The sequence below is a fragment of the Crocuta crocuta genome, unplaced genomic scaffold (genome assembly GCF_008692635.1).
Source record: "Crocuta crocuta isolate KB4526 unplaced genomic scaffold, BGI_CrCroc_1.0 scaffold742, whole genome shotgun sequence".
In the NCBI taxonomy this organism is placed as follows: Eukaryota; Metazoa; Chordata; class Mammalia; order Carnivora; family Hyaenidae; genus Crocuta; species Crocuta crocuta.
In genome coordinates this window covers 908408-980038 of record NW_027530354.1, presented here as the reverse complement: position 1 = coordinate 980038, position 71631 = coordinate 908408, and the positions used below count along the sequence as shown (strand labels likewise).

The window sequence follows — 71631 nt, the reverse complement described above, 5'->3', positions numbered from 1 at the left end:
ATAGACAGTGTTAGGTATGGAATATAAATCAAAATGATGTTTCAAATAGTAAATTCAACTGTCAATATTAATTGATTTTTTCCTTAACAACCTAGATAACATAACAGTATTTTTACTATTTAATATATGGGTTCAGAAACACAAAGAGCGATTCAAGAACTGGTTAGCTCTTTATGACATAGTTTATCTATAAAAGGTTGGTATTAAACTTTTATAATATAAGCACTTCAATTTTATAATGTTTTATGTAGTAGGTATCTCAATGTTCAGTTATTCCAGCAATAGTAATTTAACTTTATAAAGTTGTTTTGGTATCAACTAAAATATTAGCAGTAAGTCTATCAGCAAATTCTGCTTTTTAAAACAGTCTGTGACAGGGAAAAGCAAATTAGTCCACCTTTTTAAAGATTATTAGCCTGCCAATAAATTAAAACACCTCTCCTAAAACATATTTCTTAAGATTGCAATTTCAATTATAGATATGCTCATGGGGATCCTACAAATAGGATATTATAAATCTTGAATAAATTCAAAATTCCATCTGTTATATTCTAAAGAAAAATAGCACTCTAAAAGAAAAAATCATTTTTCTTTACCAATTTATATTCAGAACTAGACTTACAATCATTTGTAAATAAGTTTCCCCCCCACATATTACAATAAAGTTGAGTTGTGTACTAAATTTAGTTCTAAGCTAAAGTAACAGATTTTCTTAATAGCATATGACAATTATTCATTTCAAATTGCTTAAAACATTGTTTTTTGATATTTTGTAGATCAGAGACCTTTTGAGTAGAGTCCAATGAGGTTGACCTATTCCATTATATTTTCACAGATACTTTTTTGTGCTTTCACTAGGCAGTGTGGTTTTTGAAGATGAAGATCATATTTAATTTACTTTTGTGTTCCCATCATCTTTTTAAAGAAAAAGAGTGCCTAAATAAGATTAGTAGGTCTTAGATTGCAGGGTTTTCTAAAACAACAACAACAACAAACCGTTTATAATTATAATTGATTATATTCATTTCTTTTTTCTTTATGTCATTTTCTCTTCTGTATTTCTTATACATGTATTTGTGTTGTGATCTGTGGTGTCAGGAAGTTGTTATGTTTCATATCATGTAATCTTGTGGAAAAGGAATGCCCTTCCATGATAGTATAAGAGTGGTATAGATTACAGTTTACTGAAATATAGTTGGATGGGACTGGTTAGATAACTTCCTGAGGTATACGGGTAAAGGTTAAAGATGACCTCGTTCATGGTTCAAAGTACTATTTTTCTTTGTTTGAGCAACTGAAATTATTTTTAATGCATTAAGAATTCAAGTAATACTGTGTTTACTGTCTTTGCACATACCTTTTTTTCTGAACTTCTACCTCATTAGGATACAGTCATTGAAGGGGAAATTATGAGGTTAAGGATTTAAACAATTAAGCCTCATGGTATGTAATGCCTCAAGGCATCTTTAAACATTTTAGGTGTTGTTATTTTTTGACATTTGATAATTTTAAAAGGGAAAACATAATTTATTGTTTTAATTTGTTTCTGAAATTGAGCATTTTTCAAGTTTGTTAGACTTTCATATTTTCTATTCTAAAAATTCATGTACACTTTCTGTAATGAAGCATTTTTAGAGATGAGTTGCCATTCTTACTCTTCCTTTGAATGTCCTTTCTTGGCTGATGCTGTTTCTTCCATTTCAGAATTTTATTTATCTTTTAAAAGTATCATGTTATGGGAGCACCTGGTTCGCTCAGTCAGTTGAGGTCTGAACTCGATTTCAGCTCAGGTCATGATCTCACGGTTCATGGCACCAAGTCTCATGTTGGGCTCTGCACTGACAGCATGGAGACTGCTTGGGATTCTTTCTCCCTGTCTCTTCCCCACTTCTACCCCACCCTTCCATACTCTCTTTCTCTCAAAATAAATAAATAAACATTTTAGAAAGCAGCATATTATTAAAATATTCTATAAAATATTTTTGCTTTGTTCTAACTTTTCTGTTTTCTGATATCTCTTCTATATCCTTTTAATGCCCCAATTCCCCAATTCATTATTTTATGCACATCATTGTATATTATTTATTTTTCTGACAAAGTTATTCTCAAGTTCAAAACCTTTCAGAAGCTTCTTATTGTTATAGGCAGAAACGTCTTTGCTTGACAACAAAGGCCTTCAACAAAGAGGATCCAGCTCCCACGTTTTCAGTTTACTCTGATGAATGTAGGCTACACCCTAGCCAATATGAATTTATTAAATACATTCTTATGTTTTTCATTTATATATTTGCTGATTTTGATCCCACTCTCTCAACAGCCTTATCCTGTTATTTCTAGTGGAAACTCTATAAGGCACGTTTCAAATTTGACATTTCTTCATGAGAGTTAATTTGACCCTTGGTGGAGTTATTGGAACCACCACTAATGGCATTTCCCATGTTGATTTGTATAGAAGTTGTCCTAAAGAATATGTCCCTACAGTAATAATGTCAGCACTTAAAAGACTGGCTCTGCCCGATCCTCATTGTACTTTGGGACTTTGCACAAAACAGATCCTCAATATACACTTGTTTAATTGAATTAAACCTAAGTGCTAGTTGGTTAAATCAGCGTTATTGAAAAGCTTGAATTAAGGCCTACAGCAAAAGGTCTCAAAAGTTCTTATGGATTTTCATATTTGATTTACACACTGAGCCAGAAGCTTTGGAATTATTACTGCCCTGGCTTAGAGAACATATTTATAAATATTCCTTGGGGAAATGCCTTTCCTCTCTTTTGAATAAGATAGACCTACTAAAAATAATTCTACAAGTAACCATTCCTAAGGTAACATGTGCTGTGGGCAGTAAAATATCAAAATGTATTTAATATTTAAAGAGGACAGCTTGAATATAAGGAATAGTGAAAATATCTCTTGATGCTTACCTAGAGAGATTTAATGTTTTCACTTTTCATCTTAAAGCAAAAGGTAAAACAGCTGATGATATTAACAGGAAGTGATCTTTAGAGAGTTACTCTGACAAACAGATAACAGAAAATCTATAAAACAAACATTTTATTTGGTAAGTCATACTTATAAAGTATTAAAGTGTGAAAAGACATCTGCTTCTGACCAAGGTGGAGTAACAGGGACTGGGTTTATACTACCCCCTGAAATAACAAACAAACAAAGGAAATATAAAATGGAACTGATAAATGTAAATGTGTATATATGTATACCTATACAATAGTTTCCAATAAAGGACAATAATCCTTGAAAAACAAGCAACAGACTCTTAGATAAGTCATACTATTACCCCAGCATACTGCCTTGAGAGAATTTTCAAGCTGGAGAACCCAATAAAAAACTGGCAGACTCCACTTAGAAGATGGAGAAGACAGTGTGGGGAGCCAAAGTGGCTAAAGTTTGCAGGACAGAATACCAGAGAGGAGGAAGCTGAGCTGAGAATTCCAGAGATTCTCAGAAGTCCTCTCACGAATATTCAGCTGAGTACAGGTCAGCACCAGTGTATGAAGGAACTGCCCAGGGCTAGGGAAAGAACAATACTAAAAGAAAAGAGGTAACTGTACTTGGTGTTCAGATGGGGCTGGGAAGAGTGCCTGTTCTCAAAGGCCACATAGAAAACGTCATAATTCACAGGGGATTGAGAATAGTACATAGAAGAGTCTTGTCTTAGAATAGTCAGCCTATACTGACCACACCTCAGATCTACCTAACAAATCTTAAAAACAACACCTTAAAGGATCACACCTGCCCCCATTCGTAAGAACAATTCTACCTCCTTAGCCTGTAAGAGGCAATTGAAGTTTGGTGACTCTTCTTGCCGACTGATTCCTAGCAACATGGAGCCTAAGTGGCAGCCATTGCTTAGGGTGCAAGGGGCCCTTGCTGCCCCCTCTGGTGAGAGGGAGGGAGCCTCTCTGGGAGACTGGAACTCAAAATTGTTGGGGTGGGAAACATGAAGTCTCCAAGTGGGTTAACTGGATGTGATGGTCAGTGGAACCACTTCCACTATCACCTGAAGTTTCCCAGATCCATGTTTCTGTCCTGTTTGGGACACAGCAGATTACAAAGGTGTCTGATTTAGTGTGTATATGTTGATGCTCCATCCTCATAGGGGATTGTCTCAGAGCTGGTGTCTCTGCATGCATTCAGCAGACCATTCCAAGATGTCCTTTAGGCTAGCAGCCTCTGGGTTGTGCAGGATAAGGCTAGTGGATACTACAGCCATTGTATATCATCTACTGTACAAAAGATTTCCTGGTTAGATGCCCAACTTGTATTGAATCAGGCATTCAGTAAACTCTTGAGTAGTGGTTCTGACTGATGCCCTGCTGGCAGAAAAGCCAAACCTATAACCAGAATAGTTACCGATGCGCCTATGTTAACAAACTATTGCCCTTTCTAGAACAGAAGAGACCCAATGTACCCATATTTCCATCAAACGGTTAGATCCCTCAAGGACTAGTGCCATACTAAGAGCTCAGCATTGGTTCCTGGGGAAGCCATGTTCTAGTAACCATCTCTATAACTCTTTCCTGGTTAGGTGCTCCTGGATGCCACTCTGATATTATTGTGTAGTACAATAGTTGTAAACCTTTGGCTTCTGGCAGGTAAGTCACACACTTGACCTTTATTGCACCACAGTCCTACAGCTATCAGCACGCTAACTTCTATGGCAGCCTCTATCATCAGCCCTGGCCTACAAAGAATTGTCACTGAACATTTTATGATGTTAATGATACTCATACCAGCACATTCCTTATGGTCTTGGTAAATAGAGTGTTCTCTAGGCCTTCTCAACGAACACAGTTCCCTTTTGGGCCTTAGGGTCCCATACAATATAACTGTTCCAGCAGACCCAAATCACTGAGGGTCTCCTAATCTACTGTCTGCCACAGCAATTCAAATATTTCAACCCCACTCACCCTGGGTGACTTTTTCCTGGTTTCTGCTAGAAATCCTAGCAGCAAATTTATACCATCTCCTGGCTTTTCATCAGAATATTAAATCCCGTCTCCAAGTCAATGAACTCTTCCTGATCCAGACTTATGGTCCAACCCCTTTGATGTAGCACCTGCTTTATCCAGGTCTACAAGTTTTTCCCTGGCCCCTGGGTACACACCTGCTACCTGTCATAGCTCCTTTGGGGTATGGTCTGTTTCCTCCTTTACTGGGGCCAATACTTCCTCAGTTACAACACTGTGTCTTAACATTTACTGCAAGTCTGTTGGTGAGGAGAAGAGGTAAGAAAAACTCCTGAGAGGGCAACTGTTGCCTCGTATGGAAGAAACCTCTGCATTATCTTTCCATGTGGGAGGAGTGCTAGTTCTTAATGTGGAAGGGTGAGGACCATTCTGTACACTCAGAGAATGGTGGGGACTCAAAATCTTTAGGGTTACGAATGCAGAGGTTCCTACATCATGTGACAGCATCCTAAGATCTGACATCAGCAAGAGAGCTCTGGCTCTATTGAACATTCAACCATCTTTGAAGCTTAGTAACTCTAATTGCTGAAGACTGATCTTGATTTTCGTCTTTTTTCTGCTTGCCAGCTGTATGAGTGGAGGGAAGCTTGTTAGCTACCAAATAGACTCTCTTGCTCTTACATTTAGTTTTCAGTTATTTGTTAATTTCTCTGAGCTTTTCATTATCCACTTTTAGGGCAGTGATGAACTTAGTAAAAATTATTTAATTCCATTATCTTTATGTTTATTAAGCCCCTGTATAGTTCAAATGCCTAAATCTTCAATACTAAGGTACAGCTCTCCCCAGACACATTGCCAGGTGGCAATAGGTAAAAGTTTTAACAACTGGAATACTCCCTTGTGCCAGAGGCTGTCCATGCTCCACTCACCACTCAGGGTGGAATCTACATTTCCAGCTGTGGAGTGACTGACAGTCTCAGACCCCAATTTACTTCCTGCCTTCTCACACCATTCCTGGTACCAACTGTGCCAACTAGGTGATTTGGACATCAGATGCTGGGGGTCAAAAAATTTATTGGAGAGTAATACCTATGAAAGGTAAAGAGAGCAAAAAGAGGCAGTCTATCATTTAGAACTAGGAATGTCTCTGCCAGTCTGGTAGGGAGCTAAGGAGCAAAGATATGTTCAAGGAAAGCTGCCTGGTTGCAGTCCTGTCCTTTACGTAACTTTAATCAGTCTTTGGCTGACAGCCAATGGAAAAATATTAGCTCAGAAGCTAAGGCAGACATTGAAGATGCTAAGAGCTGGAGGTTATCAGCTAACCACATTCCTCTCAGCTGAATAGTGGGTCTTCTTTAAAGGGGGTCTGCAGGCCACATCATCATGTTTGCCAGAGCTCCTATAGCATATCTGCTTCTGTACTCTGATTTCTGAATCTGCTTCTGATTGTAACAATAAATCCAAGAATTGGAAGCTTCAAATGTTGCCCATGCTGGATATGTTCTTCACTTCTCCAAGGGAAAAGTGGACACACATGACAGATACCTGTAAGAGAAAGGGCCTCAAGGGGAAATGCACTATTTGGGCTGATTAAGTCATTATCTTGATTTCAAGTGTATGCCCTAACCTACTATTTACCTCTTTATGCATTTAATTCTTAATTTCAGTGAGATGACAGAGTTTGAAATGAAAGGATTGAATGCTGCTAACACATCTTACATAGAGGATATTAATTAATTAACAATTTTGGTATTTAAAAAATATAATAGAGATTTTGGAGCTGTTCAAATGAGAAATATATTACTTGTTTGAGGAAGTCCAATGGAGAAATACTAACAGACATCTAGAATATGTGTTTCCTATCTAGACTATAGCTCAGGTAATGTGGTAATTTGAGGTTGGATTGTTTGGATTTTACTTTTTTATTCTATATGAAAAATAGACTTACCCACAAAAGCAATAGTTAGTGAATAATACTACAGAAAATCTAACTCTTTTAAAGCCTTCTAGAAGCACACAATTTAATTATGTCACTTCTATCTACTTCAACATTTATTATACATGTCAATTAAAGCATGTTTCCAAAGAGCTCTGCTTGCCAACCATGTATAACCCTGAATGGAAGTGCCCTATATATCTGAAGGTAAAGATGTTTAACAAAATTATTGTATAAGACAGTCCAGATTATCCTTCCTCTTCAGAGGAACAATGTATACTTGAAAATAAAAAGTGTCACTTAAATATTGTATAAGTAAGAAGTTTTACGAATCCATATTGGTCTTTGGTAGTACATTATGCATTGATTTGTGAGCTTTGAACTCTTAAGTTTCACTTAACACAAACAAAAAGACAAATTTATTATAGGAGTGATAGGAAAATCACTATCTAAACTGTTGTGTAAGGAGGGTGGGCATCATAAACTTGATTTCTTTTCTATTGAATCCTTGGAAGGATTTGAATATGAAAATCTGGGCTTTGAGTTGAGTTTCAAAGCAGTACAATTGTAGTTCTACTCAAGAGATGTTGAAAAAGGGGAGATGGGATAGAGGAAGAAAGGAATCAATATGATAATGAAAAGCTGGAATTCTAAATGGGGAAATAGGGCCACTGGGGAAAACCCTGGAAAGGGGTGTTCAAAAATGTAATACTAAAAGTTATTGTTTCCATTTTTTATTATAAATCCTATTCTGGCTTCTTCAAATCTTCAGTAGAATCTGTCATGCCTACAAATGCTGTGTTTGAAAGCCAGAAAACTTTTGTTGTTGTATTTTTGTTTTTGTTCTTTTGAAGTTTACTCGATTTATAGAATTACAGAAAGTCCATGGCTGAACTCACACACACCAGAGAAAAACATCATCAATCAGAAAAAAATTAATAGAATTAATTCAGCTGGAGCTAAAAATGACTATGAAAATGTAAGCTACTTCCACACTCCATCCCCATCTCCCAATGCCTTAAGATTAACAAAAATCTTAAGAATTTTTCTGAATTATCCACAAATAGTGGATTGGGGTTCAAGTCCATTAGCTAGGTCTTAAAGGGCAGGTGATCCACTGAGCTGTCTTTGCCACACTATTCACTGATCCACTGAGTTGTCTGCCACACTATATTCCAGACCTATATATTTTTAAAAAAAAATTTTTTTTTAATGGTTTTATTTATTTCTAGAGAGAGAGAGAGACAGCGTGAGCAGGGGAGGGTCAGAGAGAGAGGGAGTCACAGACTGAAACAGGCTCCAGGCTCTGAGCTGGCAGCCAGCACAGAGCCCGACGCGGGGCCCGAACCCACGAACCGCGAGATCATGACCTAAGCGAAAGTCGGACGCTTAACCGACTAAGCCACCCAGGCGCCCCTCCACACCTATGTTTTGAGTTGCATAGGGAAATTGCAATCCAAGAACAAGGATACACATAGGCCTCGGTAATAATGGAACCGAGAACTCAGTTTCCTCAAAGGCTCAGCCCAGTTTCTTTAGGTGCACTGGCTTTTTAAAATTTTAATTTAATTATGGGAGGAACACTTAACATTCTTTCTCAACAGATTTTTAAATGTATAGCACGAATTGTTAACTATCTGCAAAAGTCTGAACTATTTTCACAGGTGAACATCTAATCTGTTTTTTAAAAGCCTCCATAGGAAAGCAAGTTTTCTTTTCTTTTTAAAATGTTTTATTTATTTTAGAGAGAGAGAGAAAGACAGCGTGTGCAGGCGAGGTCAGAGAAAGAGGGAGACACAGAATCTGAAGACAGGCTCCAGGCTCTGAGCTGTCAGCACAGAGCCCGACGCAGGGCTCGAATCCACAAACTGTGAGATCATGACCTGAGCCAAAGTCGGATCCTGAACTGACTGAGCCACCCAGGCGCCCCGGAAAGCAAGTTTTCAATATCCAATAGGCACACTATTGTACAGGGGATCTCTAGAATGTGCTTATCTTGTACAACTAAAACTTTATACCTATTGCATTTGTTTGTCTTTATCTTACTGAAGACTTTTTTCTCCACTTAGTAGAAAACTTGACTTTCAACAGCTACCAAATCTCCATATTCTAGGGAAAGTTATGATTATGTTTGATGCAGATAATTTCTGATGATATCCTCTGTACTAGTCAACTGTGGTACTGTATATTTTACACTGTATACTAGAATAAGGATTTTGTTTTTAAAGTACCAGCATTTTTAGACCTATTATTCCTATGTTCCTGTAATCATCCATTTCTTCTTCTGATGTATGCATTAGGAGTTTTGCATCACCCAAAATGTAACAGGTGTTTTAATCCACTAGTTACTGAACATTATAAACTGCCTTTTCCAATCATAAATCATGTCAACATTGAAGAAATAACATCTACTAAGAGAATTTAGGGACATGGCAGCAAATTATTAATAGAACAATTGAGACAAGGGAAAGGATGCACTTATTAGTCAGAAATAGATGATTGATGCTAGAACAAATTTTTTTCATGAAGAATTTGTTACACTCCCCAAAGACCATCTGGAAAGGCTTCTCTGGATGTTTACCTGTGTATTTTGAGTTTAATAACAGTTCTAGACATCTCTTAATTAATCACATCTGTCAAATGATGTTGCAGACAGACACCTAAACACAATGTCTTCAAGGACAGTCAAATATTAGTGGATAAGACCTTCATTCACTCAGAAAAAGAGACTTGAAAATGAGATATATAGTGACTTCAACTGCACTATCTTAAATATCACAAAATATAGTATACTGACATATGTTTAAATATGTGTTTATATGTATAGTTGTGAAAGTGTATACATATGTAAATATCTTTGGTGATATTTCTGATCTTCATCATCAACATTTTGCTCATATGTCATGCAAACATACTGATGTCAGACTGGCTGTTCTTTCTGAATTGTGTTTCTATAGGGGAGGGGCAGGTAGGGAAAACAAGTCCTTTTATTTGCATTTCTTTCATTATTCTTGAAGGTTTGTTATAATATACACAAGTAATGAATTAACCCTAAAATCTCAGTGGCTTAACCCACAATATTTTCCTCTTGTTCACAAAACAGATCCAGTGTAAAGCTGAGGTTGGATAGTGCCTTGAATTCACTGTCACTCAGAAATTTTGGCTAACAGAGCTACTGCTACCTTACACCTGAACCATCTAGAACACATGGTTTTCCTCATCCATGTGATAGGCAAAGAAGGCTCCATAAAACCTTTCACTGGTAATTAAGCATTTTGTTCTGAAAAAAACATGTGTAATTCTACTGGCTGAACTCTTCACATGGTACCACCTAACTGCAAAAGGACTAGAAGTATAAGAGAGTACATGAAATAATCACCGAGCTGTCTTTGCCACACTATATTCCATACCTATATTTTGTTGGGCAGGAGAAAATTTTAATGAACCAAGTGAAAATTTTAAATAACAAGCTTTTTGCTCCCTTCTCTTATTCCAATAGCATAACACATATAAAAAATGATGATATATTTAGAGTCCTAACTCACTTTCCTCTAGATGTTCTTTTTTTAAGTTTATGTATTTATTTTGAGAGAGAACGAGAGCAAGATAGGAACAGATAGAGAGGTGAGAGAGAGAATCCAAAGCAGGCTCCACACTGTTAGCACAGAGCTCAATGAGGGGTGTGAACTCATAAACCACAAGAACATAACCTGGGCTGACATCAAAAGTTGGATGCTTAGTTAACTGAGCCACCCAGGTGCCCCTCACTTTCCTTCTGATTTTTATACTGAGGACATTGCTCTTCTTTCAACAGTCAGCTAGATCATGAGTTGGATATGGATTACTCCATGTGCCAGAGAAGTGCTGAGAGGTTTAAGGTGACTCTGGTTAGAGAAAATAAGCATCCAATCCCCCGTGCACACATCCTCTCCCCCAAACCAAATGGTTTATGCGAGGTAAACTTAATTTCCGGTTGAAAACTTATTTTTAGGGTCAAAAAGTTAATCTTTGTTTTTGCACTTCTTTGACCCATTCTTCACTTTCTCTTTGGTTCTCTATCCTAAATCTCCTTCTAATGAGGAACAGGTTGAACAAACAGAACCAGTTCCTACTTCCAGCTATTTACCACAAACCACAGCCTCTTTATTCAAACTTTCCCCATAAGACCCTTTTTAGAATTGGAGTTGATGAAAACCAAAGGAGATGCTGGTGAGCTACAACACTAATCAGAGATAACCAGCAATATTCACATTGTAGAAAACATTAAGCCTTCTTTTATAAAAGGATTAACACAACACCTTAAGGACTATTCTTTTCATTTAATAACAACTTAAAGAGTAATCCAAAAGGAATATGCTGATTTTATTAGCCACAAAATGTCTAGCTACTTAATAAAATATCACAAACCAGGCTTGAATTACATTCAGGAGCAATTCAAATTACATGCAGAGAGAGACATAATCTCTGGTGGAGAAACTGTAGTGAGTCTTATTTATAAGATCAAAGTCATTTTTGCTTCATTCAAATACGAATAGGTACTTATACAACAATTTAGGAAAACACTGTGGAATATAGGTCTGAATTTCTTGTGGTACCAATTTTTGCAAGTTTTTTAAAACACTGGAATCACTGTTGTGTGTTCTTAGAGATGAACCATCTGTCACAAATCAGAATCAACATTTATTGTAGCTTATTAAGAGGAAAAGTTGCAAGCAAAAACCATTTAAAGTGTAAAACTGGATACTAAATTTTTTTTCCCCATAGAGGTCTTTAAAAAACAGATTAGATGTTCATCTGTGAAAATAGTTCTGACTTTTGTAGATAGATAATTATCTCATATGGTAAGATCACGAAAAAGGTGAGAATTGCACAGGGATAGAAGGAAGGCAGAAAAGCATCAGCACGTGTATGCATCATGAAAGAGAGAGACAGAGAAAGAGAGAGAGAGAGACAGAGAGAGAGAGAGAGAGGAGGCAGCTGCATTTCTCAGGATAATTACATTTGTTTGTAGGTATACTAACTGAAAATATGAAATTGCTTTGAAGATAGCTCACAAGTTAGAATGTACATTATGAACTGGAGTGCTATTAAATAAGTTGTAACTTAATGTGAATATTCCAACTTAATATGTTATCACAGTTCAAGTTTTGTTAACAAAAATGTCATCATAGGAGTGAGATAATCAAGTAACAAAAATGTCATCATTGGAGTGAGATCATCAAGATGTTGACATAGATCATTCTCAACTTCGGTCTCCGTCACAAGAAGACCAACTGGTAATTATCCATAGACAAGACACCATTGTGAAAATTCCAGAACCTGAGGGTGAGGCTGAAGCACCCTCCTGGACCACAAAGACCAAAAAGAACCACATTTGAAGGGTAAGAGGAGTGGCTAGCCTCTGACTGCATTCCATCCCCCCAAGAAAAGCACAGCATTACACTGAAATTGACCCCCTGAACCTAGGTTTCTCCAGTGGAAAAAAGAGCCCAAGGTGAACATCTAGCTCCCTCAGCATTTTGAGGCACTTCCCATGAGGTCCATTCAGGTGTCACCACATAGGAATCACTGAGGAAATCTGTAGGGCTTGGCCACTGGAGATCAGATAGAAGTAGAGGACTGGGGCTTATACACCTGACACTCAGGTCTTGGCTGACTGCAACCATCCTCTGAAGGGAGCAGAGATCCTAGCCAGTTACTCTGTCCAACTACAGAGCCAAGCTGGTGGCCTTGTCTGGCCTAGAAATATGCCCATACATATGCAGTCAACTAATATTTGATTAGGGAGCCAAGAATACTCAATGAGAAAAGATTTTCTCTTCAGTAAATGCTGCTGGGAAAACCGGACATACACATGTAAAAAAATGAAAGTGTTTATCAAACACCACTCACAAAAAGTAACTCAAATGGATTAAAGATAAAATATAAAATGCCGAACCATAAAGCCCCTAGAAGAAAACACAAGAAAAAGCTCCTTGATATTGGTCTTGGAAATGATTTTATGGATGACAGTCAAAGCTTAAGAAACAAAAGTAAAAACAAACCAGTAGAGCTAATGATCTCAAACTTAAATGCTCCTGCATAGTAAAAGAAATGACAAATGAAATGAAAAACCAAAGTATTATCCAAATAATAAAATTAAGTATTCATTCCCACATGAGATTGTAAACTCTGTGCAAGTTACTTGTTACATTTTGAATTTTCCATGATATACGTTAAAACATATGTAAGTATATGATAAATATTTCTTATTTAATTGATTCAGTCAACATTTAATCTGACTTTTGCATAAAGTCACTATTCTACCTACCAATGTTTGGAGGTTTGCTTTTAGAGAAAAAGTAAAAGCTTCTTTATACAATGAAGGACCTAATGACCTACTTTTCTATAACTACGTTTCACAGATAGAAGAGTACTCATTTGTACTTTGAAAATCATGATTTATTTAATATCAAAATAAATGCTTTGTTCATATAAAAGCTATAATAAAGTATTAGTAATAAAATAATAAAATCTTGGGGCGCCTGGGTGGCTTAGTCGGTTAAGCGTCCGACTTTCGCTTGGGTCATGATCTCGCGGTTCGTGGGTTCGAGCCCCGCATCGGGCTCTGTGCTGACTGCCAGCTCAGAGCCTGGAGCCTGTTTCAGTCTGTGACTCCCTCTCTCTCTGACCCTCCCCTGCTCACGCTGTCTCTCTCTCTCTCCTAGAAATAAATAAAACATTAAAAAAAATAATAACAATAAAATCTTTTTCTTAAAAGGAAAAAAGGGAAAACCAACACACAGAATGGCGGAAATATTTACAAGACCTATGTCTAATAAGGGGTTAATATATAAAATATATAACAAACTAATATAATTCAATATAAAAAACATAAATAGTCCAATTAAAAAATGGGCAAAGAACCTAAATAGACATTTTTTCCAAAGAAGACATACAAATGGCTAGCAGGTGCATGATCAACATCACTAATCAGGGACATTCAAATCCAAACTACAGTAAGTGAGTAAGTGAGCAGCTGGATATCAGGCAGGGCAGGTCAGATTCAGAATGGAAAAGGACTGTGTGGAGCAGTTAACCCTGTGATGCATATCCTGACAATCTGTAAAGTGAAGCCTCCTGAAATCAGAAGAGTAAGGAACCTTGATGGTTTTTAAGTAGAAGTTTTGAGGCACATTTTCATTGGTTAAAAAATAACTACCCTCGAAAGTTTAGAAACCAAAGTCACCCTTACTTCAACCTCAGCCTGAGGAGCAGGAGATGATGAAACTGAGGAGCCATCTAAATCTGTTGGAATTGCCTCTGGAGTCCAACCCATAAAACATCCACATCCTTCAGAATCCATGAAATAAAGCTGTTCCATTAGAGAATCCAGGAGTTCTTCAGCTAAGGAAGATTCTCACTGAAAAAGCAGTGGGAGTCGATGCCATAAGAATATTAGTTCCCAAAGCTGCTATAACCCATGAAATCCCCAACAAAAAATGCAAAGGCTAAGTCTCTGGGTCATTGTAGAGGAAAATTCCTTGGTCAGTCAGAGGGAGTTGTAGAAGCCAGAAAGGAACTATCAGAGTTAAAGAATATATTGGAAAAGCTCAAGAACTCTTACAGGAGGTTACTATAGGACAAAGAGACTCTTTAAAACCAGCTCAGAGTATAGACAGAGGTCACTTGTGAGTTTAAAATGTTGCTAGTGGCTTTTGTTGGGGATGATCTTCAGTATTACTTTGAACATATAGCCAGAGGAAAATGAGCTTATTTTAGAAAATAAAGCCATAGGTCAAAACACAGCTCAACTTCCTGAACAGTTAGAATGTATGTCAATACCATGTGATACATGACACAGTAAATTCCTCACAAGCAGGATTATGGAGGATGGATGAGTTAACCAACTCCTGAACAGGTTTACAGCATCAAAACCATGAGGCACAGAGTACTATTCAAGATCTCCTGACTGAACAGGAACAGTTTCATGAGGAAATGACAGTTACCCATAAATTATTGGAGGAGCTCTTAGTCTCCTTGCGGTGGGGAAGAGAGCAAACCTACTATCTTAGTATACAACCTCACACCACAGCAGGACTGGCATCTACAAATCACAAGTTGGCAAAAGCAGTAAATGCTCATCTTCTGGGAAATGTCACACTAACAGTCAAAAGAAGATTCCATGAAGAGTTGAATTCTGTAGCACCTCAGCAGAAAAAAAAAATGGCTGAAATGGTTCTATGCAATCTAACCAGTTGCCTGTACAGAAAGCTCACCTGATAATCTATTTTCCGAGTCTTCACCAATCACCTTACTTGTTACAAAGAAAAAAATGGGATGAATTATTTCATCCCTATACTAGATATGAAAATACTACTTTCAGTTGCTGCCATCACTTCCTGGGATAACTTACTGTCCTTTAACATTCCGTATGCTGAAGGCACGCTACAGGTGATTGCTTATTACCCAGGAGTCATTATTATTTGGAAGCAGGAGTTCTTATAAAGGTAGACATAGTATCACTTTCTATTTAAGTAATATATAACCCAAAGATGTTTTTCATGTACTGGACCATAGATTAACCTTTCTTAATAAATATCTCAGGGTAAGGAAAGAATGAAACATATATTTAAAGTAGATGATATTTTCCAAGCAATATATGATGCTTTTCCTGAATTTTAGGCCCTAAGTTATATCTTGCTATAGATTGAATAAAAGCAGATTTAATTCTGGTACTCTAATGCAAGGTGGGTCGTATGCACCCACATGCATTTATTTACTCTCATCTATGGTTTTGTTTGTTTGTTTTTGCATTACAATAGTAGAATTGAATAGATGCAACAGGGCTTGAATTGCCTGCAAAGGGGACAATATGTTCTATCCAGCCCTTTACAGAAAGCTTTCTAGACCCTATTCTAAAGGAATAGTAGCTGGTAGAGGATGGGTGGAGAGAGTTTCCATTTCCTTTTTGATGATTTTTTGGGCTACAAAGGAGGCCTACGGAAATATTATGGATGAAGGGACTAATATTTTAAAACTAAATGCTGTACTTCAGGAAAATTAAAAATATTTTACAGCCATATTAGCAATTGTTTCAGCATAACATCTTCTCATGCTAGTTTTGTGGGGGGAATTCCATAGTTTGAGCCAATGCAACTTGACATATAAGAAATGGATTCTTCTGAGCTCATTTTGACAAATGCAACAGAATAGGAATATCCAGTTTGATATAAAATATGGTGGAGAAAGTATGATCTTTCTGGAATATTGTACAAACTCAAAATGCAATCTAGCAATTAACTTATATTAATATATTATTATTTATTTATGATGGACCATCATAAAATATACCTTTATAGTCCTTTAAAAATATTCACAATCTGTTTATACCAAATTACACTTCATTCAGTGCAGAACTGCCTATTAGGAGAGAAATCTTCTAAAGACACATCTGGTCAAATAACATATTTTAATGTCAACTTAATGGTATTTTGGTCTGATTCATCTGAGTTGTACTTTGAAATGGCATTAAGTTTCTCTACATTCTTAAAAAGCCCCTACAATGTGATATCATCCAACCACTGTTAGGATAGCTATTATCAAAAGAGGAGAGATAACAAGTTTTGACAAGGGTGTGGAGAAAAGGGAACCCTTGTGTACTATTGGTGGGAATGTAAATTGGTGCAGTCTTTATAAGAAACAGTATGGAGGCTCCTCAAGAAGTTAAAACTAGAATTATTATATGACCCAGTCCATTCCACTTGTGGGTATTTACCCGAAGGAAATGAAATTGTTATTTAGAAGAGAAATCTGCACCCCCTTGTTCATTGCAGCATTATTTACAAGGTATTTATCATACACACAGTATTTGTCTTTCTGTGTCAGGCTTATCTCACTTAGCATAGTGTCCCTCAGGTTCATCCATGTTGCCTCAAATGGGAGGATTTCCTTCTTTTTTTTAATGGCTGAATAATATTGTATTACATTTATGAAATATCTATTTGTATTTATCTGTATCTAATCTCTATAGAATTTTCTTTGTTTAGTTGTTGGTGGACTCTTAGGTTGTTTCCATACCTTGGCTATTGTGAATGATAGGTTCCATAGGCTGCCTTACTTTGGGGGTAAAAACTATTTAATTTGTTTTTGGGAGATTTTATAATATTAATATGCTACTATAATTTATAAATTTGCTTTGAAATACTCTTAATGAATAACTGAATATAGCTTTTACACAAAAAACTTGTGCCTTTAATGAAAAGTTTGTTGCCAAGTGCCTGTGCTTCCCAGTATTTGTATTCATAACAGACAGAGAGACTTTTATTTTATCCTAAGCCAAGTGCCATAAGGGATCCTGATGAGTGGTGTGCTGGGTTACTTACTGTTTGTAAACAAATAAAAATCATGCCATAAGGCTATCTTTTACTGTTTGTGCTTTACCCTAGATAAAAAGATTTGAGGCCCTTGTGAAATTATAATGAAGAATCAGCCATTATTCAGAACTTTAAATTTCAGGTCGATTATGAAAGAGTAGGATTTGATTCAGCCCTCCAATTTTGTTCATTTCTTAAATGACAGTTTCCTGGATTGCTTTTTAGGGAATTTTTACAATGAAGATTTAAAAAAGTACATCTTGAATATGGCAATTCTGATCTTTATAATGGTCTAATAAAAGTCCTGATTTTGTGAGACTACATCACAACATGTCTCAGAGATTAAAGGAGCAACTTCTATTGCAAGTGCTGTCCGTAAAACATTCAAACATTGGGCTTTTTCCAAAAGGTCCGTAGATAGCAGTGAGTGCATCCTCTAAAGCATTTTTATGTGTTGAGACCTACCAACTGGTTCAGAGGTGTTATCCACTGCCCTACTTAAAGATTCAAGGTTGTGTTATGAGAAGTCTATAAAAGGAGTGAGCACACTGAGGACCATGCCTTCTCAAAGAGCATTACTATTAAGAGACCACAGTGTACACCTGCTGTAAAAATAAGCTGCATGTTAGATGTTTCAGAAAGTCTACATATCCACTTCTTATTTTTTACTGCTTCATCTATAAATTTTATTTCAGAAATGCTTTTTATAAATGCAAAATTAGTAAGTTCTACTTTGAATTTTGATGAGATCTGTACATTTAGCATTGCACTTGGCACTGAAACAATGTGGGGGTTAAGGGTCCCAACTCCTGAGTAATTAGAAATCTCCCCAGAACTTTTGGCTCCTTCCCCAAACTTAACTGCTAATAACCTACTGTTGACTGGAAGCCTTACCAATGATACCAGTTGATTAATACATATTTTGTATGTTATACATATTATATACTCTATTCTTACAGTAAAGCAAGCTAGAGAAAAACATGTTATTAAGAAAATCATAAGAAAATACATCTATGGTACTGTACTATTAAAAAATCCACATAATAGGCAGTGCACCCCAGAGTCATGCAGATCTCTCTGCTGCTTTAACAGTGTTTGGATAGGCCCAAACCAAGTATTCCCCTTCTTTCAGGCTCTAACCCCCTCCAACCTCGTTTCCAGTGGTGACCTTCAGAACCATGCTCTCAGGCATCCTCTACCTCTGGTATCATTTTCTGAGCTTAGCCCTTTATTGCCAGTTGAATACCAGTTCCCAGATTCCTCAGAATTATTCCACTGAGGTGGAGGCTGATGATAATCACATGATCAACATTCATCTGCAGGTCTCCTACAGTTACCTCTATCCGGCCTTCTATTTTGACCAGGATGTTGTGACTCTGGAGGGCACTGGACACTTCTTCGAGTTGGCCAAGGAGACTTGAGAGGGCACCCAGCCTCTTGACTACACAAAACCAGTGTGGTGGCCGTGCCCTCTTCCAGGACCTGTAGAGGTCATCCTAAAATGAACAGGATAAAACCCTGGATTCTTGCAGACTGCCATAGTCCTGGGGAAGAACCTGAATGAGGGCCTTTTGAATCTGCATGCCTTAGGTCCTGCCTGTGCAGACTCCCATCTCTGTGACTTCCTGGAAAGCCACTTCCTAGATGAGAAGGTGAAATTCATTATGACGATGATGACCACCTGACTAACCTCTGCAGGCTGGCTGGCTGACTCCTAAGCTGGGCTAGCAAGTATCTCTTTAAAAGGCTTACCCTCAAGTATGACCAGGAGCTTCTGGAGCCCCACAGCCCTTGAGGGGTTCCTCTGGCACCCCCCTAGTGTCAAGGCTCCTGCCTGAGCCTCTCCCTGAAGCTACTAAACAGCTTTTCAGCCACCTTGGAGTCCTCTCCCAAGCCATGAACCAAATAGAAACAATAAAGCTCTTTGCAGCCCACACCAAAAATGTGTATAAGTGGACCCACATAGTTCAGCCCTGTGTTGTTCAACAGTCAACTGTATAGGTATACAATTTTTTTTTCTAAAAACTAACACCTGATATCAATAAAACACCTATTTTTAGTAAAATAGTATTTATTGAAATACTTAAAGATTATTTTTAAAGAACAATGCTCCAGCAAACTCCAAATAAAATATACTGACTGATTATTAAGAATTTAAATGTAAGGATGCTCTACAAAGGAGTATCAAAGAGGTAATGATATGATTTTTAAAAATATTTTAAAGTTTAAAATTATTCTCATTAAAATACTTTTAGAAGTTATTTTAATCACAAGTGTTGGGGTTCGTATAGCCTGGGAACATACTGTCTGATGGTTGAGACATATGTATTTGTTTGTATTATACTTTCTGAAACTTTGAATTTACTAGTAATTGTCCAGAATAATATTGTGTTTCAAATAGATGTGATGAGATATTTCTACACATCTCCCACAAGCCAAAAATAAAAAAAGGAATATATACTCTGTAATAGAAAGGAATAGAAAGGAGTCAAAGGAATTACTATGCCGATTACTACTCTGTTGACTCTCAGCTCCAAATCCACTCCTCTTTACTCTGATTTGTGATATTGGAGATAGACCCTGTAGCCATCTCTATTTTTCTGGCTTGGACAATATCAGTTTATGGCAACAGTAGTGGAGGGACTCTGCCAATCTAGAGCAGGAAAAAGGGACATACTCCTTCGTTCTTTCAATGTGCTCTTTTCTGGAAGGTAGGCTGTGCTGTAGAGTGATATGTGTATATGTGTTGTGGGAGTGAGTTTTTGCATGGCCAATAATAGCAATTCAGTGGCTCTCACAATTAAGCTTCATCTGTGTCCTTGGCCAATTTATTCTCTATTAAAGAGCTGTATGTTTCCATGACAGCCATGGCCTCTACTTGTATATCTGAATCGTGGGCTGGGGTATCCATCCTGCCCTCAATTCTTTCCTTAATGATTTTCCTGCAAACAAAGTAGCTGTGTTCTTCACCTTGTAGAGTCCTTGTTTTTTTTTTCTTTATTTTATTAGTTAACAATTCCTTATATTAATCCTTGCTGTTCAAATGACAGGTGTGGGTTTTGTTTCCTGAATGAACCCTGACATGTTAAATAATACATATGATGTAAAAGCCTACAGCTGGAATGCTATAAAGTAATGTTGTGAAATGCATTATAGTTTAAGGGATTTGTAAGAGATAATTCGAAAAAGGAATAATTGACACTTTTTAAAGTCAGGGAAATAAGGAAGACAATGTAAGTCAGAGACTGTTGGTTACAGATATTGGAATGATCAGATAAAGAAGTTACAATAACTATGGTTAATATTTTAAATATTCTAAGGCAAAAGTAGACAATATGAAACATAGGATGGCTACTGTAAACAGTGAAATGGGAACTAAAATCATCAAAGAGAAATGTAGATGCAACACAGCTGAACACAGATCAGTGATGATGAAGATAGGTGAATAGAAACTTCTCAATGAAGTGAGATAATAATAATAATAGGCACATAATCTAAATTGAAGAAAAATAAAGACAAAGAGAAAATCTTGAAGAAAGCTAGTCATCTTAAAACAGTGGGACAAGGATAATAATAATTCATCATTAGACTTTTTCATCAGACTCCATGCAATCAAGTACAGTGAAATCCTTAAAATGCTGAAAGAAAAAGCTACTAAATTAGAATTGTATATAGGGAAAAATTTGTAAGTGAAGAACAATGACTTTCAGAAAGAGAAACCTAGGGAATTTGTTGTCAGCCGGCCTGCTTTATAAAAAATATTAGAAGCCAATAATATCAACTGCTGGCGAGCATACAGAACAATAGGAACTTTTGTTCATTCCTGGTGGAAATGCAAAATGGTACACCCATTTTGGAAGACAGTTTAGCAGTTCCTTACAAAGCTAAATGTAATTTTACCAAACTATCTAGCAAAAGCACTTGAAGATTTGAAAACTTGTGTCTTCACAAAATTCTGCATGTGTGGCTTTATTCATGATTGCCAAAAGTTAGATACAATCAAGAAGTCTTTCAACAGGTAGAGAAACTGTGGTACATCTATAAAAGGGAATACGCTCCAGAGATAGCATGGAAAGAACTGTCAAGTAACCCCAAAACATGGATGAAACCTAAATGCAAACTGCTAAGTGAAAGAAGCCTGTATGAAAAGACTCCATGCTTTATTTTTCAATTAAATGACATCCTACAAAAAGTACAACTATAGAGTAGGTAGCATAGTGGTTTCAGAGAGTTAGGAGAAGGGGGACGAGTTGAACAAATAAGCATAGGTATTTATTAGGTCAGACAATTCTGTATGATACTGGATACATGGTAATATACAGTTGTAAAAACCCATAGAACCTTAGATCACAAAGAATGAACCTTAATTATATGCGAATAATGAAAAAAATCAATTAGGAGATTGGAGGAATCCTAGGAGAAATGCAGACTGTGATAAAAGAGTCCATATTACAATGTGTGGCATAACCTCATTGAAGGGGATGGAAAAAGAAAGGTACGCCGATATACATCCTTCTGGAAATGAGTGGGGACTCTAAGTTTAGGAACTATACATAATCACTGTACTGTATCCGGTAAAATTGTTTGTCACAAGGGTATGTGTTAATCACTCTGAAATCACTGTACATGTATAAGTGACTGAACAAATAAGAAAGTGGATGGCAGATGATGAGAGGGAGGTTTCTCACTGTTGTAATGAGAAGTTACAGATAAACAATTAGAGAAAGAGTCTAGATTCAACAATGTGGTACTTAGTGAAAATCAGAGATTTTGGTATGAGTTCATATATACCTTAATATAGACATAGATGGATGTAGATATGCATATGTGTATATACACAGGCTAGTATACACACATATGTGTCCTAGCTCTGCCTGTTGAGACACTAAAAGCAATGACACCTTTAGAGCAACAAGTACACCTAGTACCTAGATCTCGATTCCCAATATTATACACTAATAAAAGGGACCAAGCCACTTTGGAGAAATGGCTGATTTTGAGGTTTAAGGCAGAGGATATATAAGATGAGCCTGGAGCATCTTGTAGTATCAGAAAGTGAGTGCTAAAATCAAAACAAAACACAGTGATGGGATGTATCAAGGGGATATACGAGCCAACTGAAAGAGTCCCAGTGGCATATCTGGAACAATTTGATTCTGGGACTTCTTGCATCAGAAAGGAAGGAAGGACTTAAAAAAACAAAATGATTTGGATATGTCAAAGGGACATAGAGTCAACTGAAAAGTTCCCAATACCAAAACTAGAAAAATGAGCCACAAAAGTAATAACATACTATTGGATTATAACCCAAAGTATAAAATATTCATGAATCCATACAAATATAAGCAGATTATTGAATAAATGAAGAAGGAATGAATGGAGAGAATAGATAAATCTCACTTGCAGGAGAATTCCAAACAATTTATGGAGATATCTCTCCTTGTCTTAGTCCATTTGGGATACTATAACAAAATGTCACAGGCTGGGTGACAGAAATTTATTTATTTTTAAATAACAGAAATTTATTTCTCATAGTTCTGGAGGCTTGAAATCTAAGATCAGGGCGCCAGCATGGTCGGGTGAGGGCCCTCTTCTGTGTTGCAGACTTCTCCTTTTATTCTCACATGGTGGAGGGTACTAGGGAGCCCTGTGTGATCTCAAGAGACTTAATCCCATTCATGAGGGATCCACCCTCATGACCTAAGGGAAACACTTCGCAAAGGCACCACCTACTAATGTCATCATCTTTGAGGGTTAGGATTTCAACATATGAATTTTGGGGGGACACAAACATTTAGACTATAGCACCCCTCAACTCACTTCTTAAATGTGGCTACTTTTTAAAAATGAGTACAGTATGGAAATGGAGAAAAAAAAAGTAACATCGCAGCAGAGAAACCGGATAAACATTATGACAAGGTTAACATAATAAATAATAAATGACCTTAGTACCATGTACCTTTGATATAATGTGATGAGAATTGCACTTTACCTCTGTAGTCTTTTTCCCAAAGAAAAAGGGGTTTCATAACCCCTATGTAGCCATGAGAAAAACATTCAGCAAATCCAAATTGAAGAATATTCTACACATTGGCTGAAATGTGTACTTGAAATGCTTAAGGTCATCAAAAACAAAGACAGTCTGAAAAAGCGTCATAGCGAAGATGCAGCTAAGGAGATGTGACAATGAATACGTTATCCTGGTTGGAATCCTGGGATAGGAAAAGAACATTGGGTATAAAATAAGGAAGTCTGAGTAAAGTATTACCTACAGGTGTAAGAACATATTAATATTAGACTATTAGTTGTGAAGACATAGCATAGTAATGTTGACAATAGGGGAAAACTGGGTGTGGGGTATTGCAGAACTCTAACATTCTTTCAACACTTCTTCCAAAACTATTCTGAAATTAAAAGTTTATTTAAAAATTCAATTTGCAGCCTAATAGCCTAAGGTTTTAATTAAATAGCAAAATTTTAGCTTGACCCTCTATTATAAATCTTAAATTACTAATTATTTCAATTAATGATTATGTTTTTGGGTCAGATTTTGACTAAAGGACATTAATTTCTTTTTGTAACACTTAGCAGGGCAAAGGATTTTACTGGCATTCAAAAGACAGGTGTGTATATCTGCTGCCAATTTGAAAAATAAATTGGAATCTAACTGGTAGGATTGCTATTTAGGTGAGAATGTTACATGTAAAAATATCAGTAAAACATGATGTCAAAACTGACTTTACTTTCAATTTGAAAGTTGTCATTTAACAAATTAAGATACAGAAGACACACTTAAATTTGAATTTCAGATAAACAATGACTACATTTTTAGAATACATACATCCCAAATATCAAATGAGATACATGTACTCATACTAATTATTTTTTCATTTTTCTGAAACCCAGATATAACTGGGTCAGCTATTTTTTTTAATGTTTATTCTCTGAGAGAGAGCACAAGCAGGGGAGGGGCAGCGAAAGGGAGACACAGAATTTGAAGCAGGCTCTAGGCTCTGAGTTGTCAGCACAGAGTCTGACACAGGGATTGAACTCACAAAGTGGAAGATCATGACCTGAGCTGGAGTGGGCACTTAACTGACTGAGCACCCAGGTGCTCCTGGGTCAGCTATGTTCTATCTGGCAACCCTATTTCAACTTAAAAAAAGTATTTAGGAAGAAGACAAATATGTTTGTTAACAGTAATAGAAATTTCCTGTAGATTGCTGTGCAATTTAAGTAGTGTGGTTACTAAGAAGGTTTGATTTAGAGATTGAACACTTAGATTTGAATTTCTCCTAATTCAGATTACCTAATTGTGTAACTTTGGACAAATTATGTATTACCTCTGTGCCTAACTTTCCTTTTCTGTAAATGGGTATAATAAAGGACTTGACATTCAGAAAACAGGTGTGCATACCTGTTGCAAACTTGAAAAAAAAGATTGAGTATTAAATCAGTTCAGTGCACTTAGAAACATGCTTTACACGTGGCAACAGATTAATAAATACTAATAGAACAACAGCATTGTGCTAGACTCCAATGTAGAATAAGCCTATGCCTGTCAGCTGAAACATTTCATTTCTTCACTCTTTATAGCCAACACTTATTTAGCAAATACTGTGTAATAGGCACTCTGCTATTATCCTCTCCTTTCTCAAAAACTGTATTTATTTATTTAAATATTGTTACTCTAAATGTTTATTTATTTTTGAGGGGTGGGGGAAGGCAGAGAGCAAGAGGGAGACAGAATCTGAAACAGGATCCAGACTCTGAGCTGTCAGCACAGACCCCACTCCGAGTTCGAACCTCTGAATGGTGAGATCATGACCTGAGCCGAAGTTGGTCGCTTAACAGACTGAGCCACCCAGGTGCCCCTCTCAGAAACTTTAAAAGACCATTATATTTGAGGGGCCTCTGGGTGGTAGTTGGTTAAGCGTCCGACTTTGGCTCAGGTCATGATCTCACGGCTTGTGGGTTGAAGCCCAGTGTAGGGCTCTGTGCTGACAGCTAGCTCAGAGCCTGGAGCCTGCTTCAGATTCTGTGTCTCCCTCTCTATCTGCTCCTCCCCTGCTCATTCTGTCTCTCTCTCTCTAAGAAATAAATAAAGACATTTTTAAAAAAGACAATTATATTTTAAATCTCCCCTCCTTATTCTGCATTTAGATTTTAGGCATACATTTTCTGATGAAAAGTATTTCCAGGAAAAAAAAGACACATTCTTTATAGGAATTCATGACAATGGCTTATTTTTGCTTTGAACCACATGATATTATCACTTTTGTAGATAAAATATAGTAATTTCACATGGTTCCCAGTCATATCATTCAGTACATCTATATCTTTTATTTTTGTGGTATATCATAATTATTTGGTATATCATAACTACATTAGAGTGCTGAAGAAGAATGTTATTTTTACTGATTTTCATATGTTTGTTATTTGAAAATAATTTAATACAATTTTGTAGCTAAATAGGCTTTCAGATAGTCTTGCTATTTTATTTGTTGTCATGATATTATTATTATTAATTATTATTATATTATCACTTATCAATACTTGATTTTTTCTTTTTTTAAAATATTTGTATGTATTTTTGAGAGGCAGAGAGAGAAAGAGCACAAGCGGGTGAGGGGCAGAGACAGAGGGAGACACAGAATCGGAAGTAGGGTCCAGGCTCTGAGCTGTTAGCATAGAGCCCGACATGGGGCTTGAACCTACGAACCGAGAGATCATGACCTGAGTGAAGTCAGACGCTTAACCAACTGAGCCACCCAGGTGCCCCACTCAATATTTTCTTTGGGTGTAATTTATTTACAATTTATTAATCTTTTTGGAAATCATAGTTAATGAAAGTACAAAATTAAGGCAAAAATGGGAAATGTAAATAAAGATGTGAAACCTAGCTGGATTGTAAAAATTAATACCGATAACTTTTCATTTTACTGAGGAATGCACATATTGACTGTACTGAACCCATCAACCCACAGGGTACCTAGTGAGGCAGATAATAGAGTTTGTGTTTCATAGCTATGGCACAAAGATAAACCAACTTATCATAGGATGCCTTTACTTAGGGCAGAGATGGAATTTGAATTAAGTAGTTAGGTCAACTTGCACTTAAATTTATTTAAAATACATCAATAGTGCACTGTAATTTAAGACAGCCTTCAAAAAGAAACTGACAGCTGTGTGGCCAACAGATTTTTTGCAGTTAAAAGAACCACTTGGATGTGGAGTGTATAATTTGTATGTCTAGATATAGCTGTATGAAAATTTTATCAAAATGTACTGCTTAATAAGAAAGGGGCAGGAAAGGATTTACAAAATGCAAGGATATGTCCAGAACTCCCATGATATCCATCCTATGCTCAAATAATAAAGTCTGGAAACTTGCTTCCTGAAGTTTCCTGTACCAATCATGCTTCTAGAAGCCTTTTTTTTTCTTTCTTATATTGAGCTGAAATCTGTGTCTTTATACTTTTAGGATTGCTAGATAAAATACAAGATGTTCTTGCATTATTTGGTACAATAAAAATGATTTAATATTTATCTGAAGTTCTGATTTAACAGGGCTTTTTAAATTTTTATTTGCTAAATTTGGCCATCTTATATTTCTACCCTCTGGTTGAAGAACAGGAGAGCAACAGAGAACAAAGTCTACTTTTTCTTACTTATGCTATTCATTCATCATTTATTCATCTATTCATTCATCTACCACTTATAGTGACCACAGTTTGTATCAGATCCTAAATGCAGAAATGGATATTAAAAGTCTCTACCCTATAGTGAACAGGTTAAATAGTCATTAGCCAATATGATCAGGGCTATGGTTAAAGTACATCCAGAATTCTTAAAGGAGCTACATGAAGAGACACTTGACTCATGGGTGAGATTAGATGTCAAGAGGATGTCAAAGAGGGGAAAAAAGGTTTCTGACTAGAGCAGCTGTTGCTAGCGTAGACTGGAGTGTGAAGGCTTAAAATGAAAGGCAAGCTTGAACATCAAAGGGAGTAATTAAAAATAGAGCTACTATAGCAATTGTGCTCCTAGGTATTTATCCAAAGGATAAAAAAATGCTGATTCAAAGGGGCACATGTACCTCAATGTTTATAGCAGCGCTATCAACAATAGCCAAATTATGGAAAGAGCCCAAATGTCCACTGATTGATGAATGGATAAAGAAGCTGTGGTATATATGTATACACACACACACACACACACACACACACAATGAATAGTACACGGTGATGAAAAAGAATGAGATTTTGACATTTGCAACAATTTGGATAGAGCTAGAATGTATTATTCTAAGCAAAATAAGTCAATTAGAGAAAGATAAATATTGTATGATTTCATTTACATGTGGAATTTAAGAAACACAACAGATGAACCCAGGGTAAGGGAAGGAAAAATAAAATAAAATCATAAAGGGAGGCAAACCATAAGAGACTCTTAAATACAGGGAACAAACAGGGTTGCTGGAGGGGTGTTGCGTGGGGGGATGGGCTAAATGGGTGATGGGCATTATGGAGGGCATTTGTTGGGATGAGCACTGAGTATTATGTGTAAGTGATGAATCACTGGATTCCACTTTTGAAGTCATTATTACACTATATGTTAACTAATTAGGATTTAAATAAAAATTAACAAAAAATATTAGTTGCAATGTGGAACCTAAAACCCTATCAACAAACATTTCATATTTTGTTACATTAAAATCCACTGGTCTTCACAAAAAAATACAACATATAAAAGTGTTTCAACAGCAATGAATTTACTTTCTGGTTGCCTTGTGTAAGGAGTAAAATATAGGCCCAGAATCTGTTGTTTGAAAACTGGTCCTACCAATTGGACAACTTACATGCTACTGATGTATCTCAATTCATTTATCTTTAAAATGTTAATAAATATAAAACTTATTTTAAAAAAAGGATTAATAATTTGCATGGGGATTGAAGTGAATGAAAGTGATATGCAAGTATTTAAAGGAAGCTTCTCCCACCCATGTTTTTCTTTTCCAGACTATTCAGTATTTAATTTCTTTTATTATTTAATTCCAGAACCTTTCCTTTCCTTCTAAAAGTACCCTCATTTGTCAAAAGTGCAGTTTTTAACTGGATGAAGTATCTCACATACCTGAAGTGCTTTTAGATATATCTTTGAAATAGTGCTATTAACGTTAGTTTCTTAACCCCCCCCTGGATAACGCTATTGATCTAATGCACTAAGACCAACACTACATAGGGTACAAACATCCCACTTCTTATTCTAGACATGTTGCTGCTCTCATAATTTAGTTTTGTTTATTACTGGGTTTCAGAAGCATAAACTGTAATTGGTGGGATGAAAACTTCTTCCTCTTTGATTTAATACAATGTAAATTATGACCAGTTTTGAGATGAAACTCTCAAGGTCATTCTGTGGGGCAAGATTAAGCAGATATCTAGCAGCATGTGTCCATTGATTTACTGGATTTCTCAAACCCGGCACACATCAACCATCTGGAGTGCAGAGGCGAACTTCATGAATTTGTTCGCGTTTGCTGTGTTTCTCTCATGATGGAGCGCAAAGCCATAAAGAAATAGTTGGTGGCGGATTATAAGAAAGGGAGTGGGGTGAGTAAACCCAGTATATAGTAACAAGCAGCTTGCCAATAGCTCAGTAGTGGCTGGAAATTTATGATAGCATTAGTTATACACCATTAACTTTATCCTTGCTCACATTGGGAAGTAAAAGAAGGTAGAGTCATTGAATCCAGGGGGTTCACAGTAAACCCAAAATTGACCACCAGCTTCAGGCTGTTCAATACATCATCTGTGTTGGCAATACGTGTTCCAGAAAAAGCAAAGTCAGAAAAGACCAGTGAAGATCTGGAGCATATGTGTCAGGGTTATTTCTTTTCTTATTTAACACATAATTATCATATTCTTTAATAGCTCCCTCCCCCTCTCCCCCTACTCCACACACAAGCTTTCACACATCACAATCCCTCTAGCTCTTACTTTCTATGTAACTTGGTATCTAAGAACAAGGACATAGCCTGTTTCTTGGATACACATATCAGGTTTGCCAGTTAGTGCCTGCATGGGTATGGCAGGTTGCATAACTTCTCTGGGCTCAGTTTACTTCTAATATAAGCATAACAACACAAATCTCACTGAACTGAGTTCCTATACGTTTGAACATGTTGTAAGCAGCTCACACTCTTCATGGAACATGGTAGATTGATTTAATACAATGTAAATTATGACCAGTTTTGAGATGAAACTCTCAAGGTCATTCTGTGGGGCAAGATTAAGATTCTGTTAACATATAGTTAGATGCTTGTTGTTTCACTTTCTCTGTCTTTTCTTCCTTATCAGATTTAAGGCTTCAAGAGGGGAGACGGGACTATAGTAGTAGTATCTCACAGATGTTCAATGAACTCTCATAATCCACTGACTATTTGAATCTTGTATTGCAATTAACATATATGAAGTATTTATTTGCTCCCTACATAAGAAGCGAGACTCGTAATACAATTTCATGGACAGTGTTGTATGACAGCTTCTCCATGTGCCTCTAAGGAGCCCAACCTGCTGGCTTCTAGTATCTCTTAGGTTCTAGAAAATTTTCCATCCTTATTCTAGTCTGTACTGCCATCTGTTGCCTGTATTCTACTTCCTATTCCTTTCTTACCAATTTTGTTTTGTAAGAGATTTCTTCCCAGATGGAATGGCACAAGACTTCCTGTGGTCATATTGTCCTTGAGTTATGACCCTTGGCTACTTCCCTTGCTTCACTTCTTTACCTGAAGTATTTCACATTTTGGCTACTTATGCAAACCGTCCACTTCCTGCCTCCACATTCGTTTGGTTCAGTCCTCCTTGCCTTTCTTGTCTTCTTTGCCTACCAGCATTCAGAGGATTCGTCTCAGTATCTCCAAAATGGGTATGAAATTGGAGGTAAAAGAATCTATCATAACTTGGTTGCATATTTATTTTTTATTTTATTATTTAATGTTTATTTATTTTTGAGAAAGAGAGAGACAGTGTGAGTTGGGGGGTGGGGCAGAGAGAGAGGGAAACATAATCTGAAGCAGGCTCCAGGCTCTGAGCTATCCTTACAGAGCCTGACACTAGGCTCAAACTCACAAACTACAAGATCATGACCTGAGCCAAAGTTGGAGGCTTAACTGACTAAGCCACCCAGGCACCCCAGCTATTAAATTTTTAATGCTGACTTAATTTTTTTAATGTTTATTTATTTTTGAGAGAGAGAAGGAGAGAGAGAGAAACAGAGGGAGAGTGGGGGAGGGGCAGAGAGAGACATACAGAATCTGAAGCAGGCTGACAGCTCAGAGCCCCATGCGGGGCTCAAACTCAGAAACCACCAGATTATGACCTGAGCTGAAGTCCAAGGCTTAACTTAACTGAGCCACGCAGACACTCTCCTACTTATTTTTTAAAAAGAATACTTAAGAAATACCTTAAATCTCACTGTATAAGATGTATGAAAGGACACTGTCAAGCCCACTGTATGCCTGAGGTAGACTGAAATGAATGAATAGAAGCTCTCCAGCCTGGAGATGGGGATGGAGTCCACACTTGTTCACTTGGTTTCAATATCTTGCATATATCACAGTTTATAAACTCACAGATGTGTGTCTAGGTGAATTTACAGATATACAAAATCAACATGTGACTTCAAAGATTTCATATAAGCAGATCTCACAGTGGGGTGCCTGGGTGGCTTAGTCAATCAGGCGTCAAACTCTTGATTTTGGCTCAGGTCATGATCCTATGGTTCATGGGATTATCTCTGTCTCCCTCTCTCTCTGCTGCTCCCCTGCTTTGCTTGTGTTCTTTCTCTCTCTCTCTCTCAAATAATAAATAAAAACTTCTAATAATCATCTTAAAAAATAGATCTCACCTTAAGGATAACACTAATAACAAAAAAACACAAAGTAAAAAAGGCAGTTATCATACTTTTGATCCTACCGTGTTTCCTTACCACATTATGACTTAAATATACTAATATTGTAATTAATTTTACAATAACTCCCCCAAATAAAATGAGATGTTTTGAGATAGAGATAGACTTATATCCACTATCATTTTACATGATCCTTATCACATTTATATTTTTTATTGTATATGTTGTGTATTTCTTATTTATATCTCTCAGTCATTAATATTAAATATAAAAATAATCAGAATTTAGAGTCACACCTTTCAATGACTTCATCGCAATGTTAAATAAGTAATTTAAAAAATCTGAACATTTAATAGAATTTCTCAGACTAATACTATTAATATAATATAATGAATATAATACATGGCATATTATTAATTACTATCAATAATTTTAGTTAAACCTAAATATTTAATGACATTAAAATGAACTATTTAAAGTATTGTTTATTATTAATCTTTTTCTTATCCATTTCTGCTTTGTGCATCTCTTATAATGTATAAAATATATTATTACACTAAGACATGTATCTAATTTATTAAAAATATTCATATATTAACCATTTATGCTAAAAATTATGGTAATTGTGGTACATGGTCAAAATGTTGGCAACCCCACTATTATTGCTTACCTATTTTCTTAGAGCTAATGCAGATAGTGTTCAATACTCCAAGGATCTCTGAAGAGCTACTATAGATATAATCAATAGAGTAGTGCTTCTCAAGATTTAATGAACATTCAAATTACTTGGACATTTAATTAATGAACATTTAATTACTTTTAAAAAATTCTAGTATAGTTTACATATAGTGTTATATTAGTTTCAGGTGTACAATATAGTGATTCAACAATTCCACACATTACTCCATGCTTATCATAGCAAGTGTACTCTTAATCTCCTTCACCTATTTCACCCATCCTCCTATCCACCTCCACTCTGGTAAATATCAGTTTGTTCTCTACAGTTAAAAGTCTGATTTTTGGTTTTTCTCCTTTTTTCTTTGTTTTGTTTCTTAAATTCCACATATGAATGAAATCATATGGTGTTTGTCTTTCTCTGGCTGACTTATTTCACTTAATATTATACTCTCTTAGATCCATCTATGTTGTTCCAATGGCAAGGTTTCATTCATTTTTTGTGGCTGAGTACTATTTTTGTATATATATTTATTTATACTACCTCTTTATCCATTCATCTATAGATGGACACTTGGGCTGCTTCCCTCACTTGGCTATTATAAATAATGCTGCAATAAACATAGGGGTGCATATATTTTTGAATTAGTGTTTTAGTATTTTTGGGGTAAATACGCAGTAGTGGAATTACTGGATCATATGATAATTCTACTTTTAATTTCTTGAGGAATCTCCATACTGGTTTCCAAAGTGGGTGCACCAGTTTACATTCCCACCTACAGTGCATGAGAGTTCCTTTTTCTTCACATCCTCACCAACAGTCGTCTTTTGTTATGTTTTTTATTTCAGCCATTATGACAGTTGATATCTCATTGTGACATCTCATTGTGGTTTTAGTACTTGGGTATCTTATTTTTTTTTTTAAGTTCATTTATTTATTTTTGAGAGACAGAGAGTACAAGCGGAGGAAAGGCAGAGAGAGAGAGGAAGACACAGAACCTGAAGCTGTGCTAACAGCTCAGAGCCTGACACAGGGCTTGTACCCACGAAGTGTGAGATCGTGACCTGAGCCAAAGTCGGACCCTCAACTGACTGAGCCACCCAGGAGCCTCAATACTTGGGTATCATGATAAAATGAAAATTTAGTGGGTCTGGATGGAGCCTGAGATATCAGGTGATGCTAATACTGCAGGTCCCCAGGGAGCACTTTGCGGCAGGACTGTAGAGTCCATGGAGGTAACCTGTAGTGAACATTTCCCGCTTTGCTGTTTCATTGACTCAGACAATCTACGGCAGCCATGATTCCAGCCTTTGCTAACACATTCCCATTAGCAGGGAGTATGTTTCTTGATTGGATCAGACTGGGAGAAAGACAAATTCACAGCCCTGTTAACAAATTGCTTCCTCTAGTTAGTGGGTTTTTATTTAGTTATATTGGGATAGCCTCAGCTTAAGGATTTAGGATCCTACACAGGAGGAGGAGAAAAGAGTCATAAAAGGACAGTACAAGAGCCAAGTTGCTAGGGTTTTCAGGTTGTTATTTGAAAAGACTGCTGTGGTGGGACAGTATACGGCAATGTTATTAAGGATATTTTAGCAATGGAAATAGGATTCCTTTTCTAAAGGACCACACTAGCTGTGCATTTGATATACTTAAAATATACCAGGATATACTGAATCTCAGGAGGCAGCATAGCAAGGTAGTTTGTCACTTGAGGCCTGAGTGATATATGGCAAGTTACTTAAAAGTCTTAATTTTCCCATATGCAATAATAATAGTATCTACCTCACAGGATTGTTGTGAGGATTAATGAGAAAATACGCATGAAGTTTGTAGAAAAGAGTCTGGCATATACTCAGTACTCAATAAATGTCAGCAATTACTCTGTATATATTTGGAAAATATATCCATGAAGCTACTGGTTATTATTTTTCAAAGAAGGTATGAAAGTAACATAGCCTCAGATGACAAAAAAAAATTTGGAAATGTTGAAAGAAAAAATACTACTATCCAGAATTCCAGTAAAATTATTCCTAAAAAATGAAGGAGAAATAAAAACTTTTCAGAAGAACAAAAAAATGAGGGAGCTTGTGGTTAATAAACCTGCTTTGCAAGAAATGTTAAAGAAGTTCCTCAGAGAGAAGGAAAATTACATAGATCAGAAACAGATTTACATAAATGGTGTTTAAAAAGAAATAAGTGAAGGTAAAGTATTGCCTTTTGCTTTTCTTATGTTCCATTTAACAAGAACAATTTGTTCAAAATAATAACAATAGCAACAATGATTATTGCAGTGATTGTTACTTATGGATAGATGAAATAAATGACATCAGTGACATATGCAGAAGAAAGGAACTGGCAATGATCTGCTATAAAGTACCTGAACTACCTATGAAGTGGTATAGTGTTATTTGAAAATTGGGGCACCTAGGTGGCTCAGTTGGTTAAGTGTGTGACTTTTGCTCAGATCATGATCTCACGATTTGTGAGCCCCAAGTTGGAGCCCCAAGTCGGGCTCTGTGCTGACAGTCTGGAGCCTGCTTCAGTTTCTGTGTGTCCCTCTCTCTCTGCTCCTCCCCTGCTCACGCTTTCTCTCTTACTCACTCTCTCTCTCTCAAATATAAAATATAAAATAAAACATGAAAACAGACTTAGATTGGTTGTAAATGTATATTGGAAACTCTAAGATAACCACAAACAATTTTTATTTTTAATTTTTAAATGTTTCATTTATTTCTGAGAGAGAGAGAGAGAGAGAGAGAGAGTGAGCCTGAGCAGGGGAGGGTCAGAGAGAGAGGGAGACACAGAATCTGAAGCAGGCTCCAGGCTCTGAGCTAGCGGTCAGCACAGAGCCCGATGCGGGGCTTGAACCCACAGACCGTGAGATCATGACCTGAGCCGAAGTCGGTTGCTCAACCGACTGAGCCCCCCAGGCGCCCCGACAAACATATTTTTTTTTTTTAAAGAAGGATAATTGATAGACTAAGAAAGGAGGAGAAAATGGAATCTCCTAAAACACCAAACTAAAACCAGAAAAGGCAGAAAATAGTAGAAGACACAAAAAGAAAAAGAGCAAGGGCAACAAACAGAAAATAGTTACAAATATGGTAGCTGTTAAACCATGTATGTCAATAATCACTTCAAATGTGAATGATCTAGTGGCACGTTGGTGACTCAGTCAGTTGAACGTCTAACTCCAGTCATGATCTTAACGGTTCGTGGGTTCGAGCCCCGCATCAGGTTCTGTGCTGACAGCTTAGAGCCTGGAGCCTGCTTCTGATTCTGTGTCTCCCTCTCTCTCTGCTCCTCCCCTACTTGTGCTGTTTCTCTCTGCCTCTCAAAAATAAATAAACATTAAAATTTTTTTTTTAATTAAAAAATTTGAATGCTTTAAACATACAAATTAACAGGCAGAGACTGTCAGAGTCAATTAAAAAAGTAAGCCCTACCTCATTTGTATGTAAGATACAATCTTACAGTAATAATGTGAAAAAAATAATAATATGAAAATGTGTTCCACATGACTTAGGAACATAAACTGATACTATATAAAAATAGCAGGCAGAACTGTACTTTTATTTTGTTCCTTTATTTTAAATAGATCACTCCTCAAACTTGATGGACTAGCCTGTGCATGAAAGACAGGAATGAAAATATGAGGACTATTCGCCATTTTAAAGTAGATTCAGAAACCCAGATAAAGGCAAGTTATTTTTGTGGTGCTGAAAACCTTGTTCAAATTTTACTGATGTTTGTAATCTTTCAGGAAACAAAGAAGGTGGGAGAAAAATCAGGAATCTGGAGGGAGTGATATTTTCTAATTTTTAAAATGGTTGTTTCTAGAAATTATATGGCAATAATTTTAATACTGATATTTTAAATTTCCAGGGCAAATTTTTATTTTTAATTTTAATTTTTTGCCATTTAGTTTTAATTTTATTTTATGTATTTATTATTTTTTAAATATAATTTATTGTCAAATTGGCTTCCATACAATACCCACTGCTCATCCCAACAAATCCAGGGCAAATTTTTAAACTAAAGTATTTTCTTAATACTGATTTCTTAATACAGAGAAGTGATGGAGGTAGTGAAAGCTATTAACATTTTATTTAATTCCTATAATAATTTATTTAAAATATTTTGGTAATTTTTTCCTTATAGATTAAGAAATCATATAACTATTCCAAGATTATGTAGCTAGTAAAAGTATAACTGGACCTGAAATTTATGTTCTTTTCACTATGTCCCATACCATAGATTCATGTGTTTTCAAGCAGTACTACCAAAAAAAAAATATGGCAGATACAGTATACTGTAATTTTATGATGACTTTTGGCAAAGTGTGTTATGAAATCCATCTAGAGAAAGTAGAAGAAATAAGATTCATAGCATCACTATAATATTATCTAAAAATGTTAATTAATGAAATGCTCTAGAACACCCTTGCTCTTTACTATTTGAAATTTTATTACCTAATGGTTATTAAAAAGGTGGATGAGTGATAGTAGATAGAGATTGCTGACACAATGCATAGTTAAAAAAAAACCACATTGACTCTCATTCATTAGTCATTTACTGAGAGTCTACTAATTGTCAGTTCTTCTGCTGACTGCCTGGACTGCAGCCGGGGAGATGACAAACACGGCAATCGTATTCACAGAGCTCTCTGGTTAGTGGGGGACACAGATGTTAAGATTGAGTGTTACAATTGAGTGCTTCAGTGTATGAGAGGATATAACTGTCAGTAACCCCATTTGGGGTGTTGGCTGGGGTATACTCCTCCAGCAGTATCTTCAGAGTCAGAGCTGAAGAATAAGTAGAAATTAAAAATCTAGTTGAAGGGAATGTGGCAAATGTCTGGGGTGGGGTGATGAGGGGGTGTTGGAAAGGGTCTTTCAGGCAGAGGTAGCAGTAAATGCAAAAGCCTTGGGGTAGAGGAGACCATCGTGTGTTTCCTATGTGAAGACTTCCAATATGCTGGGACTGTGAAGGTCATGAGAGCTGTCATGACCAGCTGAAACCAAGGGGCTGCAGTGCAGGAAAACTGTACATAACATCATCCATTAGTATTTTCACTATATCATATATATGATATAGTATATCATATATATAATTTCAGAATGCTGTGAGATTTGAATTGGTAGGGGGAGGTTTTATTTGGCCACTATTTCTGATGAAAGTGAGAAAGTAAACAGATATGCTGCTCAAAAATAAATAAATAAATAAATAAATAAATAAATAAAATTCAACTGCTTTTGTGGTGATTTAGTGTCCAAATCTAGGAAACTTACTCTTCTAGTGTGACTTTGTGTTTATCATTCTGGAGATGGTGCATTAAATGTGGTTGTAGGTGCTCTCTTCGAAGAGATGATTGAAAGCCATTATTCACCCAGTAGATTTGGAGAGTTCATGTGGGGAACAAGTTAAAAAGCTGTGAAGGCTCAGTTTGCAGAAGAATAGAGTCAAACAGAGACATCACTACATCTTTAAATATGTAAAGAATTGTCAAGTGGAAGCAGCAATTAAAGTATTTTGTGTTTTTTTTTGACAATAATAGCTTTCCAAGTAAAGGAATTTTCTCTATAACACACTCCTTGCTGTGGACACATTTAAGGGGAGACTAATGATCTTTTAAAAAGGCTATCATTCCTTCACTGAGATAGAAATTGGACTACATGACTTTTCTATTGCTAAGAGGGTGTGATTATGTGTTTCTTGTACTATCTTTTATTTTTACTGTGTTACACTGCTATGAGATTAAAAATGGCAGAGGCCCTAATTAACTTGCAAAATTGCTAATTCCCAATATTCTTTTAGAACACTGGCTGCTGTCTTGTGGATGAGAACTTTGTTATTTATTCAAATAGGAGTTTTGAATTAGTCTTGTTGAAGGCCCCTAAATATGAGGCAAACACAAAGTTTGTTAAGTTCCAGGGAACTCACCATTTAAAAAGCTATTTCAAGCGATATGTACCGTATAATTCATTATCCCTGGTTTACATCTCCTTTCCAAATGGTGAGAGGAAACATTTTATTTAATCTTGTTGAACTATTTGATGTTGCCATAAGAAGAGTTGTCTTACCTGATAATAACTTTCTTCTTATTTAAAAATATTTTTCTCTTCTTCCCTCTTTATTCACGTGTTTATTATTTACAACATGATCTGAGTCACGTACTTGTTAATTCTATTTATCATTAGATAAATAGAATCATTGTTTTCACATTAATCTTTTCAAATGTCTTAACATGTAGTTTACCTAATGATTCTACATACTTTGCTATATCCAAGATCAAACTATGAAATACAATTCCCCACTTTGCAATACAATTTTAAAAAAATGTTTATTCATTTTTGAGAGAGAGATGACAGGGAAAGGCAGAGAGAGGGAGAGAGAATCCTAAGCAGGCTCCATACTGTCATTCTAGAACCCAAAAACCATGAGATCATGACTTGATCTGAAATCAAGAATCTGACACTAAACTTGTTGGGGTTATTACTGAGGATGATAAGATTATACACAATGCTTGGCTAGCTAAAATGTAACTTGGAGATTTCTAGTGGGCTTCAGTTAAGCTTGGGAGGGGTGTGCTTCTCTTGGAATGCCTGAGGCCTGCCTAACCTCCCTGTTTGGGGGCTCGCTAGGCCCTCCCAGGTGTTTCTGCATTCTTTGGGGAACTTCATTATCTGTACATTCTAGACAAAGTTTAACAAAACAATAGGACACATTGACCGTTGCTGTATATCTCTGACTTGATTAGTCTCTTGTGATTGTTCACCTTTAAGTCATGCATACTTTGTTTTTGCAAGCCTGAAATGTTATTCACTTTCTTTACACAACAAGCCAACTGAGATTTGTGATTGGACTGACACTGCAATAAATGAGAATACGACTGAGGTGAATTGGGGGGTCTTTGTCTGCGAACACTGACCCCCATGCCTTCTCGTCTCTTTATTAGCAGGGTTTGCTGGCCATTCCCGCCAAAACTGACTGAGGCTCCCAGGCATCCCTGCAATACAATTTTTATTAAGTAGACTCCCATAAGATGTCTCACATTGCTACTATTTTGCAATAGTATTCTTAGAATCTTGAATTTTTAAGAAAAATTAAGTATTCCACTGCCCTCTAACTAGGAATATCAATTTTCAAATTAGTCTTCATATTAATCAAGACATTAAGGCATTTAAGACATTATCTTAAACATCATTGTTATTGGACATATTTGGCAATGATGAACATGGATATCTTGCACACAGATTTATGACTGTGGTAGGAACCTATCTGAGACTTGCAGTTGTTGATACATTCTGCCTGAAAGCAACTGCAAATCTTGGATGGCCATAGATGGTTATTGGTTATTGCTGCAGGTAATTACCTTATTTTCTCTATTGGAAGAAATTGTCATCTACGAAAAACAACCTTATACTTGAGAATGACCAAACTGACTTAGGTCAATTTATAGTATCCATTAACATCATAAGAAGGTATTTCCAATCTAAAATTGGTAGTGAGCTTTTAATACAATAATAAAATAATATAGCATATCTGAGATACTTCATTGTCAGCAACCATCCTCAAATCACTAAAAGGTAGTTAAAAAAAGTAACACTCAAAATTATTTTGAGAGTGTCATTTAAATAGTTTGATGTAAAATCCCATAGTTCAGGAATGCAATTACGTTCATCTTAACCTGTCATGTTAGAGAAGGAATTTGTATTAGGGGAAAAACAGAACCAAAACCAAATACCTCCCTCTCCAGGACCACACAGAGAACAAAAACAAAAATAATCTAGATCCTTTAAAAAAAATTAATGTTTATTTTATTTTTGAGATAGAGCTTGAGTGGGGGAGAGAGAGAGAGGGAATCACAGAATCCGAAGCAGGGTCCAGGGTGTGAGTTGTCAGCACAGAGCTGGACACGGGACTTGAACTCATGGAGTCTGAGATCATGACCTGAGCCAAAGTGGGCCGCCCAGCTGACTGAGACACTCAGGCGCCCCAAAAATAATCTGGATCCTTAAACTATTATAACCTACATCTATTAACAACAAAAGTAATTGAAAACTATTTATTTATAGAAGTAAATATTTTTTTTGGTATGTATACCCAGTTTTATAAATGGTGCCTTTTTTGAGACTTTTTTCTGCCTCTTGGAAATCCTTTGAGACATTGGGTTTTTTTGTTGTTTTACATCTAATATTTGTTTTAGAAAGAGCATGTATGGTACCTCTCAGCACTCAGAGATAGAGATAAGCCTAAATTTCTTCATATTAATGAATTTTCTGTGCACTATAACTTTATTAGGACACTTATAAAACTAGCTTTAAGTGACAAATGTTAATATATAATTCCATATAATATATGGAATACTTTATTTTTAAAACTACCAATGAAATAAACATTTCTTTTTTTTATGGAAAGGGCATGGAAATCTTTACAGCCTACTTTCTAAACAGAAAGACATTGTTTTTTAGAATTTGTAACGGTCTAGTAGGCAAAGAAAAAAATCCTTGAAATTTAATCATTTAAATGTGTTTTGGTATTGTACCAACTCTTGACTTTCAATTATTTAAATTGTTTGTATGTGTCATATGAGTATTAAGAATACTTTATGACTTTTCCTTATTAATTTTTCACTCACAGGTATTAAAGTACAATTATATATTATGTGATATGTATTTTCCCCATGGTATTGATTATTATGACTTTTTGCCACTATAATTGTCATTCCTTTTTTTCCTTTTATTTTCCTATTGATTGCTATTTCTTGTGTCATACCAAATAACAGAAATTTGGACAACTTCTCAGATAACTGACAAAGGGAAAAGTTATTTTTGCCTTATTAAATTTCTCAATTTATCTGCTTTTTTATTATTCATTACTTTTTAAAATGTTTATTCATTTGAGAGAGAGAGAGAGGGAGAGAGAGAGAGAGAGAGAGAGAGAGAGGGAGAGACAGAGCACAAGCTGGGGAGGGGCAGAGAGAGGGGGAGACACATAATCTGAAGCAGGCTCCAGGCTCAGACCTGTCAGCATAGAGCCAGTCATGGACCTGAACTCACGAACTATGAGATCATGACCTGAGCTGAAGTTGGACACTTAACCAACTGAGTCATCCAGATGTCCTAATTATTTATTACTAATAAAAGAATATGGAATACTATGATATTAAAAAAAAAGACAAAAATTGAAAAGAAGACATTAGACCTGGGTTCCTATCTTTGAGAAAGTCAATCACTGGGGTGCCGGGGTGGCTCAGTCAGTTAAGTATCCAACTCTTGACATTGGCTCAGGTCATGATCTCACAGTTTACTCAGGGTCATGAGATCCAGCTCAGCATTGGGCTCTGTGCTGGGCCTGGAGCCTGCTTGAGATTCTCTCTCTCTCTCTCTCTCTCTCTCTATGTGTCCCTCACCTGCTCATGAATGCACATGTACACTCTTGTGCATGCTATATTCTCTCTCTCTCTCAAAAAAGGGGAAAGTCAATAATTTATTCCCAAAAGGTATATTACTCTTTGGTAATATGAGATAATGAGACATAGTTTTTAAATTATTGGGTCAAAATGAAAATGAAATAGAATAATTTTCCTTGTAAGAATCTACTAGGAAAAACTGAAGAGAAATAACGGAATAAAGATAGAAAAATATATTAATAGGCATGGAGACATGGATTTGAAATTAAATTTGTCACTATGTTGGTTGAATGACATGCAGCAAGTCAGCTAGCTTTTCAAGGCTCTTTGTGTGGGTATTTGTGTGTATGTGTGTGTGTGTGTGTATGTGTATAAATCTATGTAAGTTGTGGAGGAAGGGAGAGGTCAACGTGAAATCAAATATACCACAAAGTGGTAATATTTTAGGAGTTTAAGTTGCTCTAATGATCTTTAAAAACATTAAAAAAGAACCGATTACCTTTCTTGTGCAATTCTTTATAATAAAGATGAATATAATAAATCAGTGACAATGTGAATCATTGATTGTATAGCATCCTCTAGTCAGGCATTTATTCAAAACTTAGATTTTTTTTAGGTCAAAATTAATTGCTGAAACTTCTCTGTTGGGAATTGTTTTCTTTACATTCATTTAAGCTCTTCATAATAGTATATACTTCTTGCCTTTGGAGAATTGCACAGAAGACAGTTACATCAACAGAATTTGTACCATTCTTAAAGATTTTGAATTGTTGACTCCTCAAGGCAAAGCCTAATTATTTTGCAAATGTGAAGGCAAGATGAAAAGTTAGCATCTTTAATGAAGATATAAATTTGATGATGAAGGAATCCTTTTCTGTATCTTTGCAGCATTTAAATGGTAATTACGCAGTTTTGCTTTTAACAAAAATTGGCCTTTTTATAACTTTAAGAGGTTTCGCCTATTAACTACCTGGCTTTAATACACCACAACAAAAAAAAAATGAAATCCACAGAACAATTGCTATCTTTGTGTAAAATTAATTAGCTGTTTAACCAGTTTACAACTTTAGAAGTTAAGTTTTTAAAACCTTTGGATTAATTTCTGTGAGAAAATGATATGAACAGATGTGTGATTAAAAATGATTATAAAAATAATAATGGCCAAAATAATTGTGCTTAATGTAGAGAATTATAAGGAAGGTTACTGTAAAAAACAACTCCATCTGGGACATGAATGGGCAAATCTTCACTTTTCCCCCCTCCTTCTTGGGTAGTCAATAGATGTAATTTGTTTTGCTTTGTTCTCTGGGCAAAGTCTTCTATTAAAAAATTCAAGGAATAATGTATTGGTTTTCAAAATAAGCTTAGGCCTGGGCCTGGGAATTTGGCAGACATAAATATTTAATCAAAGTATCACTATTAACACCACATTTAGAAGTATTCTCATTATGTAGGCTGCCATAATTTCTTTCCTTCCTTCCTTCTTCTTCCTTCTCTTCTTCCTTATATCCTTTATTTGAATGATCAGAAAGATACTAAGGATTGTATATTTTATAATAGCTTATTGTCATGGTGATAAGTTTTGATTTGTTACATATGCACTAATATTAGTTTTAAAACTGAAACTTTGTTTATAGTTGGGTTCTTGAAATGTTTTTATTATTTATTGGCATATGAATAAGTTAAAATATATATTTGTGGAAGTTTACCAGTGACCATAAATAACACTTCATTCACATTTTTGTTTAACTTTATTAAATGGAAATATTAATCACAAATGTCTTATGATAGGGTAACCAAGAGGACAGAAGAACTGCATGAGAAGACTACTCAAGCTCAGAGAAGTATTTCAATGGCTTACTTGCAGACCTAATCAGATATATACATCAGCAAGAATACTGAAAACAACACAACAAGCTGAATCAATAGAATGCACTTTTGAAGCTAGAAATTTTCCTTAACAGAGAGATGGCTCCCTGTCATTCACATCTTTCATGTAAACTTTCAGCCAAGGCAAATATTCTAATAAAAAAAAAATGAGTAGAGTATCTGTCTTTCCAGTGTAAACTCCTTCCATTTCTGATTATTTATTTATTTACTTACTTATTTACTTATAATTGAGAGAGAGAGAACGTCTGTGTGAGTGGGAGAGAGAGAGAGAGAGAGAGAGAGAGGGAGAGAGAGAGGGAGAGAGAGAGAGGGACTCTTAGTCAGGCTCCATGCTCAGAATGTGGAGGCAGATGCTGGGTTTGATCCCATGACTCTGGGATCATGATCTGAGCTGAAATCAAGAGCCGGTCACTCAACCAATTGTGCTAGCCAGGTGTCCCTCATTTCTAATTATTTAAATTTTAATTCCTTTTTTTCCAGTACAAATTTGATAGAGAAAAGGGAAGAATGAATGTATTAAGAGTTAGGAGATCAGGGTTTTGGGCCCAATTATATCACTAAGTCCTTGACATTGTTTAAATAAAGACACTTGTATTTACTCATTCCTCACAGAGCCACCGAGACAAATACATAATATAAAACACTTGCAGAATTTATAAACTCTGTAAAGTACTATAATAATACCAGAAATTATTATAAAAATATAGTAAAGCATAATATGTTTTGTGTACTTTTTAAAAATCAGAAATGAATATTATCTATCTCTATTAAATTAAAAAGTAAGTGAATAACATTTTAACGCCTTTAAATAACAACAACAAAATTGCATTATGCCTTTTCAAACCCAAGCTAATACTCAGCATTGTGGTAATGTTAACAAAGTATATTTAACTTTATTCTGATCTGTAAACATTGATGCTAATTGTATCATGAAAACCCATTAATTCATTTTACAGATATTACGGGTGAAGTATTGGTAAAGCAGTATGTAAGAAGACAAGAAAACTTGTGAAAAACATTGTCTTATGATCAAGAAAGAACACACAAATATGTATATGTATATGTATAACACATATACATGTAAGTAAATATTAAGGAAAGAGAATTATCAATGAAAAATCTATTAAAATATGGCAGAGATCCAGCTTTGGAGTTTAAAAGGAAAAGATAGTTCTTGTGATTGTCAATATTATGGTACTTTCATGGGTGAGATTTCTAAATTAACCAAAATTTAAAATATTACATATACATGAGCCATGTCAGTACTGGGCCAGATGAGAGTCTGCAGTTTGATTTTCTAAATGGAATATTTAGTGAGTTCAAAGTAATTATTGAAGTACTAAGATTTATACCTATTATGTTGCAATTTATTTTGGGTTTTATCAAGTTTCTTGTTCTCTGCATCTCTAATTTCTTAACTTTTTAAAAGATTAAACACTTCTAAAATTACTTAGTTATCTTTTAGTAGCTCATTATTGATTCTTTTACTATTCTTTTGTGGTTATCCTAAAAAACAATATTTGCAACTTCAATTTTATTTATTTTTTTTACACAACTTAGTATGAATTAGTACTTTATCCCTTTCCAGGGAATGCAGATATCTTTATAACTTCAATACAGTCACCATTAGACATATGTGGCCATTTAAATGTGAACTGAACTTAATTAAATAACATTAAAAATTCAGTTTCTCAGTTGCATTAGCCCTATTTCTTCTTAGTGCTCAGTGGGCACAAGGGACTAGAGTTTACCCCATTGGACAGCTCCCAATTGAATTGGCAGTTCTATGAAAGAGCACTGCTTTGGAACACTTCTTTTCCCTACTTTCCTATATTATATATTGTTTATTATCTTGCATATTAGTTTTACATATATTTAACCTCTACTAGATTTACTATTATTGGTATTTATTTATTTATTTATTTATTTATTTATATTTTGAGAGAGAGTGTGAGCAGAGGCAGGGGAGGGGCAGAAAGGGAGGAGACATTAAGAATCCCAAGTAGGCTCTACAGCGTCAGTGCCGAGTCTGATGCAAGGCTCAAACTCAGGAATCATGAGATCAGGACCTGAGCCTAAATCAAGAGTCCAATGCTTAACTGACTGAGCTACCCAGGTGCTCCACTATTATTGCTTTTGTATAGTCAACACTTATTTATATTTATCTACATTTATAACATTTCATTTGCCCTTCCTTCTTCCCTTCCTACATTACCATGTTTTATCCAGAATAATTTTATTTTAACCTGAAGAACTCCGTCAGTATTTAGTTCAGGGGGGAAAAAAAGGTGATAAATTCTCTGATTTTGATAGTCTGAAAATTTCTTTATTTCATCTTTAATTTCTTTTGGAAGAAACAGTTGACAGTTGTTTTAAAGAAGTTATTAAACATTTTAAAGAAGTTATTCCATTTTTTTTCTGAGGCTTCTGTATCTTCTTTATAAAGTCAGCTATAGTCTTTATTACTATTCCTTTCAGGGTAATATCATTGTTTTCCTCTGGCTGTTTAAGCATTTTCTCTTTATCTTTGATATTCATTAGTTTGGCTATGATGTACAAAGGAACAGAATACATTTATTCTACTTGAATTTTAAGAAGGAAAAATTGGATAAATGTATTGTTCATATCTTACTTTATTTTGAAAAACTCTAGCCCAAGTTGCTCTAATTTTCCCATTCTGTCTCTAACCCTGATAGATACAGATATATACTATTTACACTCCACTTTTTGTTTTTATTTTATTTATTTATTTGCTGCCTGTTTCAGGGCTATTGTGTAAAAGAATGCTCTAGCTGTCCATTTGCACACAAGGCATTAGTAGGAGAAATGGGCTCATTTGTCTGGAAAGGTGATCAGGGATTTCAGGATATAAAACTGACTTGGAGCTGATTCCTTTCAGGTGCATTTGCCAGTGAAATGACCCATTCAGCTGTAATGAGGTGGAGTTGTGCCTGTAGCCAGATTGTTGGGAGATATCCCTGGAGTTGCTCAGGGACCTTCAGGAGGGAATGTGGGTGGGACTGGTTGCTGACTGGTACAGCTCCTGGGTTAGATCAGGGCTATTTTCTTTTTAAATAATACGTTTTTTAAAATTTAGTTTTAGTTTTTATCTATTTTTAAGTTTTTATGTAAATTCCAGTTAGTTAACATACAGGGTGATATTAGTTTCAGGTGTACAATTATAGTGATTCAATTCTATACATCATTGTTGAATGCTCATCATAAGTGTACTCTTAATCTCCTTCACTATTTTACCCCTCCTCTCTCCCCACCTCTCCTCTGCTATGTTTTATTTTAAAAGGAGTACCTTCAGTTAAAGTTCTTTTGGTTTCCTCTGGAAGGTTGGCTCAAGCCTCCAGAAACTTGCTTGTGGCTAGGGATTTACTATCACATATGTCAAATCTATTTTAGAGTCTTTGAATTTTTCAGAATCTCCATGATTCTGTCTGGGGTTTTTCTATTGATCTGTGTTCTAATTCTCTATTATCTTTAACTTTCTATTCTGCTGCTAACCAATCTATTGACATCTTAATTTCAATAGTTGCAATTTTAAAATCTAAACTATCTTTCTGATTCTTCTTTTAGAGATTTTAGTTCTCTAGTAAAATTCCTATCTTGGCATCTATTTATTTGAACATGGATATCATAAGTATTTTTTTAAACATTTATTTATTTATTTTGAGAGAGAGAGAGAGTGAAAGGGGGAAGGCAAGAGAGAGAGGGAAACAGAGGATCTCAAGTGGGCTCTGTGCTGACAGCAGAGAGAGCCCAATTCAGGACTTGAACCCATGAACTGTGAGATCATGACCTGAGCTGTAGCTGGATTCTTAACTGACTGAACCACCCAGGTGTCCCCATGGATATAGTTCACATTCAATTTTAAAGTATATATTACAATTTTACATATTTTCTTCTAACCCACTTTTACAACTCTCACCACTGCTTGTTCTCTGCCACAGGTGAAATGGTTCATGTGTTTCCTCACTCCTTGGAGAGGTTTATTGCACTTTGGAATTTGGTTCACCTGGTTGACTTGTGATCTTGTATCTCTGATGGGCTCAAGAAAAGTTATGCTTTTGGAGATTGTTTTGATGTTAGCATGTGAATGATGTTCCCTTGTAGCTTTCTAAATCCTAAGTGAAAGCAGAACGCTTTGCTGTGTATTTTAATACAAAAGAAAATAATAGCATATTAATTTATTTTCTGTATTTAATTTTATCCCAAATTATATTATCTAGTGTAAATATTTATTGAAATAAAATCCACCAAATAGTAGTAGGCTTAATAATGATTAGCAAAAAGCACAACAAATCAATGCCAATTATTAAAACTTGAAATTTACATGATGGAAAATGGAAAAAGAAATTAAGTAGCAGACAGGATTTCTAATACCAACTCTCTCAGTGACTCTGCATGAATCACATGCGACCTCATAGTTTTAGTTTTTCAAATGTCAACATAAAAAGTGTTAAATCCAAAACCTAAGTTTCTCATATTTCTAGTTAGTCAGATACCTCCTCTCTCCTTGTGCAAACACACATATCCTGAACTCTGGCCTTACCAAACAACTACTTCCAGTTTCTATTTGTGAAAAAAAACAAAAACCCTGATATATAAATATGATACATATTTTTTGACATTCTTAAATTGGATAGATTTGTTTTTGTTTTCTTCTGACCATACACTGAATTACTTTGCCTGAAGATCTTTTCCCCTCTCTTTGGATCAAGTGAGGTAAGTGAACTTTGCAAAAAAATCAAACTGCGAACCTGCTAACAGATGTTTAAATGACATTTCTAATAAATTATCCAGGATATTAGGAATGTATCATTTTAAAACTTGTGGATGTTCATGCCTTCATGTTTGATCAAGTATTTAAACTGTTCTGCACTGACAATTGTGGACACATGTATCCTAATACATGTCTCTATGTAGCTAATATTTCATCCACTTTTCCATTTTATAAATCTGCTCATTCCAGCACTCAGATATTTCCAGTTGTTCCTTCTTTAGGCTTTCTAGTACACTTGGGGTAGTAAAAGAAATTAGGAGACCAAAAGTTAAGTGCCTTTAACAACTGGAGAGGCCCAATGACCATCTTCAAATACTTCTCCTGAGGTGACCTAAGATTGTTATAAAATTGCCTTGTTACATGAAAGAAAAAAACCAACAAGGAAACAGTATGAATTGTGTTTTTCTGGCAGGTTTGGTAATAGATTTGACAATTCTATCATCTAGTCATAAACCTCCAATTATGTCCAAGGCACTAGAGCCATTTCAAATAACAAATAAAGGCTTCATTCACTCAGTGTCAAATCACTCAATGTCCTCCCTCTTCTGTCAATAGCTAGTTTAAAAGTGAAGATGGCAAGTGAAGGTAATCTATATAACTTGACATATGTAGACATCCAGAACAGGATTTTAAGTGTAGCAATATCACTTTGAGATAGAATATACCAGTGGAGTGTGCTTGTCATTAATTATGTTTATTGCCTTATAATAAAAGCAAAATGTAATCAGTGAACTCTGTAGGCTTGCAGACTGCCAAATGTTATAGCAATGTTAGGTAGATTAATTTGGCTTGGTTCTGAATAACAACAATAGAAACATTCATATTAATTTGCCATATGAGTTAAAATAATCTAAGTATTGTTAATTCACTTTCTAGTTAAATTCAGTGGTGATGTTGAAATAATAATTGTGTAAAAATGAATTTAATCACATTTAACATGTAAGTTATTATTTAACCTTCTCACATATTATAACATCATTTCCTATATATTTATAAAACCTGACATACTGTATATTTAATAATTGCCTAAAAACATACATATCAGAATTAGAGCCAAGGATGAAATATTTTAGTATATAATTATAAGGCTGTTGTTTTCTTCTGGTTTGCATGGGTTTTATTACTGAAGTCCTGAAACAAAACTTTAAAGAATTTTCTGAGATAAAGTTTTTGCATATAAATAATCATTATCTTTGAACTTATCAAGAAATGTGGTTGCATTTGATATAAAGACATTCTGAATAGATTTGAGGGCTTCTATACTTCATAAAATAAAAAGATAATATTGCGGAAGGAGGATTAGATTACCTAGGGTGGCAGGATCTATGTGGAAAAAAACCTTTGGTACTGTCTGCAGACTTAGTCGTATGTAATATATTATATGTGTATACACACATAATATATTTAATACACATGTACATAAGCTTTATTGAGGTATAACTGATATACAAAATACTGTGAGTATTTGATGTACATAATCTGATGAGTTTGGACATATGCAAACACTCATGAAACCATCACCACAATCAATCTCCTTCAAAAGTTTCCTTACATTCTTTTGTAATTTTTCATTTGTTTTCATTTTTTTGCTTTCTTTTGTGAGATGAATACTGCTTGATTTCACTTATATAGTGAATCTAAATTAGTCAAATTCATAGCATCAGAGAATAGAATGGTGCTTGCCAATGGCAAGAGAAGGAGGAAATAGGATTTAGTTATGTATTGAATTTTAGCCGAAAGTAGTCTAGGAAGCATTCAACAAACCGTCAGTCACAGAATAAAATCTACACACACACACACACACACACACACACACACACACACACACGCATACAAACACACCTTATCTTATTCAGTCATTATCACTTAATGCTTCACTATATGCTCTGTACTTAGGAGCTCCAGACTCCATAGGAGCCCTCAACCTCTTTAATCTTTATTGCAGCAATACAGTTTTAACATTACTTCTTTCTTTTTAATGATTTTAAGTAATCTCTATTCCCAAAGTGGGGCTTGAAATTACAACCCTGAGATCAAGAGTCATATGCTCTACCAACAGAGCCAGCTAGGATTCTCTGAATAGTATTTCCTAAATCTGTTGGGGATAATAGTCAAAGTAAGTGTAATATTCATAATAGTTAAGTATACTGGCCAAATTCTAATCTTGACTTCTGTTCTTAAGTGTATTAGTTCAGGCTTTAACAAAGCTGTCAGTACATAAAAATATCTGCTAAGCTATCTGGGTTCAAATCTTTATTTTCTTAGCTTTATGACTACTAAAAATTACTAAAAAAATAGAATAATTCCTATAGAGAAAAAATGTGCATATTAACTGAAATATGGGCCAAGCTATCATAGATATGTCTCAGTGCATCCCTATTAGTATAAATTAATAGGCTGCTCCATAGCTAGAGGTCATCCACAGGAAGAAGAATATTGGAAGAACAAATACTGTGTTTTATTTACAATGCAGATCACTGTAGGAAAAGAACTGCTTTGATTTGGATCATTTACTCATCTTTGTGGGATGTGGCAGAAAATGCTGAAATCATTTAAACGGATCACGTAAAACTTGTCAAATATTTTTTAGTAAGAGTGTGAGTTTAGAAGGAAAGCAGAGCAGTGAAACAATTAATATTCAGTCTAGTGTGTTTGCATTGTATTTATAATCCCTGCTCTGGGTGTTCAATGAATATACTTTGGAGATAATCTGAACACATTCTTCTCCGCTGTTACTTCATTTAGAGTCTCTCACAGTCTAAGAAGTTTGACTTTTTCTTTAATGGTACTTTATACCTCTGCCTACTATGAAAACCTTGTTTGGGAGAATACAGTATAAGATTATAAGTAGGTACTTAAGAAGTCACATAGAGTTTCTTACTTGTAGCCCCAATCTCACATTAAATGTGATATATAGATTTAATCTGGAAAGGTAAAACATCACAAAATGGCTGCATTTATTGGTAATGGTGATGTAAGAGAATAGTTTCCAACCTATGTGAGTTTGATTTATATTGGGAAATATAAACAGTTTTATTTTTAGCATTTGTACATTAAGAAAATCCATTATGAAAAACACCAGATAGTAGCATAGCAATATTTTAAAACTAATTTGCATAGTATTAACAAAGCACTCATATACTTCAAAAGACTATTTTTTCACTTGAAGTGTTATAACAGTACATAGACACTGCTTGGTAATTATATGTGTAAGAGACTAACTGAAATGAGTTCATGACTCTCCAGGCACATGAAGCCCACAAATTGGGAACCGATGATAGAAGTGATGTCTTTCTCTTTTGCACCCTTTCTCTCTCCTATTACTTTCCTTTTATTGTCTTTTCTCATTAATTATCAATAATTCTTCTTTTTTGCATCGATTAGAATACCTAAAATAAGGGTATAATTTTGTCAGAAGTTTTAGCAAACAGTGATGGAGTCACTGAGCCAAAACACAAAATAAGAGCTGTCCACATACAATATTCACATCTGCTGAAGTACTTATCCAAACTCATTCGACAACTATCTCTTATCTAAAAATGGGGTACAAATTAAAGTATAAGTTTATACTAGGAATATGTGGGGAAAAATCATCCATGAGAAAGCTTTTCTAATAAGACAAATATGTGCTAGCTATAAATGTACTATATCTGACAGCTAAATAATTTCATACTGTGTAATTGATACTTTAGTGTAAACAAAACATTTTTAAAAGTTTTAATCAGCCACAGGTTTACTGTGATTGTAATCTTCTTATGAGAGCTAATTTTCTAGAGTCAATGCGTTAATTGAACTAAGCCATATAAGACATAAGCATAATCATACAATGTGTTCATTTTCCCCCATTGCACAGAAGTATTTGATTACATATGTCATGTGCTTCATTCAAAAGCTAATGATCTATTAGAGAAGATCAGTCACACATAGGAACAGCCACAACAAAGGGTACAAAAAGATGAATTAAAAAATGCTTGCACAGACACATCATCACGTTAAAAGAAGCAGTTACCATCAACTTCGGGCATTATGGACCACTTCCAATGCTGGGAAATTGGATTAAAATAGCTATCTCAATAAATAAAATTAAAGGTATGCTAAATCTGAGTAAATTCTTGAGAGAATGCTGTGTACCAACCACAGTGCTAAATACTAGTGAAAGCACCATAACTAAGAAATAAACTTGGTTCAGAGAAGGTGCTTGCATGAAGAGGCATATATGAAATAAAATCTTTATGTTTTTTTTGTTTTAGATATGATAAAGGCAAAGGATAACATACACTTATACAGAAGATATGATTTTAAATACAAATATAAATGGATTTAAGACAGTGGAGTGAATAATTCTGTCAATGACAGGGACCGGAATGTTCCATGAAGCATGTGTCTTGAAGAGGAGTGGAGCCCACCATTAAGACAGGAGTAGAAAAGTGTTACAGGCAGAGGAAAAACCATAGATAGTGTCACAGGTGCTGGCAAGGAAGTCATTGTAGGTAGAAAATGATTTTTGAGGTTGGGAACAAGATTATAGAGTGATTAAAATCTATCTGAATCAGTTGAGGTTCAAATAAGGGAGCTAAACCATTGAGAATATTAATGTGTACTAGATTTCTTTTAGAGATAGGCTGTGCATGATTATAGGAGAGTCTTGGGAGTATGAATGCAGGAACAGGAACGGGGGCTTTAGAGGAGAGTCACTAATGAAGCATTTGGAAGCTGTGGTGTGAATGGATAAATCAGTTTACAAGGTAGTCTGGGAAGCCAGCAGGCCAACTAACAGAGCAGAACCACGAAAGGAGCTGAGAGAAAAGACTAGGAAACATTGTCCCTCTGCATGGCTACCAGTTCTCTCAGTTCCTTGTCGTTGTTGGAAGCCAGGGAAAAGAGCAAACATTAATGGGGTAAGTAAGGACAAACTGGAAACCATTGCTGTTTCTGCACATCATTATATCTAATCATAGTGTCCTTCAGACAGGAAGCGTAGGTACTTCATTTCTTAGCTGCTATCTCTTTCCTTCCAAATTTTGTACAAGTTCAGCTTTAAAGCAACCAGATGCCAACTAGGGAAAGCTATTTCTGGGACTATAGTTTCAGTTTTATCGAATTGGAAGAGTAAAGTCACTACAACATCCACACAACTCCTGACTTTTTGCAATATACACTGGAGAATTATTAGATATATTGAACCTGGCTGGGGAAACAACATCATATATATAATTTATATATTTCATATATATCATATATATATGTATAGCAATACGTGTATAGCAATATATGTATACATATAAGTAAAGCAACTTTGATCATAGTGTGTAGAATGTATTGCTAGAGAGATCAATGGGAGACATTTAAAAAAACTTAGAATATTTTTTCTGTCTTTCAGACAATTAATTATGTGATTATGAACTAAGGAAAGGATAGTCAAGGAAGGAGAGGAAAGGAAGAAAATGAAAGATTTAAGAAATGTCAGAACTTAAAATGATGGGACACACTGTCTTTGAACTCAAATACTGGTCTCCACAGATCAATATATATTAGGTTAGATTTCATATTCCCTATAGGGAAATATGAGATACTAGATTAAACTAGAGATATCTGAAGACTTCAATAGCCTCAATATAAAAATCATAATTTGTGCTATATATATATCCTATGTAAAACAGAAGTGCTAAAACAGATACATTAAGTATTTTAAAGATAAAAATAAAGAAATAAGGTAAAAAACATGAAATATGAATAAAATATGAAAAAGAATAATTGCTAGAGGAAATACTACATGTAAGCAATAAAAAACCAAAAATAAATGGGGTAGAAGAGATATATATGGGAGGAAGTCAGTAACTTGGAAGTTTATCATGAGGAACTCTTTCTTTGACCCTTTTATTATTTCTATTTAATTTTAAACAAATTTCTCATTTATAGTTTCAAGTTTTTTTATATTGTCTTATGGTTTTTGCTCTCCTTCTGCCTTTTGGTTTCTGAAGTTGTTTTTATTGCCTACTTTCTTTTACTATCTAAAAGAAAGTACTACCTTACTACCTTACTTTTACTACCTACTTTCTTTCTTGGATTCTACCAGTTTTTGTTGTGTCTCCTTCTACTCTTTGGCAATCATCTAGTTTGTTATCCATCTATCTCTTCCTTGAGGTCCTCCACCCTTCGATTGTTATTTTTATTTTGTGGTCCTCCTGTATAGCTGCAGTTGCTTTAAAAAATTTAGGATGGTGTTATAATCATATTGTGATCATTTTCTTCCTACTTCAAACATTATGCATTCGTATTGAATAAGTTCTTTTGCTTCATGATACTGTCTTTTTTCCTGCTGAAAAGAAAAAATCTTTTCTTAGGACAGTCATGCAACCATTTTGCACCTTTAATCTTAAAGTAGGATTGAATGAATTCTGATTTCCTTTTTTATCAGTTCACATTTGGTCATGTCAGACTTCCTTGGATCAGCCATAAACAGAAGCTTCCCATAGACGGAGGAAGGGCCAAGGAAGATACAAGATTCTATGTTCACGGTCCCCCTCTTCTGTTGCTACTGTGATGATTTGTCTCTTTCTGTAACCAACATTTTGCAATGAAGTATATAAAGTACTGCCACTGACAGGTAAATAAAGAGCTTGAACCTATGATGTTAATATCATGGTGTTATTTTATTTTATTTTACTTTATTTTTATTGAGAGAAAGAGAGAGAAACAGACAGAGTGTGAGTGGGGGAAAGGCAGAGAGTGGGAGAGTCCAGTGTGGAGCCTGACAGATTCTATCTCACTACAGTGAGATCATGCTTAGATCATGACCTGAGCTGAAATCAAGAGTTGGTAACTTAACTGAATGAGCCACCCAGGCGTCCCAATATCATGGTGTTTTTAGAATTAATGTTGCTAAAGGAAAAGTGGTTCTTTGTTAGTGTGATATTTAGACTAACTGGATCATTAGGATTGGCATTCTAGATCCCCAGATTCTTTTAGTGTACTCTGACAGTTATTAAAGGAGAAAAAATCAATGCATGCCAATTATCTTCAGAGGACAGTTAGAATTTGATGTACTCAAATGTATTTAACTTGGTTAAAGTAAAAGAGAGCCGGAAAAAGCAAATATACATCTGGAAAAAAATGAGTAATGAAATCATATAAGAGGAAAATGATTTCTAAATGGGCATAACTTGGTTACAATTCTTTAGAATATTTAAGAACATAGAATAAGATACATTAAATAGGTCAAGTATATTTTATTTTTTAAACTCAATACTTAAGAGTATATATAAAATGCATGTGTATTAGTTATATATTATGTATTTTAAATACTACTAGTGTAGGGGTAGTAGAATATACTCCATACAATTTATGAACATATAAATATATAATTTATATTCCTGGGGTGGAGTACTAGACTATGAGTCTAGAAATCTTTTGTATTAACCTGTAAAAGTCTGAATTTTTACCTAAACTTTAATATAATATAAAGAAAAAAGAGTTTAAAATTACTAATAATTATATTAAACCTTTATGGTCATTTATCATTTCTATCCTTAAATTCCCTTTCCCTCTTTTTCATGCACAGAAACACACAAACCATTCATTAAAATGTTACTAAACAAAGTAAAATATGAGTCTTCACAATTTTGGTGAAGTATATAAAGAATCAATTTGAGATTAAGGTAAGTCAGATATTAGGGTGAAAATCTTAAACAATGAGCTGAAAGACAGGATTTGGCTCTTATACCTCTTGATTGCCCATTACCCTTTTTTTGCACTTTGTATTCTCCATTTCTGAATTATTCAATTTAAAAAAATCTCCAGAGCTATCAGAGGACAGTCTTTGCTTACCATTTTTTTTTAAACTCATGTACCACAGAAAAATTGAGGGCCGGCAGGGAAACTCCAATTACAGTTGCCTTTCACCTCTTCTTTCCAGTTTTCAAGATTGTAAGAAATGGTGCTTCCTTTTTTTTAAGGTTGCTATGAAGATTAAATGCATTATTATGTAGTAAGCAAAAGCTAAAGATTGCCTGGTATTTTCACATTTACTTTGAGTGGAAGGAAAGAAGTGTAGATGCCCAGAGACCATAGCTTCTCCATTGTCTCTTCCTGGGCATCCCTTCACATCAGTTAAAAGGAAATGGTTCACCAAATACATCTAATATGTCACGAAGCAAACATTTCACTACATAATTATTGTGTACCTAAAAATGTAGTAATGAAAATGAAAGAAATGTGGAAAATTAGGGAAGCGATGAGAATGAAAAAGGATAAAAACAAACAAACCCAAAAATAATCAGGAGAAAAGGGCACCTACTATAATCTAGTTTGGCAGAAGCATTTACTATATGGTGCAATACATGTCAAGTGCAGAAGAATTGGATGAAAGACTAGAGTCAGCAAAAAATAAAAACAAAAACAAAAAAACAAATTTATTTTGAGAATTTGACTTGAGTTTCATTAAGAAAAGTGAGCAATTTCATGTGTATAAAACTATCAAAAAGAACATTCCTCCTAACTTGAAATATAGTTTTTCAAAAATGATTCTTAGCTATGCTATTACTCAAATGCAGTACTGAATTAATGATGGAAATAATGGAACAATGTATGTGGAGCATTGTCTACACTTCAGGCATAGCTGAAGCATTAGATCTAGAAATATGAAAAAGACAAGGTGCTTGATCGCAAGACACCAATAATTAATATGCACAATTTAAGTAACAAAGTAGTCATTATTCAGTGGAATAACTTTTTAAAAATATTGTAAAACATGTTATGTGTTCCTACAAGAGAAGGCAACTATTTCGATGAAACTATCTGAAACGTTTCAATGAGGGAAGACTAAAATATAATCTTATTGTGAAGCATATATTTCTTCCCCAAGCAAAAAGATCAGATTATTTCAAGTAGTATACATTATCTGGATTAAAACATTAAGATTCGTTCATCAATTTAACTCATTCAGAATTTTAAAACACGAACAATCTTTAGGCTCATTCTAATGAATGTTGATTTGTTTGTTAAAGAATAAAATCATCTAATGAGTTTCTAAATTAAGTACATAAACTGATTAAGATTTAAATTATTGTTTTCAACAAACATTTCTTCTGTAATAATGATAAAGTATTAATCTTAATCATATTTCCAGAAGTTAGTTATAGTTTATACTGAAAACAAAAGAAAACCAAACAAATAAAGATGTCTTAACATAATGTGTTGCTAAATTGCAAGTTACAGTTGGCAACTGCATTTTTTTGATTAATTTGTTTTATTAGTTTATCCTATAGCAATTCTGCTACTTTGGACAGAAATTATTTACTACATAATATTAGCCACTTGAGTGAGTTGAGGAAAAATAGACTCACCAGAGGAGGACTCCTTATTCTAGGAAAGATTGTTTCAAAAGATGAATATACTTAGCTCAAAGGGCAGTGAGTTGCTAGTAACTTTTATGTTTTTATATTAGATGCATAGAAAACCAAAGAGCTGTAAATTTGCTTATATTTATTGTACCTAAGCCTTCCTCATATGTTGAACTTCAAGTGCTCAAGTGTTTCAAATATGCTATTATTAACTTCTTGATTCTTGAGAAAGCTATTTTTATAGACACTATGCTTATTCTATGAATAAGCATGAATGAATTCTATGAATAAGCATAGAATGAATTCTATGAAATGAAATGCTTATTCATTTTCTTCTTTCTCCTTTACTTTACTTTCCTTCCTCCTGTTCTGCTTCCTTCCCTTTTCTTCCTCCTTTTCTTGTCTAAAGTAGAAAATGAGTTCAGTTAGGGGCACCTGGGGGGTTCAGTTGGTTAAGCGTCTGACTCTTGCTTTCAGCTCAGTGCATTACCTCTCCAGTTTGTGAGATACAGCCCTGTGTCCAGCTCTGCAGAGCCTGCTTGGGTTCTCCCTCTCCCTCACTCACTACCCCTCTCTCTCCCCCTCTAAACACACTCTCGCTCTTTCAAAATAAATTAAGAAACGAAAGTGAGTTTAGTTAAAAAGAAACATAATACAATATATGTACACATGACCATTTCCCCCACTCATCTCACCTGAGTCTGTAGTGCAATATCAAAACCAGGACTCAACATTGGTACAATATAGGTGTATAGTTCAAAGTCATTTTATCACATGTGTAGTTTTGTGTGATCACCATTACAATCAAGGTACAGAAATATCTTACTGGCACAAAGAATTCCTTTATATTACCCCTTTGTATTTATACTTTCCTCCTTCCACCGTCTGTAATCTCTATTACTCACTAATCTGAATTCCATTTCTATTGTTTGGTCACTTCAAGAATTTTATATAAATGGAGTAAAAATGTGATCTTTCGATAATGACTCTTCATTTAGCATAAAACTGGTGATAACCAGCTAAATTGTTGTATATATCAACATTTAAGCTCTCTTTATTGCTGAATAAATAGTATGCAGTGGTATACACAAGTTAGCCATTTGCCTGTTTGTGGACATCTGGGTTGTTTCTAGTCTTACAAATAAAGCTGCTGTACATTTTAAAGATCTTATACTTTTATTGGTCAATTATACCTCAATAAGCCTGAAAAAAAAACATAAAAATAAAGCTACTATGAACAGTTATGTACAGGTTTTTATGGACAGAGTTTTTCATTTCTCTGGGATAAATACACAGGAGTACAACTGCTAAGTCATGTGGTTAGTGTATATTTGGATAAAGACACTACAAACTATTTTCCAGAGTGTATATATTCTTTTACATTCTCATTAGCAACATAAGAGAGATAAAATTTCCTCATATCTTCACCAGCATTTGGTATTATTACTGTTTTTTCTTAATATTCTTATTTTTAAAGTTTGTTTGTTTATTTGTTTGTTTGTTTATTTAGAGACAAAGAGGAGGGGAGAGGCTGAGAGAGATGGAGAGAATCCCAAGCAGGCTCCAGACTGTCAGTGCTAAACTCGATGCGGGGCTTTAACTCATGAACTGTGTGTGAGATCATGACCTGAGATGCTTGAAGCAACTGAGCCACTCAGGTGCCCCTTGTTACTGTTTCTCATTTTAGCTATTACCATGTGTGTAATGGTATTGCATCATGGACTTAATTTGCAATTCCCTAATGGGTAGTGATGTTTTAACATCTTTTCTATTTACTTGTCATGCATATATAATCTTTGGTGAAATGGCTCTTCATATCTTTTGCCCATTTTCTAAATGGAATAGTTGCTTCTTTTAATGTTGAGTTTTGAATGTTTGTAAATTCTGTATATGAATCCTTAGGTATCTGGTTTGAAAATATTTTCTCTTAATCTGTAGCTAATCTTTTTATTCTCTTAATAGAATTTTCACAGAACATAAGTTTTTGATCTTGATGAAGTTGTGTTAATCAATTTTTTCTTTACAGATTATTTTTCTGTCATGTTTAAGAACTCTCCAACAAGCCCTAGTTTCCAAAGATTTTCTCCTATGTTATATTCTAAAAGTTTTATAGTTTTACATTTTAAATACATGATCCTTTTTCAGTTAAGTTCTGTGAAAGTGGTAAGGTTTAAGTGAGGGGTCTATCTGTCTATAGATCAATCTATTGATATATCCATTACCTACCTAATCTATTCTGTGCCTATGGATATCCGATTGTTCCTTGATTGAGTTACTTTTGTATCTTTGTCAAAAGTCAGTTGGGCATATTTTTATAGGTCCATTTTGGGAATCTCTTTTTTGTTTCTTCGGTCTCTGTGTCCATGCTCCTACCAATACCACACAGTCTTGTATTACTGATAATGTCTTCAAATCTGGTAATCTGATTCCTTCCACTTTATTCTTCTTTTTCAACATTGCTTTAGCTATTTCAGTTCATTTGCTTTTCCATATAATTTTTCAAACAATCTAGTTTATACCCACAAGAAATCTTGCTGGGATATTGGCAAGATTTTGAGAATCTTCACTTTTATTATGTTGAATCTTTCAATCTTGCAAACACGATGAAGCATGTATTATGTTAGTGCTTGAAAAGGTGTATTCTTCGGTGATTGTGTAGAATATTTTAGGTATCCATTGAATCTTCTTGGGTGGTGATGTTTTCGGGTCCTTATAAAATGTTTCAGGTTTTTTATTCATCCCCAAAGCCAGCTATCACATCACTCTGATCTCTGCTTCTGTCATCGTATTTCCTTATTTAACTGATGCTTCTGCCTCCCTTTTCCATTTATAAGGATACTTGTGATTACAGTAGGCTCACTTGGATATTTCACACTGATCTCCTATTTCAAAATCCTTAATTACATCTGCGAAATCATTTCTCCCATTCAGGGTAACATCTTCACAGGTTTTAGGGATCAGAATATGGATGTCTTGGTGAGAAGGCATTATTCTGCCTACTATATAGATGTTAATAAGTAGTAATCTTGCATTTAGAATTGGAATCCAAGTGTGTTAACATAACAATACTTTGAAAAATTTTTTAATTGTAAAAATCAGACTTAACTCATTGAATTAATTATTAGAATTTGAATAAGCACAGCCCCATTTCTTAAAAAGGAAAGAAATATTGAAGGGGTAAATTCATCTAAGGCAACAGGAAAGAATCCCAAATTCTCTTCCTAACTCAAACTATAAGAAAATGGTGTTTAATAAATTGTATTCTGCCCATATTTTTTAATAGTTTGAGTATGACACAAAATGAAGAAGAAATGTATGGAGATTATAGTACAACAATTTCTATGCTTGTAAAACATGGGCTATTTCTTGGTGATAAATTTTTATTCGTTTTTTTGCACACAACATTTCTTTTATTGATGAATATGGATTGGCATAGTCATTTAAGAATATATTGAAGTAGTATATAGAATAGATTTTTTCTCTTCATCTGCTTAATTTATTCCAGTTGTAAATGCCATTGCCTTCCAAACCACAGGATAAATCTCACTCTAGGATCAATTACTACAGTTTAGATTAGATGTGAGTTGTTTTATTTTTATTTATTTATTTATTTTTTTAATATTTTTATTCATTTCTAGGAGAGAGAGAGAGACAGCGTGAGCAGGGGAGGGTCAGAGAGAGAGGGGGATACAGAATCTGAAGCAGGCTCCAGGCTCTGAGCTGGCAGTCAGCACAGAGCCCGACGCGGGGCTCGAACCCACGAACACCGAGATCATGACCTAAGCGAAAGTCGGACGCTTAACCGACTAAGCCACCCAGGCGCCCCAGATGTGAGTTGTTTTATAATTTTATGAAACTCAGGGTACCATTTTAATGAAAATAACTTGTATAAAAATATTTGAACTTAGAAAACGATATACATGATTACATTTGAACCCTCTGTACCAAATTATTAAAATTATATATTACCTTTTCTTCATATTTCATTGATTTCATAATATTCATAAACACCTAAACATAAACTTACTGTTTTTAAAATATAATCCATTATCTAATATTAAATAATTTGCTACCTTAAATAAAACCTGTATTTATCAATTTTAGAATTTCCAAAATGATTTTCTTTTTGCTTTACGTAATAGTAAGAAAACTGTTTTAAAAACTTTTGGTTGTCATTGATTATCACCGCAATATTTTTACTCTTAAAGAAATCCATATAAGTGAGGTGTTTTTAAAAGCAATGCAGTTATCAAGAACGGATGCTCTATTTTGTCAAATGCTTTTTCTGTCTCTGTTGAGAGAATCATGTAATTCTTATCCTTTCTTTTATTAATGTGGTGTATCATGTTGATTGATTTGTGAATATTGAACCAGCCCTGCAGCCCAGGGATAAATCCCACTTGATCATGGTGAATAATTCTTTTAATATAGTGTGAATTCGATTTGCTATTATATTGTTGAGAATTTCTGCATCCAGTTTCATCAGGGATACTGGCCTGCAATTTCCCCTTTTCAGTGGGGTCTTTGTCTGGTTTTGGAACCAAGGTAATGCTGGCTTCATAGAATGGGTTTGGAAGCTTTCCTTCCATTGCTATTTTTTATTTTACTCTTTATTTTCTTTATTTTATTCTTTAAATATCTACTAGAATTCCCCTGGGAAGCCATCTGGCCCAGGACTCTTTATTTGTTGGGAGATTTTCGATACATGATTTAACTTCTTTGCTGGTTATGGTCCTATTCATATTTTCTTTTTCTTCCTGTTTCAGTTTTGGTAGTGTATTAGTTTCTAGGAATTTGTCCATTTTTTCTAGATTTCCGAGTTTGTTGGCATATAATTTTCATAGTATTCTTTTATAATTGCTTGTATTTCTGTCATGTTTGTTGGTTATTCTCTCCTCTGTCACTCATAATTTTATCTATTTGGGTTCTCTCTCTTTTCTTTCTGAGAAATCTGGCTAAGGGTTTCCTAATTTTGCTTATTCTTTCAAAAAGCCAGCTTTTAGTTTTCCCTGATCTGTTCTACTGGTTTTTTTTTTTTTTTGGTCATTGTTTGTTTATTTCTATATTATTTATTTCCACTCTAATCTTTATTATTTCCCTTCCTCTGCTGGCTTTAGGCTTTATTTTCTGCTCCTTTTCTAGCTTCTTTAGGCATATGGTTAGGCTGTGTATTTGGGACCTTTCTTGCTTCTTGAGATCAGCCTGAATTTCAATGTACTTTCTTCTAAGGACTGCCTTTGCTACATCCCATAGGGTTTGGACTGTCATGTTTTCCTTTTCATTTGCTTTTATGTATTTTTTTATATTTCTTCTTTAATTTCCTGGTTAACCCATTCATTCTTTAGTAAGATGTTCTCTAACCACCATGTATTTGAGTGCTTTCCATATTTTTTCTTGTGATTGATTTCAAGTTTTACAGCATTGTGAGCGAGAATATGTATGGTATGATCTTGATCTTTTTGTACCTGTTGAGAGCTGTTTTTAACCCCATATGTGATCTATCTTGGAGAATGTTTCATGTGCACTTGAGAAGAATATGTATTCTTCTTCTTTAAGATGAAATATTATAAAGGGGCGCCTGGGTGGCTCAGTTGGTTAAGCCTCAGATATCAGCTCAGGTCATGATCTTACAGTTCATGGGTTCAAGCCCCGTGTCAGGCTCTGCGCTGACAGCTAGTTCAGAGCCTGGAGCCTGTTTCAGATTCTGTCTCTACCTCTCTTTCTGACCCTCTCCTGCTCGCGCACACTCTCTCTCTCTCTCTCAGAAATAAATAAAAAAACATTAAAAAATAAAAAAAGATGAAATATTATGAATATATCTGTTAAGTCCCTATGGTCCAGTGTGTCATTCAAAGCCATTGTTTCCTTGTTGATTTTCTGCCTAGATGATCTGTCCATTGCTGTAAGCATCCTTTCTTGATAAAAATCATCAAGAAAGTAGGGATAGAAGGAACATTCCTCAACATCATAAAGGCCGTATATGAAAGACACACAGCCAATATCATCCTCAATAGGGAAAAACTGAGAGCTTTCCTCCTAAGGTCAGAAACATGATAACGATGTCCCCTCTGACTGCTGTAGTTCAACATAGTACTGGAAGTCCTAGCTTAAGCAATCAGACAACAAAAAGAAATAAAGGCATACAAATTGTCAAAGAAGTCAAACTTTCACTTTTCACAGATTACATGATACACTGCATGGAAAACCTGAAAAACTCCACCAAAAAATGCTAAAACTGATATGTGAATTCAGCGAAGTACAGGATATAACATCAATGTACATAAATCAGTTGTATTTCTATACACCAATAATGAAGCAGCAGAAAGAGAAATCAAAGCAATCCCATTTACAATTGAGCCAAAACCATAAGATACATAGGAATAAATCTAACCAAAGAGGTAAAAAACTATATGCTAAGAACTACAGAACAGTTATGAAAGAAAGTGAAGAGGACTCAAAGAAATGGAAAAACATCCCATGTTCATGCTTTGGAAGAGCAAATATTGCTAAAATGTTGATACTACCCAAAGCAATCTACACATTCAATGCAATCCCTATCAAAATAATACCAACATTATTCACAGAGCTAGAATAAACAATCCTAAACTTTGTTTGGAACCAGGAAAGACTTCGAATAGCCAAAGCAATGTTGAAAAAGAAAGCCAAAACTGGAGGCATCACAATTCCAGACTTCAACGTGTATTACAAAGCTGTAATCATCAAGACAGTATGGCACTGGCAGAAAAACAGACACATAGACCAATGGAATAGAATACAGAACCCAGAAAGGGGCCCACAAATGTATGGCCAACTAATCTTTGACAAAGCAGAGAAAGAGCAATCAATGGAAAAAAGACAGTTTCTTCAGCAAATAGTACTGGGAAAACTGGACAGCAACAGGCAGAAGAATAAAACTGAACCACTTTCTTACACCATACACAAAGATATGTGTGAACCTTTCCATTTCAAATGGATGAAAGTTCTAAAAGTAAGACAGGAAGCAATCAAATCTTAGAGGAGAATACTGGCAGCAACCTCTTTGACTTCAGTCACAACAACTTCTCACTAAACATGTCTCCAGAGGCAAGGGAAGTAAAAGCAAAAATGAACTATGGGGACCTCATCAAGATAAAAATCTGCACAGCAAAGGAAACAATTAACAAAACTAAAAGGCAACTGACATAATGAGAAAATATTTGCAAATGGCATATCTGATAGAGGATTAGTATCTGATGTCTATAAAGAACTTACCAAACTCAACAACCAAAAACCAAATAATCCAGTTACAAAATGGGCAGAAGACGTGAATAGACAGTTTTCTAAAGAAGACATCCAAATGGCTAATAGACACATGAAAAGATGCTTAATATCACTCATCATCTGGGAAATACAAACCCAAACCACAATGAGATCCCACTTCATGCCAGTGAGAATGGCTAAAATTAATAACTCAGAAAGCAACAGATATTGGCAAGGATGCAGAGAAAGAAGAACCTTTTGCACTGCTAGTAGAAATGCAAGCTGTGCAGGCACTCTGGCAAACAGTATGGATGTTCCTCAAAAAATTAAAAATAGAGCTACTCTATGATCCAGCAATTATACTACAAGTATTTATCCAAAGGATACAAAAATACTGAATAAAAGGGGCACATGCACCCCAATATTTATAGCAGTGCAATCAACAATACCCAAATTATGGAAAAAGCCCAAATGTCCATTGGTTGATGAATGGAAAAGATGATGTGGTATACATATTTAATGGAATATTACTCAGCAATCAAAAAGAATAAAGTCTTGTCATTTGCAACAATGTAGATGGGACTTGACCATCTTACGTTAAGTGAAATAAGTTAGTCACAGAAAGACAAATATCATATGATTTCACTCATATGTGGAATTTGAGAAATTTAACAGATGAACGTAGGGGAAGAGAAAGAAAAATAAGATAAAAACAGAGAGGGAGGGAAACCATAAGAGACTATTAAGTACATAGAACAAATTGAGTATTGCTGGAGGGAAAATGGGTAGGAATGGGCTAAATGGATGATGGGCATTAAGGAGGGCACTTGTTGGGATAAGCACTGGGTTTAAATGTGAGTGATGAATCACTGGGATCTGCTCCTGAAACCAATACTACCCTGTATGTTAACTAACTTGAATTTAAATAAATAACTTTTTGAAAAAGTAATACAGTTATAAAGAAGCTTATATGTATCTTTTCACTTAATATTACTATAAATTTAGAAGTAATTAATATTTAACACTATGATAATAAGCACAGCCATCATTGGATCTTATAACTATTATTGGTTGAATTGTATCCCCCAAAATTCATTTTGGAAGCCTAATCACCAGTATATCAAAATGTGACTTTATTTGGAGATAGAGTATTTATACAGGTAGACACGTGAAAATGAGGTTATTAGGTTGTTGTCCTTAAAAGGGCAAATTTGGAGATAAACATGCACACAGAGAGAACAATGAAGATGGAGGAAGTTATTGGGGTGATGCTCCTAGAATCCAAAGATGCCAGCAATCCACCAGAAACTATGGAGGAGACATGGAATAGATCCTTCCTCAGACACCTCAGAAGAAATCAATCTTGCTAACACCTTGATTTTAGACTTCTAGCCTCTAGGACTGTGAGACAAGGCATATCTGTTGTTTAAACCACTCAGTTTGTAGTAATTTGTTATGGTAGCCCTAGGAAATTAGCATAATAACTCATACTTTGAATATCATGTCTCTACTGGTATTCCGAACTGTAATATAAAGAGTTAAGTAGCATTTCTCTTTCGTAAATGGTGCTAAGTGCATACCATATTGCATTTGAATATGCAAATTTACTTTTTTGTTCTTGTTGCAGAAAAGGTAATTGGGCAAGATTTTGATAAAGAAGTGATGGGCTTGGTAGCGTTAGCTTGATTAAAGAGCAAAATTTTATCGTTGATAGCAATTTCACATAAATTCCAAAGCTAAATGGGCTTTTCAAATGTTACCATGATCACACCACTTCTCTGAGAAAGGCCCAAAACCAAGTTAACTGTTAACAATCTCTATCATCTCTATACTTGTTTTTTCCTTATGAAACAACAACAAAATAATTGTACCTAAAAATGAGATGTAGAATGATTGGTAATCTCATATCTTGCTACAAGGAATGTAAAATTTTAGAATCACTCTAGAAAACTTTTGTTGGTTCTTATAAGTTACACATATTCTTACCATATAACTCAGCCATTCCACTCCTAGGTATTGTTTAAGATATAATGAAAACATATATCTACACAATGATTTGTTCATAAATATTTAAAGCAGTTATTCACAACTGCTGAAACCTTGAAAAAGCCATATGTCTAGCAACAGATGAATGGATAAACTAAATGTGGTATATTTATATGAATGGAATACTTTTCAAGAATAAAAATAATAAACAATATGAAATTTAGGTGAATCTCAAAAACTGTGAAAGAAGCTAAACACAAAAGACCACATAATGTGTGAATACATTCATATGACATTCTAGAAAATGCAAAACTCTAGAGACAGAAAACAGATCAATGTTAGTCAGGTCCAGGTATAGGTGGAGAAAACTGACTGCAAAGAGGCATCAGGGAACATTTTGTGTTTTGGAAATGTTTTATATATTGATTGTAATGATTGTTACATGACTGAATACACGTGTAAAACATGTCTATTGTAGAATTTAAATTGGCAAAGTTTATTATATGTTTAATAAACCTCAGTAAATCTGTTTTTTCCCAAAAAAGCCAATTATAAATCTACCAGATGATTTAATTATATATCCATCAAATTTTTAAATTATGTTTATGTTTATTTTTGAGAGAGACAGATACAGAGTGTGAGTTGGGGGGGGGCAGAGAGAGAGAGAGAGAGAGAGAGGGGGAGACAGAATCCGAAGCAGGCTCCTGGTTCTGAGCTGTCAGCACAGAGCCCGATGCGGGGGCTCAAACTCACAAGTGTGAGATCATGACCTAAGCCTAAGTCGGACGCTCAACCATCTGAGCCACCCAGGAGCCCCTAATTATACATCTTTCAAAGAGTAGGTAGATTTTCCAAAACATAATGTGTCATGTTTTTCACTGTTTCTAAAATATTAAAAGCATAGGCTTTGAGTTCAGTCATGCCTGGCTTTGAAATCTGACTTCTTGTTTACCAGGAATGTGACCATGAGAATTGTATTTAAAGTCTCTAAACCTCAGTTTCTTCATTTGTATGATGAAGATCAGAAAGACATCATAAGATCAATTTTTTTGTTCAGTTAATGCTTGTAAACTCTTTCTTTGTGCTTCTTGGCCAAGAACCAGGAAAAGAGAGGTCACAAAGTAGGCTTGGTTCTTGCCTTTGTGGAGCTTATAGTCTAGAAAGGAAGGTAGGCATTAAAGACTGTACCTACAGGAGAAAACTACAAGAGGGAAATAAAAGACTTATTAGAGCAATTAAAAGGGATCTAATGAATTACTCCAAGCATGAGGCTATAAGTGTCAAAGAGAAGCTCCCTCAGGAAGGAATGTTTCAAATGCAATCTGAGAAATTAGTAAGAGTTGGCTGGTGAACAGGAGGCAAAGGGTTTCTGGCATAGTAAGAAGCTCATGCCGTAACCTCAGGGTATTATTCATAAAACCAGAGGAAGTGCTGAATACTTTGAATGAGTTGAATTTAGAGAGGGTAGCAAGAGACTGGAGAAGTAAGCAGAGGAAAATCCCAAAAAGTCTTAAGGGTTAATTTCTAGAGTCAAATGAGTAATGCTAATATTTTATGTCGGGAAAAAAAAATGAACAAACCAGGATTGTCTTGGGCAAACCTGAAGTAACTCATGTTAACTAATGTTATTGGTCATTGCAGTAATTATGTACATATAAATCTAGTTCAACTGAAACTTGTTTTACTGCATGATAATTTTGTTACTTCTTTTTTCAGTCCTCTTAGGATATTGAATATTTTTTTAGGAAATTAGGAAAATAGGTTTGATTCTATAGAATGTTAACTCAGAGAGGCTTCCTCTGATTTAACATGAGAGCAGTTTCATCATTTTGTTGTTTTTTCAGGCATGTGGCATTTTGGTTTTAATACTGTAGTAATTAATCTAGCTTTTAGTTTACAAAATGCCAAAATACCATATTTATTCAAAGTTGCTCTGGAATTTTCCCTCATCTGATATGAAAATACTCCCACACATTTTGGTTGCTAGGGGATATTTTTTAGTTTCCATGCTGTCTTTTAATTAAGAGAAAACTGGATAAATTGAATGGGTTACATACACTTTTGTTGCAATTTGGTATATGTCAAATCTGTAGACTACTCAACTAATACCAGGATCTATGCCTCTATGACAGTAAACATCAGTCAACTGACTTGGTGAGTTTCTCCTAAAGCTCAGATTCTATGACTTATTATTTCTAGTTTATATTTATTACCTTTGAAGGTAGATGTAATTTATTAATCTTCTGTCTTGGCATGAGAAAACTTTAAAAATTTGTTTTTCTTCCATAAAGATTTATAGGAAGGCCAATATCATAAATAAAAGGTAATAAATGAAACAATGATGTATATAATCCTAACATTCTTATCTTACCTGAAATGGAATGTATATTCAATCCAAAATATTTTGAGAGTCTAAGGTACCTGGGAACTTCTATATTTCTCTTTCAATTAGTACTGTAAAGCTATCCCTTAATATGTGTTCTTGATTCATGTGTTTGGATTTATCTACATAGAAAAAAAATAAGATCTAATTAAAATCAGTAGTAGCAAAAGATAAATATTTTTTTGTTGACATCTGGACATATATTGGCCTTAAATTTGTTTATCTGGCTAGGAGTTGTGCTGTGTCTAATGTTTACTGTATCTGTGTTGCCATGAGTCTTCAACTTCTTCCAATATCCTTGCTTTTTAAAAATCTCCTTGTTGGTTTTGGGTTTCTCTGAGTTCTCCTCAGAGTGATTCTGTGTAGGACAGGTCTTGCAGCTATAAGCTCTGTTGGCATGTGGTAAAGTGTGAGGAAGTGCAAGCTTTCTATAATCTCCTGATTAAATCTCAGTCTTTTAGTGGGCCTCTGTCCCTGAGCTGTGAAGTTTCTTAGCCTTTTGTTCCCCACTTAGGTGGGGCAAGAGGCTTCAAATGGCAGTAGAATGATAAGGCTGTTGGGACAGAGCTTTAGAAGTCTTTTCCTCTTAAAAGTAAACTTTTGTTCAGGAGGATGTTCCTATATTAGTATTTTAAACCTCTCCTCCCTCTAACAGTGTCATGAGTGTATCTTTCCTGGCTCTTCACCATGAGAAACTGGTGTAGTTCTCGGATGTAAACCCCACTACAAAATGCCCTCCCCTTTGCTAGACTGTATCCCCCAAGAGCTTTTCACTTTCCCCTTAGTCCTTACTCAGCCTCCAGCAAGTATAATTACCTTGTAAGTATTCCTATTAGTTTATGTGTTCAGTGGCTTCTGTTCCAGGTAAGAGATCTAGACTGTAACTCTGGATTTGTTTGTCTGCCCAGATTTTGGAGTGGTAGTTTGCCCTGGGACTTCAGTCCTCTGATGGGTCCAAAAAAGTCATTGGATTTCTGTTTGTTCGGTGTTTTTTCATTGTGAGGATGGGAGTGAGAACTTCCAAGGTATTCACCTGGTGGCACTAAACCAGGAGCTCCAAAAACTGTTTTTGAAACACACTGAAAATAGTAGTTGTTAAAATTCTTTTTTGTTAATGTTTATTTATTTGAGAGACGGGAGACAGAGCACGAGCAAGGGAGGGGCAGAGAGAGTGGGAGACACAGAATCTGAAGCAGCCTCCAGGCTCTGAGCTGTCAGCACAGAGCTGGATGTGGAGCTTGAACTCATGAATTGTGAGATGATGACCTGAGTGAAGATGGACGCTTAACTGACTGAGCCACCCAGTGACCCCTGAAAATACTGTTTTTAAGCCTGTAAGTCTATGAATAATATTTTTGGTATTGTAACAATCAGCCAACAGAGAAGCAATGATATGCTCAACATATTGCCTTATAATGAATTCTTCTGATGTCTGCTTCTATCTGCATTTTTATAAATGCTACCTTCAGATAAGCAAGGAAGTAATTATAACTGTTCTAAAGCAGATTAACACACCACATTTTTTGCCATGCTTTTCAAACACTTTGAAACCCATTTTAGTCTGTTACTTAATTTTCATATGAAGTTAACAAAACAAAAGGCTAAAATAACAGTAAAAGGACAATGATGATGTTGTTCATCTTTAATATGGTGTTTTATTTCCAATGTACACTTAAAGATTTAAAGAGCATTTTTATGTATACTTTGTATTCCTATGTAGGTTTTATATTTCTATGGCCCTTGCTTTGGGAGGTAATATGGTGCCCAGAATTCTCAATGTTTCCTATTTAAAATGAATCAGAAACTAACACTGTAATCTGGAGATGTTGAAATCAAAGGAAATATTTGCAACAGTCTATGAAGACATCCTATTATAACCCAGAAATTCAATATAAGATTGTAGACATTCTCACCTATGAAACATAAATAGAGCCAAGAACAGACTAATAATATAGAAATAGGGAATCGGAAGAAGAGACTCTCGCTTGCACTAGATGTTTCCTTTACACAAACTCATTGAAAGATGTTTATCTCCACCTACGAAGTTAGAAAAATGGATTATAACTTATAAGAAATGCACAATACATACTGTTTGTGGTATGTATATATTTACGTACTAATTTGTATTTGTACATATAAGTAATAATTTTTAGTTGATGTTACCTTACCTCTATCACAGAGTGATTTAATCATTAGCAATTCAATCATTAATCAATTCTGGAATGAAAAAATGTATGAAACATAGGAATTAAGGACAGTAGATATCAAGATAATACTGCACAAAGTAGTTAGATAAGAAAGGCTATATGTTTTACAAAAATATCCTCAAAATTGAGCATGCATAAAAATAAAATGGAAAAATTGCTAAAGACACAGAGTCTGGAGACTAACTTGCATTTATTCTGTTTCAGAAGACTTAAGTTGAAGCTCCAGAATCAGAATTTCTAACAAGCACTTCACAGGAATGTCATACTATGCATTCTACCTTGTGTGCATAATTACATTTATTCCTATTTTGGGTAAACACATGTGTCATTAACAATTCTTACTGTAATTTGTATGATGATAATAAAATGTTTATAACATTATTAGTTCCTGTTATGTTCTCAGCACAGCTTCCTTGAAGAGCTCTGTGATAACCCTTCTCTGTAGGTCAGAGATCGCAGTGAGAACTGCTGTCACTGGATTTGGAAACCTAAATGCAATGGGGATAATTGGTTCCCAGGGTGGCCTTAGGTCAAGGGGTTGCACTCAGTTGACAAAGACAAGGTG

The 71631-nt window shown here is 35.0% G+C and overlaps 1 long non-coding RNA gene and 2 pseudogenes across 1 annotated transcript; all 3 read left to right on the top strand.

Moving 5' to 3' along the window:
- Window positions 1-14058: 14058 nt before the first annotated feature.
- Window positions 14059-15255, top strand: LOC144233043 (golgin-45 pseudogene; annotated as a pseudogene).
- A 3143-nt stretch (window positions 15256-18398) lies between these two features.
- Window positions 18399-18931, top strand: LOC144233041 (ferritin light chain pseudogene; annotated as a pseudogene).
- Window positions 18932-30085: 11154 nt separating this feature from the next.
- On the top strand, window positions 30086-43233 carry LOC144233046 (uncharacterized). Its single transcript, XR_013335576.1, has 3 exons — window positions 30086-30164; window positions 35412-35513; window positions 43020-43233. It is a non-coding gene; the product is annotated as an uncharacterized LOC144233046 (long non-coding RNA).
- The last annotated feature ends 28398 nt before the right edge of the window (window positions 43234-71631 follow it).